Source organism: Amblyraja radiata, chromosome 32 (genome assembly GCF_010909765.2).
Source record: "Amblyraja radiata isolate CabotCenter1 chromosome 32, sAmbRad1.1.pri, whole genome shotgun sequence".
In the NCBI taxonomy this organism is placed as follows: Eukaryota; Metazoa; Chordata; class Chondrichthyes; order Rajiformes; family Rajidae; genus Amblyraja; species Amblyraja radiata.
Window position 1 is genome coordinate 15,658,812 of NC_045987.1, and position 52,696 is coordinate 15,711,507.

Sequence of the window (52,696 nt, forward strand, 5' to 3'; positions counted from 1 at the left end):
GAACATTGCTCTTAATTAGTGGCTGTGCTAGTGTTCGAGACTGTTTTAATAAGCAAGTGGCCTCAGCGTGATGTGGTAAAAACCAGACGTAAATAAGCTTGCCATTAATCACAGACTGCCTTTCATCATCTCCTCTCTCTACTGGTCTTTGTCATGCCATGGCTGTTTTGATGCTGCTTACTGCCTGGGGAACGGTGAAGGTTGTTTACCTGCCGTTCGCCATTCTAAGTGGAAGGCATATATAAATTTTACATAAAACGGCAGTGCCTTCTGTGGTGAATGTCAATCTAGTGAGAAATCATGTGTCGGTATATTTAAGAATATTAATCAGTCCAGCTCACAGATTGGATCGTGTAATCCTGTTGTGTTGACAGTGATGTCAAGGCAGTAAATGGATTATATTCTGTTAGGTTTGTTTACTCAGATACAGATGGATTTGACCCACCATTTATTAAAGACATAAATAGATGCATTTATATTTCAGTGAAGCTTTATTTCCCAAATGCCTGAATGCCATGTATTCATTCCTAGTTTTTCCTGGAACTGGTAGTCCTTATTGTTCTATCTTCACGGCTCTAGAGTTGACCATTACTCGCATGGGCTTCGCTCTGCCTTCTTCAGCTTTGGATCTTTCTTCTTGGGACAGTGGCGATGCACTTTCTTCTTTTCTTCCTTCGGAGGGGCTGCAGGCAGCACACAAACCTATCAGTATATGTTCAAACACACTTGTTTTGTTAAACAAACTGTCTAACACATGCCCGTGACATATCCATGGGTTGGTAAGTAGGGCAGAGAAACGGCAACTGGGATTGGGATTTCCTGAAAATTGTTTCGGACGGATGTTGGAAAATGCGGTTACAAGCATGAATCCAATAGGTTATGGAACCAAGCAGGGAAACAGGTTATCTTGGATCTGGTAATGGGTAATGAGGCAGGTTTAAGAAATAACCATGAAGTTAAAGTATAGAGTTAGAATAAGGGGAAACACAGTGACACAGCTGGTAAAGTCGCTGCCTAATGCCCCTGTCCCACTTAGGAAACCTGAACGGAAACCTCTGGAGACTTTGCACCCCACCCAAGGTTTCCGTGCGGTTCCCGGAGGTTCCCGGAGATTTTTGTCAGTCTCCCTACCTGCTTCCACTACCTGCAACCTCCGGCAACCACCTGCAACCTCTGGGAACCGCACGGAAACCTTGGATGGGGCGCAGTCTCCAGAGGTTTCCGTTCAGGTTTCCTAAGTGGGACAGGGGCATTACAGCGCCAGAGACCTGGGTTCGACCTTGACTACGGGTGCTGTCTGTACTGAGTTTGTCCAATCTCCCCGTGACCGCATTGGTTTTTTACGGGTGCTCTGATTTCTTCGCACACTCCAAAGACCTGCCGATTTGTAAGTTAATTGGTTTCTGTAAAATTGTCCCTAGTGTGTAGGATAGAACTAGTGTACGGGTGATTGCTGGTTAGTGTGGACTCGGTGGGCCGAAGGACCAATTTTCATGCTCTCGAAAAGTGAAGTATGATAAAATGTGGGAGAAGCCTGGATCAATCAACATCAAAGGGAATCACAAGGGAATGAAGATGGGGATAGCTGAAGTAGACCGGGGCTGTCAGCTGAGCAGGGAGGACAGCAGTCAGATGTTAGAGGTGGTAACTCATGACACTCAGCAAAGACACATCCCAGTACAGTGGAACGATTCTAAGGGAAGGACCAACCAACTGTGTCCAACCAAGGAAGGTAAGGATTGTGTTAAAATGAAAAAGAAAACATGTGAGGTAAAGGATAACAATAGCCCTGAAGCTTGGGATCAATTCAGAATCCAGTAACGAGAATAATGAGAAGGAAAGCAAACTACGAGGGACATAAACAAGAGCAATAAGATTTTCTTTAAGCATACAAAAAGGGAATTAATTCAGACAACCAGCATTTGTCTTTCACCCACCAATGTCAATGATCAATTGTTCAGTTGCATTAGTCCCTTTGACCAGCATTTGATCCTCAGCCTGCCAAGCCTGCTTAAATGTCATGAGAACTCTTGCCACCACTACCCCCTCTGACAGGGTTCCAGATTGCAACCATCCTCTGGGTGAAAATGCACTTCCTCAGAACCTTCCAAACCTCTGCTCATGCCATAACATGTTTCCAATTGTGTGGTGGCCAGAACTGCATGCAATACTCCAGCTGAGATCTGACCCATGGCTTTATAAAGTTGGATACAACTTCCCTGTTCTTGTGTTCAGTGCTCCAACTAATGAAGGTCTGTATCCCATATGCTTTCTTAACACATTATGTGTACCTGCACTGCTGTTTTCAATGATCTTTGCACTTAAACACTAACGTCCCCATTTCCCAACACTCGCTGGGACATGACTATTTATGGTGTACATGTAAGCCTCATTAGTAATCCCAAAATTCGGCCCATTAAATCTACTCCCCCATTCAATCATGACTGATCTATCTTTCCCCCTTAACCCCATTCTCCTGCCTTCTCTCCATAACCCCTGACACCCGGACTAATCAATAATGGTGTCAAATATTCCACTGTCAGTGTCACAATGTGATTTCCTTCCAGCCAGTACAGGTTGCTTTACTTGAATCAGTACTGGTGTTTATTGCTCCAGCATGTTTACCACATACTGTCAGTACCAATCTCTTTTATCCCTCAGGTTTCATTGGTATTTATTATTACACAGACAATATTGGTCTGTTTCATGTCGTCAGTGTTTAGACTGTTCCTCGGCATTCATTGTAAAATTGCTTCTAATGTTGAAGTCCCATTTGGCCGCAGGGGCCACTCACCTGGTTCTGGTGCTGCAGCAGGTTCCTCAGCTGGTTTCTCCTCCTCAGCTTTTGCCTCGGCTTCCGGCTCCTCGGCTGCTTTCTTCTGGGCTGCTGGCTCTTCAGCCGGTATCTCCTCTACTACTGGTTCCTCGGCTGGCTGCTCCTCAGCCGCTGGCATTTCAGCTGGTTGCTCCTCGGCAGCTGGTTCCTCTGGTGGAGGAGCGGCTGCTGTAGCCAATATAACAGGAAGTATATAAGTATACGTGCTGCATGAAAATATCTCCGATACGACACTAGAGTATAATACGAATTCCGCGATATTCCTCTCGGACACATGCTGTAAATTCCACAAATTACCCTGCTCAGCGTTTGTGTACAAACCAGTCTGCACATATGTCAGAGAATGGCTGATGAGTAGAGACATAGAGTGATACTGTGTAACACACCGACCAACATGTCCCATCTACACTAGTCCCACTTGCCTGCATTTGGCCCATATCCCTCTAAACCTGTTCTATCCATGTACCTGTGTAATTGCTTTTTAAAAAGCCTGTCCCCCTTGCCGCTTTTTTCGGCGACTGTCGGAGTCATATCAGGATCGGCAAAAGATTTTGAACATTTCAAAATCCAGCGGCAACAAAAAAAATGTTGCGACACTTGAAAAAACACAGCGCATCAATACGTCATCACGCCTCGTCACGCCGCACCACGCCGCAAATTTTTTGGTGACCTGATACCTCAGTCAATGATGCCGGCAGTCGCCTAAAAAAATCGCCAAGTGGGACAGGCCCTTTAACGTTGCAATAGTCACTGCCTGAACTACCTCCTCTGGCAGCTCGTTCCATACACCCACCACACTTTGTGTGAAAAAGTTACCCCTCAGATTCCTATAAAATCTTTCCCCCCTTCATCTTAAATCTATGCCCTCTGGTTCTCGATTCTGGACAAGAGACTCTGTGCGTCCACCCGATCTATTCCTCTCTGCAGTAAAGCAGAGAATGCCTGATATACGTATCAGTCAGTCCCCTGCGTTCCTTCATGTATATACATGTATAAAGTAAAAGTAGGCATACTATTCTATGTCCACAGACATACCACATACCAGTGAACCAAAGACAACATGCCTTTTCATCATCGTCATAGAGGGAGAGACAGCATAGGAACAGGGCCTTTAGCTCACAATATGCATGCCCAACGGAGATAAACGAGGAAGGAGGACATGATACAGATTGCGTTACTGTGCAGGAAGACAGAATAATGGCGGCCAATGGGCCAAATCATCCCCCCTGTGTTGTATAACATAGAAACATAGAAAATAAGTGCAGGAGTATGCCCTTCAACCCTTCGAGCCATTCAATATGATCATGTCTGATCATCCAAAATCAGTACCCCGTTCCTGCTTTCTCTCCATATCCCTTGATTCCGTTAGCCCTAAGAACTCTCGAAAACATCCCTAACTCTCTCGAAAACATCCAGTGAATTGGCCGCCACTGCCTCTGTGGCAGAGAATTCCATAGATTCACAACTCTCTGGGTGAGAAAGTTTTTCCTCATCTCAGTCCTAAATGGCCTACCCCTTATTCTTAACATGTGACCCCTGGTTCAGGACTCCCCCAACATCGGGAACATTTTTCGTGCATCTAGCCTGTCCAATCCCTTAAGAATTTTATATGTTTCTATAAGATACCCTCTCATCCTTCTAAATTTCAGTGAATACAAGCCCAGTCGATCCATTCTTTCATCTCATGTCAGTCCCGCCATCCCGGGAATTAACCTGGTGAACCTACGCTGCACTCCCTCAATAGCAATAATGTCCTTCTTCAAATTTGGAGACCAAAACTGCACGCAATACTCCAGGTATGCTCTCACCAGGGCCCTGTACAACTGCAGTAGGACCTCCTTGCTCCTATATTCATATCTTCCCGCTATGAAGGCCAACATGCCATTTGCTTTATTCGCTGCCTGCTGTACATGCATGCTTACTTTCAGTGACTGATGTACAAGGACACCCAGGTCTCGTTGTACCTACCCTTTTCTTAATCTGACACCATTTAAATAATAATCTGCCTTCTTGTTCTTGCCACCAAAGTGTATAACCTCACATTTATCCACATTATACTGCATCTGCCCTGCATCTGCCCACTCACCCTACCTGTCCATGTCTCCCTGCAGCCTCATAGCATCCTCATCGCAGCTCACATTGCCACCCAGCTTTGTGTCATCCGCAAACTTGGAGATGTTACATTTAATTCCTTCATCTAAATCGTTAATATACAGTATTTTGTAAATAACGGGGGTCCCAGCACTGAGCCTTGCGGCACCCCACTAGTCACTGCCTGCCATTCTGAAAAGGACCAGTTAATTCCTACTCGGGATGAGGGGACAGCCTTTTTATCGGTATTTTCAGTCTCTTTCCGTCCTACTCGCTCAATTCATCTTCCCTCTTGCCTTAATCTTGGACACTAGAAATATTGTATGCAACCTCTTTGCTCTTCTATTTTTTAGGCACTCCCCTACAATTCCCCTACTCTTGAAGGGGCCGGCAGAGTCTTCAGTTCGGGGTCTTCACCTGCCTTGTGATTCGTGATTTTTGTTTGCAAAACTTTCAATGCATCAGAATCAGAGGTGGGATTTTTTTAAATGTCCATGTGTCATACACACGTTCTCTGAAACCCGACAGGTTGTTTCACTGGCAACTGCAGAAGTGACAAATATTAGCCACTTAAAGACTAATTCAGGCCTTCCTGTCATTATTTATTCAGTAGAACCTTCATTTTCTTTCACAAAAGTACTCTCACACCTTTTTAGCTTATTATCTCATTTCCACCCAAGGATGAAACTCATCCTTTTTTTCCGTACAAACACTGGTGGAATGCGGAAATATATGTTTGAAAGCCACGCACGGAATCCTGAAAGTGAAATATTATCTCAGCATGGTTAGCATTGCTGGCTGTGGTGGCTGACATTAGTCAAAATCCCAGCCTCGAGACCACAATGATTGGGTTAATGTATGATGAGCAGGGATGATTGGGGTTAACATAAGATGAGCGTTTGACGGCACCGGGCCTCTACTTACTGCAGTTTGGAAGGATGATAGGGAGACCTCATTGAAACTTACTGAATAGTGAAAGGACTGAATAGAGTGGATGTGGAGAGGATGTTTCCACTAATGGGAGAGTCGAGGACCAGAGGGCAGAGCCTCAGAATAAAAGGATGTACCTTTAGAAAGGAGATGGAGGAATTTCCTTACTGGCGAATCTGTGGTATTTCTTGCTACGAATGGCTGTGGAGCCTAAGTCATTGGATATTTTTAAAACGGAGATTGACATATTCTTGATTAGTAAGAGTATCAAAGATTAGAGGGAGAAGCCAGGAGAATGGGGTTGAGAAAGGGAAAGATAGATCAGCAATGATTGAATGGCTGAATAATCTCAATGAGATGATTGGTCTAATTCTGCCCCAATGACATGAATTTAATGAATATTCAATTCTATTCACAGCTTCTAAGCAAGACGAAGACAACTTTTTAGTCATGGACCTGAAGGTGAATGAACTCATGATGGCGATTTCAACACCTCGTGGGTCGATGCGTGAAGGGTGGCAGGGATACGCAAGAAATGATTGGCCTGTGAGTTCAACATCAGTGGAAGAGAAGTTATTGGAGCCAATTCTAAAGGGCAGGATTAATCAACTCTTGGGAAGGCAGTGATTATTAAACGATGGTTGGCATGGCTATGTTGGGGAGAGATCCTGTATGCCAATTTCAATTGAATATTTTAATCAATAGTCAATAGTCAGATTTATTCGTCACATACACAATGAAGTGCAGTGAAATGAACTTGCCAGCAGCGGTACAATAAAAAAGAACACACAATACACAATAAAAAATGAACACAAAAACATCCACCACAGCATTCATCACTGTGGTGGAAGGCACAAAGTTCAGTCAGTCCTCCTCCATTTCACCCCGTGGTCGGGACCACAAACCTCCGCAGTCGCCGCTGTGGGCGATTTGAGAAGGCAACAAATTTTGGTGATGTGGGAAATGCAGGTGATGTGGTCCACATGGACTTTGATGAGGTTTTTAATGACACCCTACATGGGAAATTGGTGCAAAGGATTAGATCCTGTGAGGTTCAGGGTAAATTGACAATCTAAATCTAACATTGGCTTGGGGTTGGCATTTTTTCGTGATGATGAGCTTGTTACCAGTGCTGTCCATCCGGCCTCATTGTTTGGATCTTGAATGTTTGTTTTATGTTAATGATTTGGATATGAATGTAGGAGGGATGATAAATAAGTTTGCAGATAACATGAAAATTGATCATGTTGTTAATACCGAGGAGGATAATCCAAGGTAATAGGATGATATTGATCAACTGGTTAGACAGGGAGATCAGTGGTGGGTGGAATCTAATCCTCTAAATGTGAGGTGATGCACTTAGGTGGAGGATTAATAGGAGAATAAGCACACTGAATGGTCGAGCACTGGGGCGTATCCAGGAACAGAGTGACCTTGGTGGTGTGCATCTGCATAGATACCTGAAGCTGTCAGCATAGGCGGGAATAAACCAGAAACACACTGCCTAATATATATCTCACAATATTTGCTAAATATCCAGCCATCCATCTGAATCTCCAAACTTAGAAGGTCGTGGACTAAGGGCAGGTGAATAGGATTAGTGTAAATGGGTACTTGTTGGTCGCATGGTCCTCTTGGGCTAAAAGACCAGTTTCTGTGCTATACTGCTCAATAACTCTGGGCATTGTCATTGCGGAGTACCCCCCCATCTGGCCACCACTGACTAAAATGAGGTTTGGGTCTGGGAGATATTGTTGAAGAAATCCTTCAGCAGCTGTTAAAGAAGTTGACTCCAGGGCCATTGGAGAGATCCTGACCCTGTGGGTCATCCCGCATACAATAAAGTGACAGGGTGGACAGCTGAAGAGATTTGCTCTCTCGTGCATCGGCCTTTTCTACTTGCCTAGTGCTGGTTCTTCTGCAGGTTCTTCCTTGGCCTCCGGGGCAGGTTCTGGGGCAGGTTCCGCGACAGGTTCCGGGACAGGTTCCGGGACAGGTTCTGGTTCGGCCTTGCTGAACGAGGCGTCCAGAGGTAGAACATTCTTGGCAAAGGATTCTGCGTTGGGAGTGTTCCCGCACGGCTTGTACTGAGCCACCACAAAAGCCCCGTTGTCACTCACGACGTACGCAATCCCAAAATCTGTGGTATCCTGCCAGATCAGCTGAGTGAAGTGCTCTAATGGGCAAAGAGGTAAACAGAGCACATATTTAACATTAACGTGTTTGCACGGATACGAGTACAAATATAAACGTGACTGTCAATGTTCATATATACACACACACATACTGTATAGTGGGTGAGAGCAGGTATATATACAGTATATTAGACATTTTCGTGTGAACGGGAGTGCATCACAGTAATGCCCTTGTCCCACTTAGGAAACCTGAACGGAAACCTCTGGAGACTTTGCGCCCCACCCAAGGTTTCCGTGCGGTTCCCGGAGGTTGCAGGTGGTTGCCGGAGGTTGCAGGTAGTGGAAGCAGGTAGGGAGACTGACAAAAACCTCCGGGAACCGCACGGAAACCTTGGGTGGGGCGCAAAGTCTCCAGAGGTTTCTGTTCAGGTTTCCTAAGTGGGACAGGGGCATAACAGTACAAAGCTGCAGATATACGTGGGATGTGTGTATACTGGATGAGCAGATTAGTGTATGTAGTGAATCTGTGAATGTATAGTTTTCTAAACGTGTGTACAAATGTCTGACTGTGTCTTTGGGTGATCAAGAGTGCACATGTGCGTGTGCGTGTGCCTGCGTATCAGCATTTTGGTGTGCCCATGTGTAAGTGTGAGTGCGCACTAGTGTTTGCATGAATTTGTGATAGTCTGGATGTACCAGGAAATGTTTGTGATTGAAACTGTGTGTGAACATGTTTAATACAGCAACCATATATTCATCAGTATGTGTACATGCCAGATTTCATGTTGGTGTATACAAAAATGAATAAGAATCTATTGAATCAGTTGAAGGAGTTGGTCACTCGAGCCTGCTTTGACATTTAACGGTATCATGTTGATCTGATTGTAACTCTACATTCAATCTACCCACAGTAATCTTTAAAATATATCGAGGGTGAACAAGGTAGGTACTTGATAAGGAACAGGATGAAACACCTTGCTTCCACCACTCTGTGATTCCATTAGGAAACCTTTTATATTATAGGTTGGATCAGGATAAAACATGGAAGCATATGACAGGTGAATGGAAACATGAACGGAGTGAGTATCTTGCAAAATATAGAGGTTACAGGAGAGAACTAAAGGAAGAAATGAGGAGGATAAACAGTGCCATGAGATATCCCTGGCAAGTAATGAGCACTATAAGTATATCAGAAGCAAGTGGGTAGCTAGAGAATGGGTGGGTAACAGAGTCCAAAGAGGTCTATCCAAGAAATGTGGATGAGATTTTCTTACCTGCATTCACTTGGAAGAAAAATGTGGAAGATAGTGGGTTGTGGGAAGGCTTGAAGCATATTGGTATTAAGAAGAAGGAGCTGTAAGAGGTCATGGAATACACAAAGATTGTCAAATCCATGGGGCCAGGTGAGATCTAGATAGAGGACTTAGTGGGAACAAGGGTGGGTTTGCTGGGGCCCTGAGAGAGATGCTTGTATCTTCACTTAGCACCGGCAAGGTGCCAGAAGACTTGAAGATAGCGATATTGTTCTTTTATTTATGAAGAGCAGCAGGAATTAGCCGGGTAACAACAGGCCAATAAGCCTTAAGTCAGTGATAGCAAAATTATTGGAGAAAATTCTCAGGGACAGGGACATTTGAAAAGGCAGGGGTGAATTAGCAATGATCACCATGCTTTGTGAGGGCAAATTCCTGCCACACCAGTTTCTCTGAATTTTCTGAGGAGGTAAAGAAGAAGGCAGGGTGGCAGACATTGTCTGCATGGACTTAATTACGGCATTTGATAAGGTCCTGAAGATTAAGACACATAGGATTCAAGGCAATCTGGCTTATTGGAACTCACATTGGCTTGGTGATGGGATGCTGAGGGTAGAGATTGGAGGATGCTTTTCTAATTACAATTCTGTGAGCAGTGGGGTGTAGCAGGGATCAGTGCTGGGAACGTTGTTGATTGTGATCTATATTAAACACTTGGATGTGAATGTAGAAGGTATTAGTAAATTTGTGGGATGTTAATACAATTGGTGGTGTTGTGGACAGTGAGGAACGTTGTCTCTCAGGCTACAATGGGATGTAGATCAGATGGAAAGTTAGATAGAGTATTGGTAGATGAGTACAGAAGTCGGGATGTTGTATTACTGTTGAGGCTGCACTTGGAGTATTGTCTTTAGTTTTGGACACCCTACTATAGGAAGGAAATTGTTAAGCTAGAAAGAGTACAGAGAAGATTTATGAGGATGTTGCCAGGACTTGAAGGCCTGAGCTGATGGGAGAAGTTGGGCAGGCTAGGACTTTATTCCTTGGAGCGCAGGAGACTGAGGGATGATATAGAGATGTATACAACCATATAGAGATGTATATGGGGGATAAATAGGGTGAATGAACAGTATTTTACCCAGAGGAATCAGGAACCCAAGGAGAAGGATTTAAGGTGAGTGGGGGAAGATTTGATTGGAACCTGAGGGTCATTTTTTTCATTCAGAGGGTGGTATATGAAACGAGCTTCCAGAGGAGGTAGTTGAGGTAGGTACTATAACAGCATTTAAAAAACATTTGAACAGATATATAGATATAGAAACATAGAAACATAGAAAATAGGTGCAGGAGTAGGCCATTTGGCCCTTCGAGCCTGCACCACCATTCAATATGATCATGGCTGATCATCCAACTCAGTATCCTGTACCTGCCTTATCTCCATACCCCCTGATCCCTTTAGCTACAAGGGCCACATCTAACTCCCTCTTAAATATAGCCAATGAACTGGCCTCAACTACCTACTGTGGCAGAGAATTCCAGAGATTCACCACTCTCTGTGTGAAAAATGTTTTTCTCATCTCGGTCCTAAAAGATTTCCCCCTTATCCTTAAACTGTGACCCCTTGTTCTAGACTTCCCCAACATCGGGAACAATCTTCCTGCATCTAGCCTGTCCAACCCCTTAAGAATTTTGTAAGTTATATGTAATATGTAATTTAAGAGGCTATGGGCCAAATGCAGGCAGATGGGGCTAGTGTAGATGGGGTACTTTGGTTGGCATTGGCAAATTGGGCAAAGAGCCTGCTGTGTGACTATGTCTCTAAGAGGGCATGCAGCATGCTTGCCTTTGTTACCTGAATTGGAGGACTTTAGTTATGGATAGGCTGGGCTTGCTTTCCCACAAGTGAAGGAGGCTTGGAGATAAACTAAACTGAACTGGCCTGACAAAGGTATATGAAATAACAAGATGCTTAGATAGTGTAGAAACCCAGAATCTTATTGATGATGGAGGCATCAAACCCAACAGGGCATATGTTTAGCGATGTGAGAGAAAGGGTTTTAGAGGCGATGTGGGGGGAAGGTTTTTTTTATATAGAGAGTGGTTGATATCGATACTGCACTGCCAGAGGAGATGATGGAATCAGACACAATCACCATGTTTAAGAAATAGACTTAAGTAGGCATGGCATAGAAGGGTACAGAGCTAATGCGAGCTAATTGGATAGAATCAGGATAGATTAGTAAAAACGTTGATGTGAATGTGGTGGGCTGAAGGGCCCATGATTTCTGTGTTCTTGACTCTATGACTTTATCTGCATTCTATAAATGAAAGTGTGTGTGTTTATGCAGGCATGTACATGTGAATGTGCATTTGCATCTGATTTCTATAAGTCTGTTCATGCAGACAAAAATGTAAACTTGAGTTGATAATGTGTTAGATAAACTATCCTCTACCCAACCCACTCCATTGTCTACAAAGTTCCCACTAAATCTGGGGCACATGTTACCTTGGCAGCTTACTGAGATTTTTTCAAAAACTATTCAAACACACCCACGATAATCTCGCCATTGCTTTCATTTGGTTACATGACAGGACAAAAGATAAACACTTACCGGTTTTTGAGGAGGGAGCAGGATTATCATAGTCATAGTATTTAATTTCAGAGTACCACTGGTCCACGGCTTCATTGCCTAAAACACATTGAAGATAAATCAAGTAGAAATTATTGGAAAGTGAGTGTTGACCTGAAGGTAAAAGTAGTGAAAGAACAAATTAACAGATGGCTTTTTAAAATAGCATTTGTTGGATATGAAGGCAAAATGTCGCAGTAACTCAACAGGTCAGGCAGCATCTCTGGAGGACTTGAATAGGTGGGCGTTTTGGGTCAAGATCCTTCTGCAGATTGAAGGGTCGGGAACCTTCTTAAGTCTGAAGAAGGATCCTGACCTAAAACGCCACCTACCCCCACAGATGCTGCCTGACCCATTGAATTACTCCAGCGCTTTGTGTTCTATGCAAGTATCTGCAGTTCCTCGTGTCTACACTTGTTGGATATGAACAGGATGAGCTTTCTGCAAAACTCCTTCAAAATATTTTTCAGAGAGTGAATAGATGTCAATATCCAATTGAGACCAAGCTGGAGGGTATCCAATAATTTGTGGGGGCTGATATTTATTTTAAGCAATATATGATGCATTTCTTCATAAAATATTCAGTACTCCTCTTAACCCGTGATCCCACTCACCACAGAACACGTGATTCGGTAGTCCATGTAACATGCTACTGAACACGCGATTAGGAACTCCATGTAACATGTGATCCACACACAACAGACCACTTGATACAGTACTGCGTGTAACTCGTGATTCAATATGCCACAGACCACTTGATTCAGTACTACGTGTAACATGCGATCCAACGTGCCACAGAACATGTGATCTGGCATATAACATGTGATGTCACGCCGCTGTCGCCCTGTACCTTCAGGAGTTCAGCTCTCATCAGCTGAGCCCGTGTAATGGGAGCCCACTTGGGTCCTCCGCTGCACTCCTGATGACTATGATGATTAATATGCGGGGATTGCTGGTCGGCGCGGACCTGGTGGGCCGAAAGGGCCTGTTTCCGCGCTGTATCTCTAAACTAAACTAATCTCCGTCTTTATTATCAACGTACTTTGCGGAATACTTTCAATCACAGTGCAAGAGTCAAACCATATCAAGCAACACAAACCTTTGATTTCTCCTTCGGTTATGCTAGAATTGGACCAGATATTCTCCCCAAAGTTGGTGGGACTTTGTGCAATGACGCCATCTTGTGTGAGGACATTTGCCCAGACACTGCAATCCTTGCTCAGCTCCCTGCTGAATGTCAGAGGCGCTGTGTTGTGATGAGCTCGGTGCAGATTGTGAGCCTCCAACGCCTCTTTCTCAAACGACGACATTTCTGAAAATGAAATCCAGATTGTCAGTAGTCCTGCGGCACCCAGGATGGAATAAACCTACAGCCGTTTGCTCGCACCACTCCTTCACCGAATCTGCAAGTGCCCTGGTGTAGAAGCCTCAGGCTGGAGGATGGGATTGGTACAGGTAGCATGGACGGAGGGGCCGAATGGCCAGTTTCCATGCCCCTATCACTCTGTAACATTGATCATCCCGATCTCGAGGTCAACCGATTCTCCAGCTCATGGCCATACAATTCACAGGATGAGTGATGGGGAGATACAGTACCAGGTACTTTAGTCCTCCAAGTCCAAGCCCATTGCCAAGTACCCATTGACACAAATCCTATCCTAACCAGATTCATTCTCCCCAGACTTACCAGACTCCCCCAAGATTTCAACACTCACTTACAGACTAGGGGGCAATTTAGAACAGCCAATTAGCTATAAACCCCGCAAGTCTTTGGGAATGTGAGCCGGACTGAAACTCTCGGGGGAAAACCGTGGCAGAACCACTCATGTGGCAGAACCACAAAACATCATTTCAACAGACTTTACCATCAACCAACTCAACCCAGCCTACCCTCCTTCCAACCAACTCATCCTGTACATTCCCTGACCAACAAAGCCAACCCAGCACTTTCTCCTTTTACTCAACCCATCCCAGCACACTCCCTACCAACCAACCCATCCCACATATTCCCCGATCAACCAACCCATCCCAGCACACTCCCCTATTACTCATATCACCACACTCCCTTCCAACCAACCCATCCCAGCGAACACCCCTATTACTCAACCCATGCCAACTAACTCTCTATTCCCAATACTCCCCTACCAACCGACCCATCCACAGCATACTCCTCTAAACAGTGACATATTTCCTTTGCATTAACACCCGCAATACTTATCCGACACCATTCCTATGCCCAACCTCGTACACAGACCCCTATAGACCTCACCATGCAGTTGCTCATGGAAGGGGCTGGGATAATGGGGCCAATGGGCTTGTTGCCTTGTGCCAACATGGACCCAATTGGTCAAATGGCTTCATTCTGCAGCATTATCAGTGTAAGGTAAGGAGAAACTACTAACTCCACGAGTTGTAAAACCACCCTCTTTATCCCCCCCATTGGAAGGAAGGTCATGCTTCCATGATGTATGAATCCATTCGGAAACCTTGGATGGGACAATATATTGAAGGTTTGATCAGGATAAAACAGGGAAGAATATGGCATAGGAAACATGAATGGAGTGAATATCTTGCAAAATATAGAGGTTGTAGAAGAGAACTAAAGGAACATGAAGACATTTCTGCCCATTATGTTAAATCCATGTCCTTTGATTCTGTCATTTCTGCCGGGGAAGAAAGACTATTCCCATCGCCTCTTTAAACCATCTCATATTCATGGTGACCATTCCTATTCCTACCTGATGACCCAGTGTCACTGGCAGTCAGTTGGGAACTCTGATCTGGTTTTTCTCCGGATTCCACCGATTGCGAATCCTTTGGTCGTACGTTAATTTGGAAGGAATGTCGGTCGACGATATTTCCAACGGGGCTGTACTGGGCCACCACAAAGGTTCCATGCTCACTTTTGACGGATGCTATGCCCATATGTGTAGTCGCCACCCAAATCATCTGGCTGAATTGACCTGCCGAGAATGAAACACACTAATAAAAGATTTATAAACAGTGCATGTGGATGCTTGCTTATGGTTAAACAAGTATACGAGTACTTGCATTGGTTTGGGACCATGCACAATGATTGAAGCTGGAAGGACACTTTCTCTACTCTTTCGCAACTTTGGTGAAGCATATGCATCAGCAGACTCTCCTATCTCCCACTCTCGTTAATTTCTTGTGTCTGCTCAAAATATGCCGTTGCATTTTGCAGCAGAGGCAAGGCTATTTGACCAATCATCTGCCTCCCAGTTCTCCGCTAAGTCTCTTACTGGTCCAATTTTATTGAAGGTATGTCAGCAGCAAGTCGGAAATATCAAGGAGAAAATGGAATCAATAAAGAACAAGCACTGTTTATGGACTGAAGGCCCTGCATTCTGAAGATGTGGCAGAGAATCCTGTCCAAACTGCCTCCAGTCAAGGTGCTGAGTCTAAGGGCAGGCAGCCTGCCTGCTTCTGATGTTGCTGATTCTGCACTGCCCCCAATGCAGAGGAGGCCTGATATTATCCTGTTTCTCTCACACTTTCTGCCCCGTCGGACTGTGAAGCCTCTTTGTTCACGATAACAGAGAAAAGGCATGAAACCTTCTGTCCATTCAAAGATAAAAGCACACAGTCCTTGCGACTCAAGACTCAACAGAACAGGACACTGCATAAAAAGTGTATTTCAAGCTTTAGCTAACATTTTGCGATAACCCTCATGATTTCTTCAGGCACAAAGTGCACTGCACTGAGAAATCATATGTTATTGACAGCCTTCCTCTTTTACAAATCCTGATACCACTGTTACATTTGATACAAATTTATATTATATAAATCTGCTGCTAATGTTCAAATCCTTCTCAGTATTACAAGACATCTCATCTGTTATCTCCCACTTCCATAAATCACCTTTGTTTCCTCAAAATATCTTAGAATTTTTCAGCAAAGACAAAGCTATTTGGCCCATCATTTGTCTCCTAGCTCTCTGGCAGACTTACAATATTTATCCCAGAACGGAAATTGATCTGCCAACAGGTGGGGCAGGAGTTGTACAGTTTGATAGCCACAGGGAGTTTATGAGTCAGTGTTTACAGCTTAGAGAAAGGACAGGCATCATAGGCATCACGAGAAAAGTAACACCTCATTGTCACAGTTGGCGTAAGATGGATAATAGTGTTGAAGAAAACAATGCCAGGAGTGGATGACATCCCCATGACCAAGTGGTTCTGTTTAGGTTATAAAAGAAAGTAGATAAGAACTTTGTACATGCCTCAATTATGACTTATCAGAGCTCCGAAAGATCTACTCTGGATTAATCATTTGGAAAGAAGGTTTAGTTCTTGCATTGAGTGAAGCACGGCACAATCAACTCCACGGGTTAAATTACAAGGAAAGACTACAACCTCAGATAAGGTTGATTAATGGATGTTTTAACCTAGGTTTCCGTGATACGCAAAGAAACTGTTCAGGTGGACGGTGCAGTGATTCCACTGGTTGATTGATCCAGATCTGGCTGAAAGTATCCAAAAAATATTTCTGGGCTTTACAGGATATTTTTATATGCAGAGAGGAAGGAATTTGTGACTCTTCTCTACAAATGGCAAGTGATGCTGGGTCAATATTTAAAACTCTAAATCTAGGATTGATAATTATTTGTTCATCAAGGACATATTTAGGGGTTTGAGAAAGGCAGGAATATGGTGTTTGGTCACAGATTAGCCACGATTCCATCAGATGTTGAATAGGCTTGACCCTTGATTCAATGATCTATTCTCATTCCAACATTACTATACTTCGAAGTTCCTGTTACATTTATGAATTGATCTGCTTGCAACAGACTTTCAGCGCAGGCATTGCAGACCATTGCTTGGTTAAGGAAACCTAATTTTCCCTCTGCAAAGTCTGCATAATTTTGAAAAAAAATTGATCGATTTCCCCTTAACTATCTCTGCTGTAAGAACAATCCCAGCTTCTCTAATCTGTCCAAGGGACTGAAATCCTCAGAGGAAAAGCACAAAAAACAAAACAAATGCAGAAGTTGAAAATCTGAAATGAAAACAGATAACACTGGAAACACTCAACAGGTCAGTCAGCATCCGTGGAATGAGAAGTGAGAATGCTTTAGGTCAATGAACTTTCATCAGAATGCCTTTGTACCTTACCGAGCTCCCTTGCACCTGTCTCCTCTTCCTTCCTTGTCACAATAGCTTGTGATTACTTACGAACAGCCACAGAATGGGAGCTATGCCTCAAGTATCAAACAGATATCTTACTGCTGCGCATCTCAGATTACTGCAACTTTTTCGCATTTAGAAACCTCATGTCATGTTGTTGCAAAACTGTTACAAACCTCCCTCCTGTTGATGTTTCAGATCTCATGGAGTGGCAACTTCAGTTGTAAAAGCAAAGCATATTATGTACATTATAAAGTCCTATCTGGAATAACCGTCCCCTCCCTCCAAACTAAACAGCAATCTGACATCTAGATTCAATATAATACGTAACAGGAGCTGCTCACTCATGCCTTTTGTTCACAATATTGCTACTTTTAAGAGAAACTCGAAACCGGTGAGCTAAGCAGCTTTAATACATGATTTTTATTCTTTAGCATCAGGTACCAAGTTGAAAATGCTTACCTGTCAGTGCACTAAAACCAGGGCTATTAAAGTCGTAATCATTGATTTCATTATACCAAGCAAGCACTGGGTCCTTCCCTAAACAAAAGGACAAAAGATAAATATTCTTGACGGTTGACATTGTAAGATATGAGCATCAAATAATGAAAAGTAGAATCTGATTAATATATATGGTCTCGTAATTCAGTCAGGTTACTCCAAACCTGTGGGCATCAAACAGCCATTGATGGAAACGTCTGAGGAAGTTTCATTCAAGGAAAACCTCATGGTTTTTCATAAGCATCCAGGAAAACAGGGTGACCAAGGAAAGAGTGGGGCCCACCTGGGACTAAAGTGGCCGTCTGTGCATGGAGCCAAAGGACATGGGCGAGGGCTTAAATCTCACCTGTCCTCACTTTGGAGGAAGATATTGTAGTTGGCAAAATGGTGAAATTGCAGAATGTCATAATTGGTCATTTGAGGAAGGACATTCATGCTATTGAGGGAGTGTTGCGTAGGTTTACAAGGTTAATTCCCGGGATGGCGGGACTGTCATATGCTGAGAGAATGGAGCAGCTGGGCTTGTACAGGATGAGAGGGGATCTTATTGAAACATATAAGATTGTTAAGGGTTTGGACACGCTAGAGGCAGGAAACATGTTCCCGATGTTGGGGGAGTCCAGAACCAGGGGCCACAGTTTTAGAACAATGGGTGAGCCATTTAGAACGGATACGAGGAAACACTTTTTCTCATAGAGAGTGGTGAGTCTGTGGAATTCTCTGCCTCAGAGGGCGGTGGAGGCTGGTTCTCTGGATACTTTCAAGAGAGAGCTAGATAGGGGTCTTAAAGATAGCGGAGTCAGGGCATATGGGGAGAAGGCAGGAACGGGATACTGATTGGAGATGATCAGCCATGATAACATTGAATGGCGGTGCTGGCTCGAAAGGCCTAATGGCTTCCTCTTGCACCTATTGTCTATTGGTAGATGAAGGCATTAAGAACTGCAGATGCTGGTTTACAAAAGAATTGCTGGAGTAACTCAGCGGATCAGGCATCATCTCTGGAGAATATGGATAGGTAACCATTTGTGTCAGGATACCGAGAGACACCTTAGCGGACTTAAAAATGGATAAATCCCCAGCGCCTAATGAGATGCAGCCAGGGCTCCTGTGAGAGTTAAGAGGGGAGATCACAGGGGCCGTGTTGGAGAAAACTTTGCAGACCTCGTGTGATGTTCCAGATGACAAATGGTGGTGCCTTAATTGAATAATCTGAGTAATTACAGGCCTGGTAGAAAATGATAGAACATTTCTGAGGGATAGGAGGAATCTACACTTGGAAATTCAGGGATTGATCGGCAAGATTATTTAGGGGGAATCCTAACCGACCAACTAGAATGAATTTTTTAGAAGTGATAGCAAAATACATTGGTGAGGGTTGTGTTATATGGAGTCTACAAGGAATGCACCAGTGCCTTTGACAAGAATCTACACAGAAGACAGATCCAAAAGGTTTGAACCTATGGGATGTGGAGGCACGTTGGCAAAATAGATCCAAAATGGGACCTACATTCCTATCCATGACATTAATGTACGTTAAGAGGTACTGCCTGCTGTCAGATATACATTGTAGTTAATATGAGACAGATATTGTGGGATGGTAAAGAGTTGTTAAAGACATGGGAGGATAAATAAAGATACAGGACAAAGGAGATGGAAATAGGACCTAAGACTTCGTCATCAGTGGTGGTCCAGAGGTTCTCTCCATTCTTGGTACGGCTCTCTTCCACGGCTCCTGTGGATGACAGGTATTCGGCCCACTTTCTGCATTCGTCCCTTAATTCAAAACTGTATTCAAGTGGTGGTGCTTCGTGCAGAGTTCTGTAGTGATTGTGGGCCTCCATTGCTTCTCTCTCAAACGTCCCTATCTCTGTATCTGTAAAATGAAACACAAGCATGAGTGCAATGCGGAGGAAGTCAAACTCTCAGCTTCTGTATCTAAAATGCCCCTAGTGTGTAGAATGCAATAGTGGGACAACATAGAACTAGTGTGAACGGGTGATCAATGGTCAGCATCCACTTGGTGGGCCAAAGGGCCCATTTCCACGTTTTATGTCTAAACTCTAAAGTACACTGAGCTTCTGCAAATGTTCAGACATGATCTTGTTTAATGACAGAGCAGGTGGCAAGGATTTTCTTACCCATTTTCCTTTGCGTGCATTGCACTACGTGACGTCACCCACACTATTAGATGTCATTTGTTGAATTGAGTAAAGGTGCAAGGAATAGCTTCAGGGATAAATACAAACCCTCCTAAACTTAAAGGATCTGGTCAGCAGTTGTGGCAACGAGAAAGTCAAACAATAATAGCTCATGGAGACAGACACAGGGATGTTGAAATAGCTCATGTATTGTGTTTATTATGTGAGTTGCTGCTAAGAAGAGGAAACAGAAACATACAGACGATGAGCAACAGATTTACTGATTATTTTATATTATGATTCAGAACTTTCTTTTGCAGTTAAAGTCACGAGCGCCGTGGAATGCTTCTTTCCTCAGAGACAAAGGGCAAGATCTTGGCCTGTAGTTAGAAGGTCTGCTGTGGCTGGTGAAGGCACAAGGCTGCGATTGCAGCTGCCCAGGCCATTAATATTGGGAGCCAAGGATGGGAAATGTCGGGGACCTGGTAAATGGGGAACCCAGTAAAGGATTGGCACAGGTAAAACAGGATATAAGCACGGATTGCCCAGTGTCCAGAGAGGGCTCATAACCAACCAGGACAGCCAGTGATCTCCACTTGAGAACTAGGTTGAGGTTAGTACTTAGACCAAATTATCCATTACAATGAAGACAGATAATCATGAGATCATAAGTGATCGGAGTAGAATTAGGCCATTCGGTTCATTAAGTGTACTGCGTGATTCAATCATGGCTGATCTATCTGTCCCCCCCAATCCCATTCTCCTGCCTTCTCCCCATAAACTCTGACACCTGTATTAATCAAGAATCTATCTATCTCAGCCTTAAATATATCCATTGACTTTGCCTCCACCATTGGTACTTTGCTGAAAGTTGCACAATGATGGTGCCCCCTCCCACTGAGGCTGCTCTTCATCTGAGGCTGCTCTTCATTTGCTATGGTCCTACCTGCAGGTTGTCCCTCAGCTGCAGGGGCTTCCGGTTCCATTACTTCTTGTGCTACCTCCGGAGGCGGTGAGACTGTAGAACACATGGACAACCAGAGAAAGCTTTAGGAAGGTTCAGAAGAGTAAGAACGTATAGTATATAGCTGTCATGCAGGTTCCCATCTGAGTTGATGAGCAGGTTACATAATATAACATGGAACATACCAGGATAGGGGTAGGCCATTCAGCCCGAGCAGTCCATGCAGACCCATCCTCCCTCATCAGCTGGATAATGCTGGCCGTCATTAGGTGGAGCATGGAGGGTATGAGTGAGGAGGTTATGGTACAACGTTATAAAGCATTGGTTCAGCTACAGGCTGGAGTACTGTGTGCAGTTCCTTCATGACACGATTGCAAGGACATGATCTCACCGCTGTGGGTGTGCATGAGATTCACTTTGATGTTGCCTGGGGTGGAGTTTTTCAGTGATGAGGGAAACCAGAGAGGCTGGTTTGTTATCCTTGGAGTGGAGTAGGCTGGCGAAGTGGGGGTTAAGGTATCGAAACGGGTTTATAAACCCATGAGAGGCGTAGATAGGGTATAGCGTAAGAGCAGAGGGCTGAGGTGTGCAAGGACTAAGATGGATCTGTTGAGAATTTGTCCAACAGAGGATGAAGTCAGGAGCATGCTGCTTGAGAAGGTGGTGGAGGCAGGGATTCTCACGCCATTGAAGAAGAGCATTTAAATAACCAAGACATAGAAAGCTGTGGACCAATAGTAAGTAAATTAAATTAATGTAGCTCGGTACTCAATGGTCTACATGGACATGGAGGCTGAAGGCTGTGTCATTCTATGACTTTATGACATTGACCGTTGTCATCTCCTGGTCTGGCCTGGTTTTCATGCATCTGTTCTATTCACCTCAGCTGCAGCTTGACCACAAGACCAGGCTACTTCCCGAGTAAAGAAAAAAATTGAATTCACGTTTTATTCCTCTCTTCCCCAATGACGAAATCACCTGCCTGCCCACTGATGAACCACCTCCTCGCCCCACATCTCACCTATTTCCTACACCTGTGATATCAACCCCTCTGTTCCGAGGCAGAGCATGTACCTGTCGTCACCTCCAACCAAACCCCACAACTCGGCATGTTTTTCTCTTCCCTTTGAGCATTCTGAAGAGACCCCTCCCTTTGCCCCTCCCTGGTCAGAACCACACACTCCACCAACCGGCCTTTTTAACTTTATATCTTCTCACCATCAGATGATTTGTTCACACTTCTTCCCAACCTGGTGCACTGCATTTGGTTCCCTCAAGGTGCTGTCCTCTACTGTGGAGAAAACCCAGATTGGCTTTGCGGAGGACATGCATTCAGTCCGCAAGGGTGGCCCTGAGACTTCATTTGAATTCTCCATCCCTCGCACACTCTGACCAATCAGTCTGTGGCCTCCTGCGCTACAAAGAGGCCTGGTATGAGCCTGAGGAACAGCAACTACTCTCCTGTCTGGCGTTCCAGACTCAATGTGGAATGTTACAACCAAGGTAACTTCACTTTCTGTTTGCATTGGGCCTGGCTGGTTCTGCTGTAGCTCACACATCTATAACATTGGCTTTGTTTTTGTTTCTCCCCCCTCTACCATGGCTGACCTACTGTAGCTCTGAATCACGCAACCAAGGTGTTCTTTTGCTCCTGTTCTCTGCAATTTCTCTCATTTACCGTCCTGCTTATTCCCATGGCAATCTTGGCCTCAACCCAAACAATGGTATTCCCTTTATCTAATCCTGATGCCAGAGGAACAACATTCCCGCTCAGACACAAAATGCTGGAGTAAATCATCGGGACAGGCAGCATCTCTGGATGGAAGGAATGGGTGACATTTCGGGTCGAGACCCTTCTTCAGACTGAGAGGCCCGACCTCAATGGTCACCCATTCCATGCTGCCTGTCCCGCTGAGTCATCCCAGCATTTTGTGTCTGTCTTCGGTGTAAACCAGCATCTGCAGTTCATTCCTACACACTCCCCGTCAGCCTGCTGTGGTTGGGACTTTGCAGATGACTGTCTCCATACCTAAAGGTGTTGGCTCTCGCGATTCAGGGGGTGGCACGGCTTCTTCCGCTGGAGGCTCGGGTTCTGCTGCCGGTTCCTCTGGCTCGGCCGCTGGTGCTTCCGGTTCAGCCGCTGCTGCCTCTGGCTCAGCCGCTGCTGCCTCTGGCTCCGGCGCTGCTTCCTCTGGCTCAGCCGCTGCTGCCTCTGGCTCAGCCGCTGCTGCCTCTGGCTCCGGCGCTGCTTCCTCTGGCTCCGGCGCTGCTTCCTCTGGCTCTGCAGAAGCGGAACATGGAGGGATAATGATTGTGAGTTGTGCAAGGACACGGAGTGATACAAGGAGAGTAACCCAAGGAGAGTAATGCAAGAGTGACAAGGGAGATGCATGGACAAGCGAGTAGAGGGGGAGTATGAGGTGTGGGCTGGAGAGCTGCAGCCATGGTTCAGAAGGTGTGAGGCTGCCTGGGTGTGTTGGTTTAGTTTAGTTTAGAGATACAGTGGAAACAGGCCCTTCGGCCCACTGAGTCCTCGCTGACCAACAATCACCCCGTGCACTCTTCTGTCCTACGCTCTGAGGACAATTTACAGAAGCCAATTAACCCACAAACCTGCTCGTCTTTGGAATGTGCGAGGAGACCAGAGCACTCGGAGAAATCCCAAGTGGTCACAGGGAGAACGTACAAACTCCATACAGACAGCACCTGCAGTCGGGATCGAACCCGGGCCTCTGGCGCTGTAAGTCAGCAACCCTACTGCGGTGCCACCCTGCCGCCCAAAGTTGGTGTGAGGACAAGCGTGTTTCACAGGTGTGTGTGTCTGCGTGTGTGTGTTGGTCCGTGGCTGTGGGTTGTGTGTGGGAGGGGTGTGGGTCTGGATAGAGATGGGGGTGGAGGAGGGGAGGGGTGAAGGTTGACCACTGACCTTCAATCATCCGAGCAAGTACACAATCCTCGCTTGTGCCACGGGGCAGGAGGGAAGGATTTGGTGAATTTGGGGAATTAGTCCCCTCCCCACTAATTTCCCTGAACAGCCAAAAATAAGAAATAGAAATAGAGCACCTTGAATCCCCGAGCACCTTTAAATAAGGTCATTAGGTGGAGCATGGAGGGTAGGAGTGAGGAAGTTATGGTACAACGTTATAAAGCATTGGTTCAGCTACAGGCTGGAGTACTGTGTGCAGTTCCTTCACGACACGATTGCAAGGGCTGGTCTGGTTCAGCTCCAGCTCCCCATTGCCCTCAACTGTTCTGTGGAGCAAGAATCTTTCTCCGTCTTCAATACATCCAATGCTTCAGTTCATGGGGAGAGAATTCCAAACATTCAGAGCTTCGCTTTGGAGGAGTAATTCCTGCTTTAGTTTAGTTTAGTTTAGATTTACAGTGCGGAAACAGGCCCTTTGGCCAACGGAGTCCGCGCCGACCTGCAATCCCTGCTCACTAACACTACCCTACACACGTGAGGGACAATTTGCAATTTTACCAAGCCAATTAGTCTACAAACCTGTATGTCTTTGAAGTGTGGGAGGAAACCGGAGCACCCAGAGAAAACCCACCCAGGTCACAGGGAGAATGTATAAACTCCATGCAGGCTGCACTCGTAGTCAGGATCCAACCCGGGCAGCAACTCTACCACTGCACCACCATGCCGCACGTGTTTCATGGACTAGGACTCCCAGATACCTCCATACTGCCAGCACCCTGTCGATTCGCTCCATGTAACCACTTCAAGCAACCATGAGAACTGTTCCTCACCTAAACTGTTCGTAAGTGTGAGGTGAGCAGACACGGTGTGTGGGAGAGGATCACAGAAAAAGGTTGGGAGTGGAGAGCGAGCAGGAGCGGGGAGAGTGGTCGCCAGCTGGCCTCACAGACTCCATGAGCGACTTAGTCTGCTCAGTGCTCCCAGCTCTGCTCGGTGCCACCCACCCCCCGACTGTTCGGGCTCAGGCATGTGGAAATGGCCCAAACCCATCCGGCTGAAGATCCCGACAGCCCCCACAGAATCCCTCAAATCCATCCCCCCGGTCTCCCAAATGCTTGTTTGTATGTACGGGGTCATCCATAAATCATGTGTTTGTAATTCGGGGAGCACCGATATTCCACTGTTCTACTCTTGCTGACAGCGTGAACAACTTCACCACTTCCCAAATCATATTGCACCTGCCAAACCCCTGCCCACTTGGCAAAGCTTCTTTATCTCTTCACAGTTTTACTGAAAACTTGCCTTTCCACCTCTCTGACTCATCAGCCAGTCTAGTTCCAATGCACCTGTTCCTTCAACAAGTCACTGTCACAGTCATAAGTAGTTGAGCCACTCAGTGTTGTTGACCCTTGATTTCTTTGTTAGTAAGGGTGTTAGTCAGGGTGTCTGGGGTCGTGTGGAGAAGGCTGGAGAATGGGGTTGAGAGGGAAAGATAGATCAGCCATGATGGAATGGCAGAGTAGACTTGTTGGACTCAACGGCTTAATTCTGCTCCTAGAACTTACGAGCCCTGACAATTTATTTGAAAAGGAATTGGTAGATTGTGCAAGTGTCAATTCCCCATTCTAACCGGCTTTGGGTAAAGGACCTTTTCCAATCTCCCACTGTAATTGCTTCTATGAGGAACTGGAACCCATTGTATGGTTGGCACTGTGCCCACCCTCCCACTGTAACAGCTGCCAGGGGCCCACAGGTGACCCAGCAGAGGTCCTACCTGCCGCGGGTGTCTCGGCCGGTGGAGCTGCCTCCTCGGGCTCTGCGGTGAGTGCTTCTACTTCTGGCTCAGCCTCTGGCGCGGGTGAAGATGAGGACACACACAGCGTCAACCGGAAGAAGACATATCACGTAAAGAAACCGCTCGTTCGTCGCGTCGGGGCTAATATTTGGCTGTACATGAAACATCAAGTCTAAACCTCATCCTGCCTCCCACCCAGCACCCGGCACATTTTAGACACGAGGAACTGCAGATGCTGGTTCGCACAGGAGGACACAAAGTGCTGGAGTAACACAGCGGGTCAGGCAGCATCTCTGGAGAACATGGATGGGTGACGTTTCGGGTTGGGAAGTCAGTTGACACAGTCTGAGCTAAAGAAGGCTCCTGACCTGAAACATCACCTATCCGGGTTCTCCAGAGTTGCTGCTTGACCCATTGAATTACCCCCAACACTTCCATAGTGACATTCCATAGTTTCCCAGCTTTCCAATAATTACCAAATTTATTTGAAAGGAATTGGTAGATTTTGCAAACGTTTGTCAATTTCCCATTCTAACTCTGAGTAAAGAATGTGTTTTCCATCCTCCCCCTTTAATCCCTACTATGTAGAACTAGAGCACATTGTCCTCTGGTTGGCATCGTGCCAAGTCCACCAATGGCAATGTATGGACCGCCAACAGGACGTATAGTTAGCATTCTTGAATCAATGGTCCAACTTTAAGGCTCTTCATATCTTTTAACCTCCAAATGGCAATCGTCTTGAGCCTTTGCATCCTCAGAGTGGAATGCTGATCATGGACACTCATCATGACGTCCATGTTATAAATGTGATGGGGTAAGGCAGCAACAGAAAGTACAAAATAGAACTATAAAACATTGTACCCAGGACTGTGATGATATAACACTCAGGAAAACTGAACAGAAATGTGCTCCTTTCTGTAGAAGGCTCCACAGCTGAAGGAGATTTTGCATCAGAGTCTATGTGGGGATCTCTGATGCCCTGAGGAGTGTTCATCATTGTAGGACAACAAGCCGTACAGTTGGGGTACTTAGCTTGGCAAACAGGCACGTCTTGTGTACACTGACATTGCTCCTCCAAAGGACCATCACCCACCTTTTACAAAGGGGATCAAAGTGTCCATGTGCATTCTCCCCCAGGTGGATGGTTTGACCAGAGCGTTGGCCGGTTCCAGCCATTGGGACCGGTTGAGGTTAGTGGTTTAAGCTAACGTGACGGGCGTTGATCCTGACGGAATCATCCCTCGTCTTCCACCCTGAGGTTCCCATTTTGGTTTCTACCTGTTGTCACGCTCACGACTGCAGGCTCCTCTGGAGGGGCGACGAGGGGCAGGACATTTTTCGTAAAATACCCCTCGTTGGTGATGTTCCCAGCCGGGGTGTAATGTGCCACCGCTATTGCTGTCTGCCCACTCACCGAGTAGGCGATGGCCATTTCTTTGGTGTCCTTCCACAGCAGCTGGGTGAAATGCCCTGGCAGAGACAAAACCAGTCACTAAACGCAAAATGGTTCGTTTTGTTTAGAGATACAGCATGAGAAACGGGCCCTTCAGCCCACCGAGTCAACGCCGCCCATTGATCACCCGTTCACACTAATTCTGTTATCCCACTTTCTCATCCACTCGCTACAATTTACGGCAGCCAATTAACTGACAAACACCCACGTGTTTGGGATGTGGGGGGGAAATCAGAGCACCGAGAGGAAGCCAACAGGGAGAATGTGCAAACTCCACACAGACAGCACCCGAGGTCTCTGGTGGCTGCTGAGACGGCGTTTCTACCAGCTGCACCAAAGTGCAGCCCTTAAACATTAGAATTAGCTCAGTAAAACTGGTGGCGGTGTATGTCAGCACCAGGGTGAGTCTCTGTGTGAGAGAGAACAGGCGCACACAGCTCCAGCCACTGGGATTACTGACTACACCTGTATAACAGGATGCCAGTTCTCCCCCAGCTCCCTCTCACACCTTATATCCTGTGCTCACTGACTCTAACCACTGTACGTTCCCTAACCCGACATCCACTCACATCAGGGCCGCTACCAAAGCAGTCCCTAAACTTCTCATGCACCCCCTCAATACTTCATCCCATTTACAATCACCTCCTCTATTCTCTTCGTCTCCCCCTTCACTCATCCTCAGATGCAGCCACCAGCGCCTCATCCACTTCTCGCCTTCTCTTTCTTCCACAAACCCCTTCATCTCTGCTCTCCCCCAGCCCCAACCTCTCCACCTCATCACCTCTCACCAACCCTACATCCAAAACGTCACCCATTCCTTCTCTCCAGAGACGCTGAGTTACTCCAGCTTTTTGTGTCTACCTTCGGTTTAAACCAGCGTCATCAGTCCCTTCCATCCAACTGCATTGCACAGCCCCCCCCCCCTCCCGCACACCCACCCAATCGCCCGTCACCCACACCCTCACCCTCCACGACCACTCGACACAGACCCTCACACCCAGCCTCTTACACACCACACAGATCTCAGGTCTCAACTCCTCCACCCGATTTACACCCACGGTCTGTGTGCCCGTCCACCTTACACTATCTCCTCCCTCTTGCCCTCCCTAGGAGACAAGGTCTTCTGCCAATGCAGGAGACAAGGTGTTGGTTGTCAGTTCAAAGCCACGTAAGTAAGCAGCTGAACGGGAAGGATGTCAGCTAAGGAAACACTCGGAGCACCGGGTTTATGAAGCAAAGTACTGTGGGAGCGGGAAAACTGAAGTAGGAGAGGAATTGTGGAGATTATCAGGAGCTGATAATCAGGAAACGTTTCAACATTTCATTGCAAGCGGAAGAGACTTGCGCCTTCTGAGTAAATGATTATGTTATTAAACTGGGGATGAAGACGATGAGCTCTTCGCCTGGTGTTAAGCTTCAGTGGGTGGTGAAGGACACTGAGGTCAGTGGGCTTCAAGAGACGATGCTCATGTCCTGTGTGTGGATGGAATGCAAAGTGCCCACTCCATCAACATCCATCGCCCCAGTGTGGTGGAGACTTCAGTCTACGCAATGGATACAATGAACACTTTGGGGCCAGAGGATATTGTTAAAACCTCACAAAGTGTCATAGCCTCAAAATAACATAGAAGATTGATTTAAAAGAGAAAATACTTCTAAATCTCAATGGGTCAGGTGATATCTGTGAGAGAGAAAACAGAATGCACTGTTATGAGATGATTCTGACAAAGGGTTTCCCCCCCGAAACATTATTTCAACTTCTCTCTCCAGAGATACCAACTAACCTGCTGAAATGTTATAAAACAGTTTCTATATTTACTTTAGATTTCCAACACTGGCTGGTTTTGAGCAAAAAATAAACCTGTTGTAGCATCTCTGGAGGGAAACAGATAGACGATATTTCAAGTCTGGACCCTTCTACAGACTGAAAGGGTAGAGGGGTGCTAGCTGGTTGAAAGGGTTTTTGCTTGGTGAATTTTGCTGGTGCATGATCCTTTATAGCTGAAGGATGGATGAATCAAGGAGATGTGCAGCACAGAAACGGGCCCTTTGGCCAACCGTGCCTATGCCAAACTTTTGTCCACTTTAGTTTAGTTTAGTTTAGAGTTAAGAAATACATCGCGGGAACAGACCCTTCCGCCCACCAAGTCCACGCTGACCAACGATCCCCATATACCAGCACTATCCTACACACTAGGGTCCATCTACACTGAGAGGTGAAAGTTGAAATGGACAAAACAAGGCGCCGGTGCTGACAAGGGGAATCAGTGTGGTGAAACAAGGCACTTGGTGTGGATACCGGAGTGCAGTGTGTGCAGCTGAACAACAGGGCAGGCATCTATGGGGTATTTTACTGTCTAATGAAGAAATAGTTGGACTGATAAGGAATGTATTCAGACATCGACACACTTACCAGTTTCACTGGCAAATCCAGGATTGTTGTAATCATAGTCCTTGATTTCTTCATACCATGCATCTGCTGAATCCTTGCCTGAAACAAAGCAATTTGTCAAACTCTTAAAAGAGGGGCAAGTGAATGTACACCATAGGGAATGTCTGGAAGCATCAGTGCACTAAAGGCAGTCACACATTCAAGGTCGAGTTACCTACACTATTACACAGAATGATGAATATCATGAGGTTTCCCAATGTAAATGAAAATTTATTTTTACCCATTCACTATCTATATGCTATCAAGATTAACTTTATTACTGATTATTATTGCAGTTTATTAAAAGGAATGAATGGTAGTGATTGAACCTTACCTTGGACACTAATGCTCCAATATCTCAGCTTCATCAACTCTTCAGTCTTGGTATCTGGTCTCATTCTTTGTATACTCGGGTTTCCCAAACCTCAGAATCCCCATACACTTCATTCTACGCTCTGCCGTGGAAAGGAATTAGCACCTGGGCAAAGCAAGTTGTTCAAGGAGGTGCTCAAAGTCTCCTTGAAGAGATGTAACATCCCCACTGATTCCTGGAAATCTCTGACCAACAACCGCTCAAAGTGGAGAAGGAATGTTTGGGAAGGCAATGTCTCCATGCATCAAGAGCACACAGAGGCTCTGGTTTAACAGTGGAACAGACACACCACCCTGCCGGGCATCTCTGCCCCCTCTGTGGAAGTGTCTGTAGGTCCAACACTGTCCTGATCATTCAACTTGGAACCCACAAACTTGAATTGGATTATCATCCTTTATCTGTGGGAACTGCCGTGACTTGTCAAGTCATCCCCTCTCTTCTCTTTACGCCTTGAAACCTACGCATCTTCTTAAATACATCCCATGATTTGGTCTCCACAGCCCTCTGCTGCAGTGAATCTCATCACCCCTAGAGAGAAGAAAAATCTCTTCTCTTTTCTCAAAGGATTTTCCAAAGGACCACACCTCCAACTTGTCTGGATTAAACACCATCTGCCATTTATCTGCCCATATCCCCAATCGCTCTACATTCTACTGAATCATTTGACAGACTTTTTTTTTAGAGATACAGTGCGGAAACAGGCCCTTCGGCCCACCGAGTCTGCACCGGCCAGCGATCTCCACACATTAACGCTATCCTACACACACAAGGTAAAATGTATACATACACCAAGCTAATTAACCTATATACCTGTATGGCTTTGGAGCATGGGAGGAAATCGAAGATCTCGGAAAAAACCCCATGTGGTCACGGGGAGAACGTACAAACTCCATACAGACAGCACCCGTAGTTGGGATCGAACCCAGGTTTCCGGGCTGTAAGGCAGCAACTCTACTGCTGCGCCACCGTGCCGCCCGTCACTATCCACAATTCTGCCACTTTGTATCATCTGTAAACTTACTAATCAGACCACCTATGTGTTTATCCAAATCATTCATATATACCATGTACAACAGAGGTCCCAGCACTGATCCTTGAGGAACACAACTGGTCACAGACCTCCAGTTGGTAGAACACCCTCCACTGCCACCCTCTGGCTTTTACAACCTAGCAATCTAGCAACCCAGTCCGCATATGCAAACGCGAATCAGACAGGAAGTGCTCACCACAAATTCAGCAATTGCATATGCCACACTGGTGCAGTGGATGTGGTTGTGGTTTCAAGACATTGGCAACGTGATCCTTGCTTTGGTGCAGCATAGGTTCATCTCCATCTACACTTCACGCTGCCTTGCCAATGTAATTAAGGACGATTTACACCCTAGTCATTCTTTTCCTCCACTCCTGTTGGGTCGAGGACACAAAAGCTTGAAATCACGTCCCATCAGATTCAGGAATAGCTTCTTCCATGCTGATCTCAGACCACTGATCGATCCTCTCATAAGCCGAGGGTGTAGTCCCGATCTTGCACTTTTCTTTCACTTGTACTCTCTCTCTAACAGTTAAGGGCTATAGTACTGCAACACTATATTTTGCACATATTGGGGGTTTTTTCTTTGCACCACCTGTTGTATTTGTGTACAGTGTGGTATAATTTGACTAAACAGCATGCAAACAAATGATTTCACTGTATCTCGGTATACATGACAATAATAAACCAATGGCAATACCAATCCTTTGCATACAGTGACTGAAATCATTACAGATTTGTTGTAAAGAGTAAACAGATACAAATCAAGAACATCATTAAAACAGTACTGTGTTCCGGATCCTAGTAGTATTTCCAACTAATAACTGATTATCTCAAGCAGCCAAATGTAATCAAATACTATATTTTGGAACTTAGCTTCCTGTTCAGTCACAGGATGTCATGTCCACACAGATCCTCCTGCAATGTTCTGGCATCCCCGCCCAATGTTAAAGAGGCTTGTGCAAGATGTTCATTTAAATGCAACATTAGAGACACTCATAGGTTTGTAATCACAGCACAGAATCAATGCCATTCAGCCCATCACAATTGTGCCAGCGCTAGGACTCATAAAGCACAGAAACATGCTATTTACCAGCATTCGATTCATGGCCTACCATGGTGAATCAAGTGTTTGTGTCGATGCTTCTGAAATGCTGTGAGGCAAACTGTCTCTGCCAGGTTCAAGAGATGGAGTAATCCAACTAGGCCCACTCCCTGAAGATGGACACAAAAAGCTGGAGTAACTCAGACAGCATCTCTGGAGAAAAGGAATAGGTGACGTTTCGGGTTGAGGCCCTTCTTCGTCTAGTCCCACTACCCTACATTCTCCCATACCCTTGCAAACCTTTACAGATTCTTATGTAGTCTACTTTGATCATGATCCATGGTCTCCAGACCTGACCACAGCCCTCCTGGTTCTTTTCCTAGACATCTTCATTATATCTCTTTTGGTTATTGACTCATACCGAAGGGGAAAAAAACTCAGTTTTCTGGATTAGATTTAATGCGCCTTTTCTCTGTCCAACTAATTGAAACAGATATGGAAAGGATGTTTCCACTGGTGGGAGAGTCTAGGACCAGAGGTCACAGCCTCAGAATTAAAGGGCACGCTTTTAAAAAGGAGGTGAGGAGGAACTTCTTTAGTCAGAGGGTCGTTAATCTGTGGACCTCATTGCCACAGAGGGCTGTGGAAGCCAAGTCAGTGGATATTTTAAAGGCAGAGATAGACAAATTCTTGATCAGTACGGGTATCAAGGGTTATGGGGAGAAGGCAGGAAAATGGGATTAGGAAGCAGAGATCAGCCATGATTAAATGGCAGAGTGGACTCGATGGGCCGAATGGCCTAATTCTACTCCTATAACTTGTGAACTCATTACTATCATTCGATAGCCAACGACCAACCGAGTCACTATCAACAACACCACCAACCTTCATATCATCTTAAAATATCTCCGGCATTCATATCCAAATTTGCAATATAGGTAACAGGCAACAAGGGTCCCAGTACCATTTGCTGTGCTCCACCACTCGTCACTGACTTCCGATTGCAAACACAACCCTCCACCATCACCCTGTCTTCTATTACCAAGCCAAACCTTGGTCCAATTTGCTAACTTGCCCTGGATCCCATGATCTCGAACATTTTAGCCATGTGAGACCTTATGAAGTCCACATTGACTGCCCTTTCTTATCACCACATTCAGTCACCTCCTTGAAAAATTCAGCGAAAGTATTCAAACGGACCATGTTGCCCATCTCAAATCAATCTCTGCCTCTCCAGTCTAGATTACTCCTGTCCTTCAGAGATTGTTACAGTTTCTTCCCTGACTAAGAGGGCCGTGATTACCTAGCTTATGCCTTGTGGCCTTTCTTAAATAAAGGTACCCCATTTTCTGTTCATCAGTCATCTGGCACCTCGCCAGTGGCCAGAAATGATTTAAATATCCCTGTCAGTTCCCCAGCAATCTCGTTTTCTGCTGCATAGAACAGACTGGGGTACATCTCATCAGGCGATGGGATTTTTTAAATATTAGACATGCCGCATGGAAACAGGCCCTTCAGCCCACCGAGTCCACACAGGCCATCGATCACCCCTGTTCACTCTAGTATGTTATCTCATTTTCTCAGCCATTCGCTACAACTACAGGCGATTTATAGAGGCTGATTAACCTACAAACCCACACGTCTTTGGGATGTGGGGGGGGAGGGGTGGTGGTGGATGGGAAACCGGAGCACCTGAATAAAACCCACATTGTCACAGGGAGAACATACAAACTCCACACAGACAGCAACCGAGGTCAGGATCGAATCCGGGCCTCTAGCACTCTGAGGCTGCAGCTTTACCAGCAGCGCCACCGTGCTGCATGACTCTATGACGTCACGTGCATAGAGTGTACGGCGAGAGAGCTTCCCTGTGCATCAGATGCATCATGTGGCTGTTGATCGGTGCAATGTAAATGTAATGACTCCGGATCTACTGACTGCTCCACAGTGGCCAAACACCAACCTGTAAACTCCATCTCCCCAGAGCTCCACTTGTACCAGATGTTCTCTCCGTTTTTCGTCTCACTGTGCTCCATTTCATTTCTGGGTGCCAGGACGTCAGCCCATGTTTGGCAGTCAGCAAGCATGTTCTTGTTGTAAGCCAGAGGGGGAGTTGCGTGCAACTTTCTGTAGTGATTGTGAGCGTCTAATGACTCCTGCTCGAATTGTGAAAGTTCTGAAAAAGGATGCATTCACCTCGACGTTAGCTCAGACCTTGCTGCATCAGCCCACCACCCTCTCACCCACCCAACACCTGCCTATCAGTACCTGATGCCAATCTGACCAGCTGGGGGCACAGCTTGGCACAAATGACCCAAGCGATGGATGAAAACTCTATGGACTGGACTGAACCCTACGTTCTCTATCCTCCCGCCCTTTTGTCTCCACGTCACTCCAGCTGCTGAACACCTCTCTGTGCCTCCCCTGCCAACCTGTGAGAGACTGGCTTCTGAAGCACACGCTTGGGGGATTAAACATTGCCCTGGAAACGTGTCACACAAACCTAAACAGTACAGTCTTGCCGGAGTGTTACAATATTTGACCGTGTTTAGGTGAGGCATCAAAGCAAAGCCTTGTCCAGTCTCAGCTGAATCCAATCATTTCAAAGTTGTTATTTCCAGGTCATTAGTTATCATTGAAACTGGTTACTGGCCTCCCCTACCACACCGTGCACAATCCCTTCAGAGCTGGCACGACACTGCTAGTTAAGCTCTCTAGGAGGCCCTGTGATTACGCAGGATGTAATAAGTTAACAAATCATTTCAACCCCCCATCATTGATTCCTTTTCTCTTCCCCTCCTCCTTTCCTCTCCTCCTCAAACCTTCCCTCCCACATTCTTCCCAATCCCAAACCATTTTCAACAGGGGGTAGTGCACAACGCACAAGGGGTGCTCTGATAAAGCTGCCTCTCACTCCTTGATGGTTCAACACTTGTTGTTCTGGGGGGGGGGGGGGTTTTGGGTCTTGAACATCAGGGGTCCGGACCGTGGGGTGATCTCCAGCCAGAGTCAGGGTCCTGAGTGCATATGTATTTCCCTCCCCCTTTATACTCACCGGGTTCCCTGGAAAATGAGTTATCCTATAGTCTATCATGTAAGAAAGTGAAGTATGGGGGTATTTGGATAAAAATAGGAGTAACATCCAATAGTCTGGAAAATGAACCACAAAAGTCCAAAGGGTGCTGGATTATCAGCGTTTTACCAAAGTCTTTACCTGGCCAAGACAGTGGACAGTTCTGACAGTGATCATTGTCTCGTGTGCAGGTTCAGTCTGAATCGGACTGTTCTGCCCTCACGGATAATCAGCCAGTTCCCTTTGACTCTGACGCTCACTCATACAGCAGTGCCCACTCCGACAGCACCTTCTGTGAACATGGGGTTGGCTGGAACTCCTAGCTCTGGGACACAACAGCTAAGGGTTGGATTAACACCTACCTGCCTCCTCAGCCATGTCTCCTGGTCAGTGTTCTGCTGATTCAACACTGAATCTCAGAAGCCGTCCTCCTGTAAAACAGGAATGGAAGCACTGGGAAAGGCAGCGATCTGAGTGCACTCGATAGAAACCAGTAAATGAACACACATTCCCCACAGAACAACCTGCAGAAGGAAGACTTTAATCTAATGAACGGTAAGAATGTGAAATTAGCTGAGGTGAAAATCACGGGTACTTTAGGAGAAGTGAGACTGCAATGATGGGGAGTAATCACTCGAGTTATGGTGGAATGGACAGTATACAGGAGTTTGGGACCAATTGATGAGTGGACATAGTATCACTGGACAATGAAGGTTAAGGGGAGGTGTAGATTCACGGCATGGATGGTGTTGCAAATGATGGCAGGTGATCTCCCCCTCAGTGAGGGGAGGCAACGTGAACCTTGCCATGTTTCTGGGAGGGAAGGAGAGGGTAACAAGACTTTGTTTGTCATGGCCACTAGATTTGAACCGGAATAATGAAACTTGCCGCAGTTTACTGGGACATTAAATGCAACAATAACAGTGATTATACAATAAATTATCAATTATTTTAAATATACACGATCACGATAGTGCAAAAACCAAAGGGCAAGGATGTAACGAAATAGGAATTATGTTAGATTCAGAGTGCAGTCAGGGACATTGAGAAGAATGCAATTTGAATTTAAAGCAATAACATTTAAATTATTTCAAATGATTGATTTGAAGACAAAGCTCTGATATGAATATGCTGTAGGTGGTTGGATTGGGTAGGTGCGTGTTTCAAATGTAAGATGAGGAGTAAGAGGTGAAGAGGGGATCTGAGGAAGGTGTAGAGGGGATCTAGTTGTGGTAGCTGTGGGGAGTCACTGTGCTAACCTCGGTGGGGAGCTAGTCCAGAGGTGGAGTTACAAAAGTAAGAGAGGGAAGAAAAGGCTTGGCATTGTGAATGGTGAGATACGGGTGGGAATTAGGAGCAATATTCATGAAATGTTCCTGTTGGACCCCCAAGAGCTGGAATGGAATCAGTTTACAAAGTAATATGTTGGGGAAAAAAGTGACATGTGTGAGACGAAATCTGAGTGAGACGAGAACAAAGGACTTTTGACGTCCCTGACAAAATGAGGTCCGAGCGGGATACCCCGCAGATCCGAATAGCAGCATCTTTTATGTGAAGGAATTGAACAGTAAACCAAATATGTGTACAAACTGAGAAGAGTCCCGACCCAAAACGTCACATATTCCTTTCCTTCTCGCCAGAGATGCTGCCTGTCTCACTGAGTTACACCAGCTTTTTGTGTCTATCTTCGGTTTAAACCAGCAACTGCAGTTCCTTCCTACACAATAACTTACCAGGTTAGTGATGGATGGGACAGGTTGGAGGAGGGAGAGGACAGATTGCAGACTGCTTTGTCCTTTGGGGAGATAAAGTGGGATTGGCCATCCATGATGAAAACAAGTAAGGGACTAGCAAATGGCTTGGAAGAGCCATGCAGGCAGGTGGGTTGGACAGAACCCGGGGAAGAAATGTAACGTCAAGAAAGTAGGAAATCGGGTCTTAATAGAGCAAAAATAGTTGAAATGACAGATCTTCTAAGACAGATTTTGGGAGAAAAATAGAACGAGTGGAAGTGGAATCCATGAGATTGGAGGCTACACATGGAATGTCTCCTGAGATCACGTGAATGACAGCCAAGGACTGGGGGCTTTGATGTTTGGTGATGGGATCAGTCAAAGGAAAGATGCGTGGAAATGTCAGGAGGTTGCCATTCAGTCACCATGATCTCGGTCAGATCTCGGAGCAATAATGCTAGCCTGGACATCCAATGGGTGGCCTGAGAAAACTGTGTGGTACAAGTTCGAGTCATAGAATTACACGGCACAGAAATGGGCCCTTCGGCCCACCCTGTCAATGGCAGGCATGACATGCTCAATTACATAATCCCATTTACCAGCGCTTAGTCTGTAGTCTATATGCCTTGGCGATTCAAGTGTGCATCCAGATATTTCTCAGATGTGGTGAGAGTCCCTGCCTCTGCCACTCCAAGTAGACTAGCTCGGTTAGGCAACTTGGTCGGCATGCATGGATTGGATGCTCAAAATCACAATAACTCTCTGGAGTAACAAATTCTTCCTCCAATCCCTGAACCTCTTATTGTTCACCTTAAATGTATGTCCTTTGGTCTGGGACACCTACCCACACTAACTAGGCTTCTCGCCATGTTCTACACCACTCTCAGCCCACCCTCAGCTCCCTCTGCTATAGGAAAAATGAATCTAGCTACCCAGTCTCATCCCATAACTGAGATGTTGCATCCTGGTGAATCTCCTCTGCACCTTCACAGCATAATCACAGACTTCCAATAGTGTGCTGACCAGAACTGCGTAGAGTACTCCAGCTGTGGCCCGACCAACCTTTCATAAAGTTGGGCCATAACTGCACCGCTCTTTCTCCAGCCTTTTGTGTCTGTTCTAATAATCTCTGGCTAGGTTAATGAATGCAAGCCTGCTGTAAACCATCTTCACCACCCTATCGAAACTGTGCTGCCACCTTCAGGGAATTCTGCACAAGTACACCAAGGTTCATTTGTTCCTCAATACTCCCGTGGGCTCGACCATTCATGGTATGTTTTTTCAGTTTAGTTTTTAGTTTGGAGATACAGAGTGGAAACAGGACCTTCGGCCCGACTGAGTCCGCACCGACCAGCGGTCCCCGTCCACTAGCACTATTCTACACACTAGGGACAATTTACAATTTTTACTGAAGCCAATTAGCCAATTAACCTACATCCCCCCCCGCACATTATCCTTCACACACTAGGGACAATTTACACTTATACCAAGCCAATTAACTTACGTCTTTGGAATGTGGTAGGAAACCAAAGATCTCGGCGAAAACCCACGCAGGTCACGGGGAGAACGTACAGACAGCACCCGTAGTCGGGATCGAACCTGGGTCTCTGGCGCTGCAGTGTGCTGTAAGGCAGCAACTCTACCACTGCGCCACCGTGCCGCCTTTAAATTCTGTAGCCTAAGATTACCCTACTTGATGTCAATATCTCCATCAAATTTAACGACACATGAATACTTACTTAACATTCTTTTTTCATTTAGTGATTCACGATTGGGCAAGGGCAACCCACCACATCCCCCCTCTGCCTCCTTTTACCAAGCCAGTTTTGGGTTTGTTGCCAATTTGCCCTCGATCCCAGGGGCTTCACATTTCAGAGCAACCTTCAATGTGGGATCTTGTCGAAAGCCTTACTGAAGTCCATATAGACCACACCAACCACACTAACCATATCAATGTATTTAGTTACCTCTACAAAATACTCATTTAAATAAGTCTGGCAGAATCTCCCACCAACCAAATCCACGCTGTCTATCTCTGCCTTTCCAAGTGTAGAATAATATTTCCTCTCAGAATTGTTTCCACTAACTTCCATATCACTACCATTAGACTAACTTGTAATTACCTGGGTGAACCCTACTGCCCTTTTTGAATAAAGGTGCCACATTTTCCAGTCATCTGGCACCTCACCTGTAGAGTGGGTAGGCCCCAGCAATCTCCTACCTTGCCTCCCAGATCACCAGCTCCCTGCTGTTTTATCCACCCACTAAGACACCTTGTACTTCCTTTTTCAAGTTGTGAAGCTTAGTCTAATACAACTCAGAAACAGATCATTTGGCCCATCTTGCCTAACCGAGGTAGTCTACTTGGCTACTTTTGGCCCATATCCTTTCAAATCTCTCCTATCCATGTACTGTCCAAGTGTCTGTTGAATGTTGCAATTGTACCGGCCTCTACCACTTCCTCTGGCAGCTTGTTCCATATACGTAATCTTTAATCTTCAAGTTCAAGTGAGTTTATTGTCATGTGTCCCTGATAGGACAATGAAATTCTTGCTTTGCTTCAGCACACAGAACATAGTAGGCATTTACTACAAAACAGATCAATGTGTCCATATACTATGATATAAATATATACACACATGAATAAATAAAATGATCAAGTGCAAATAACAGATAATTGGTTATTAATAATCAAAGTTTTGTCCGAGCCAGGTTTAATAGCCTGATGGCTGTGGGGAAGTAGCTATTCCTGAACCTGGTTGTTGCAGTCTTCAGCCTCCTGTACCTTCTACCTGAATCTTAATGTGCTCTAGAATTCCTCTGTCCCAACTGAATCTCCAATTATAGTGTCTCCTTAGTGAATACAGATGAGAAGTATTCCGTTAGACTTTGGCCCCATTCTCTGGATCCATGCATGGATTGCCCCATTGGTTCTGAATAAACCCCACTAGGTTTATACTCTCGTGCTCTTAGTATACCTATAAAATGTCGTGATTTTCCTTAATCTTATCTGCCAGTATTATTTTGCGGCCTCTCTCTGCCCTCATAATTTCTTTTTTATACTGTGTACTCCTGAACTGGCTACCCCTATTTCCAGTGCTCTAAGCTTACCATAGCTAGCTAGCGGCTTTCTCCCAATTACAGGAATATCCTCATATCCTCGATATCCTTTGACATTCAGGTTTTCCTGGACCTGCCCTTACAGGAGCACCCAGGCCATTAAATCCCAACTATTTCATTTTTAACAATACACTTCCCAAATGTAGATCTCCCTGCAAGTGATGTGGGAGTGAAATGCAGATGCTGGTTTAAATCAAAGATAGACACTGTCAGCCTGAAGAAAGGGCTCGACCTGAAACGTCACCCACTCCTTCTCTCCAGAGATGCTGCCTGTCCCGCTGAGTTACTCCAGCATTTTGTGTCTACCTTCTACCTACCAGTCGCTGCTCCCAATCTACGTTTGCGAGGTCCCGTGTAATGATACTGAAATCGGCCAGACTATCCTCAACCCTTTCCATAACTATTTGGAAAGTGATAGAATTATGGTCGCTTTCCACAGAGTGCCCTCGCCACCGCTTCCCACTGACACTTCATCCGCTTGCCCTGCTATTCCTAGGACTAGGCCCAACAATGTCCTAGGACAATGCACGTACTGCCTCAAAAATCTCTCCTGGATACACTTTAGCAATTCTTTCCCACCTAATCCTTTCACCTCAAGATGATCCCTGTTAATATTGGGGAAGTTGAAATCCCTACCACCATAATCCCATTCCTCCTACACACACCTCTCTGTGATGTGGCTATAAATCGGATTCTCTATATCTCCCTCTCACTGTTGGAAAGCCTGCACTATACATAAACGCAGAAAATAGAAACATAGAAAATAGGTGCAGGAGTAGGCCATTCGGCCCTTCGAGCCTGCACCGCCATTCAATATGATCATGGCTGATTATCCAACTCAGTATCCTGTACCTGCCTTCTCTCCATACCCCCTGATCCCTTTAGCCACAAGGGCCACATCTAACTCCCTCTTATTTATTTATTTAGCGAATGCAAAGTCCTTTAGCCAAGCAGTTGCCTCTTGATCTGCTGTATGAAGGGTGACAAGTCCTCCTTTGAGTCTTTGTTGAGGGCATGCTTCAATGATGTGTTGCATTGTTTGCTGCTCTCCACAAGCACACCATGGGGTTGGACTGCTGCCCCATTTGTGAAGGCTGGCCAAGCAGGGGCCATGTCCAGTCCTGAATCTATTCAGCGTCGTCCACTGCTTCCTTGGGAGATTGGTGCCAGGTACCGGTAGGGTGGGGTCTGACACCAGATGTTTATTTGGGACGTCCTTGGACTCCCATTCCCTTTTCCAAGCTGATTGGATGGTGAAATCAGCTGGTGGTGGGTTCTTCCAAATTGGTCGTCTAGATGGAAGTCGAGCAGTGGGTGGGTTGAAGATGTCCATGTGAATTGGCAGATGAGGGGAGTTTTTGGTCTTTTGGAGCATCCTTTGAGTGAGGACTACTCGCCGGATGTGTGGAGGGGCTATGTTGGATAGGACAGGGAGCCAGGGGAGTGGTGTTGAGCGGATTGTTCCTGTGATGATCCTCATTGTTGAGTTCAATTGGGTATCCACATGGTGTGTGTGGGATGACCTGGACCAAACAGGGGCACAATATTCGGCTGAAGAAAATGCAAGGGCTAGTGCTGAAATGCGCAGTGTGGGGGCTGCTGCCCCCCACTTTGAGCCAGCAAGCTTACTGAGGAGATTGTTTCTGGACTTCACCTTAGCTGCTGTTCTTTTAAGATGTTCCTTGAAGGATAGGGTCCTGTCAAGGGTCACTCCGAGGTAGGTTGGAGTGGGGGCATACTTCAGTTTGGTCCTGCTCAGATAGATGTTTGGTTCTCTTGTGGCTTCTGCATTATGGAGGTGGAACACACTGGAGACCGTTTTTGCTGGGCTTGGTTTTAGGCGCCAGGTTTTGCAGTACTCGTCCAGTTTAGCAAGGTCTTCATTGAGCACCTGGCTAAATATAGCCAATGAACTGGCCTCAACTACCTTCTGTGGCAGAGAATTCCAGAGATTCACCACTCTCTGTGTGAACTCTGGATGCGAGAAACATTCTGGTCCGGCAGCGCCTGTGGAGACAGACAAAACGATTGAACCGTTTTTTATTCCTAAACTCTGTTGGGCTCAGTTAAAGCGCTGTCCCTGATGTCTTCCCTCATTACTGATGTGATGGTCTCCTTGATCTGTAATACAGTGCTCCTCCTTGTTTACAATCACCCTTTTCGTGCCTAGAACTTCTCCTTCCCGGAATGTTGAGTCCAGCCATTTTTCACCCAGGTCTCAGTGACAACAAGAGTATCTTATTCCCCAGTGGGATGCAAGCAGAAGCCTCCATGTGGCGCATCCCGGGCAATGCTGACGACAGAAACTGTACCACGGTGACTGACTGAAGTAGCCAATTCTGCAACCACCGACCGTCAACCGTCACTGACCGACCGGAAAGATGTGAATATAGAAGATGGCCGGACACGAGGAAGAAGAAGATTCCCCAGTGCTGGTCAACGTTCTAAGTTCGTCAGCCTTACCAGTCAGGTTCTTTCCCCTGAACTAAAGGAGTGATATCTAAATGCACGCCGTCTATGAAACAAGGTGGATTATGTGCTGCCCTTCATCTGACCTATCCTTCTATTCCTATACTCGTTGCATTGGAAGATATCCAGGAATTACAAGCTACTCAGACTCTTCACTGAAGCCCCCTCCCACAGCCTCTCTGGGATCCACTGTGCAAAACCACACTGTCTGCCTCCCTGTGATCCACTCAAACAGCACTAATCCAAACTTAATTGACTTCAAATGAAAAAGTCACTACTACAGCTAGTTGCCACTCAAGGTATCTGTTCACCTCAAAATGCAAGCTTCCGCAAAATAAAACAACCCGCAAGAGTTAACGATAACAATTTACCAGCTTTGACTGTTAGGATGAACAGTAAATAATATATTCTTCACCTCATTTACTCACCAAACAGAGTACAGAGGGAAGGTAGACACAAAATGCAGGAGTAACTCAGCGGCACAGGCAGCATCTCTGGAGAGAAGGAATGGGTGACGTTTTAGGTTGAGACCCTTCTTCAGGGGAGAGGGAAACTAGAGATATGGAAGGGTACAAAGAGCATGTAAACCAGCATCTGCAGTTCCTTCCTACGGAGTACAGAGGGATCTGTGCTAAAGTGAATGAGCAGAATAAAATAAATCAATATAGCTGTCATCACACCAAAAGATTGTGGTGAAGAGATTTGGAGAGGACAAGATTTTTTAATGCATATCTAAACGTGAAGAGGTGTCAGGCTGAGGAATCTGGGGCACAGCACTGGATGGTATCAACAGTATGCAGTAGATAGATCATTCCAAGTGATCTTCCAACCAGCAGGTCAGATTGAAGCTCCCCGGCCCGACCACATTGAGTTGTGATAGGTGATGGACAATGGGTGTGGAGGTTCCAATGCATTCGCATCAGCAATGGTACATGGTGGTAAGAGACAAACCTAAAGCATTCTCAGCCAGAACTGCTCATCAATCACACTGTGTCCTGCGATCCCAACCGTCATGGAAGCCCATCCTCGGACAATTTCATCCACTCCACATGACGCTGGGAATTTTGTTCTTATTCTTTCTTCAGGATCTGGAAGTAGTTGGCAAGGTGGGCATTTATTGCAATCCTTAATCGCCTCAATGAAGGAGGAGGCGGGCCATCTTCTCGAGCCATCTCACCTCATCCTCTCTGATAGCAACCTCCCGAATGCATGAGCTCGTTACCGAGAAGGACAAGTGCAGCAGCTGCATGGGAGCACCATTAGATGCAGGTTCCTCCCATCATTCTGCATCAGTGACAGCTTTCTCAGCTCAGACACAGGTTCCCAGGTGTTTGAGAGGAGAACTTTCCCACTGTGCTGAAAGCGACTCTGATTCCGATTCCTAGGTTAATGTCCGGCTTTATTCTTTCCTCTGTTTCACTGAAGCCAAGTGGGATGCAAGCAGAAGCCCCCACGTGGCGCATCCCGGGAAATGCTGACGACAGAAACTGTACCACAGTGACTGACTGAAGTAGCCAATTCTGCATCCACGGACCGTCAACCGTCACTGACCGACCAGAAAGACGTGATATGGAAGATGGCCGGACACGAGGAAGAAGACTGAAGCCAAGTGGTTTGTCAGGTCAGTTCAAGGCCCTGTACATTGATGGCGGCCCATGTTGGGCGGTCTGGGCAAGTTGGGCTGAAGTGCCTGTTTCCACACTGTACACCTGTGGGTCTAGAATCATAAATAGTCCAGGCTCAAGTATAGGGATATATTTTTAAGCCACTCAAAAGGTTGCTGCAACTGGCAGAGCATGCTATATAAAAGAATACGTTGTTGGCTTATCAACCAGCTCAGACCTGAGGCCTGCAATCATATCTCCAAGCCTGCCTGCTCAACTAAGAACAAACAAGAGAAGGACTTAACTGACCTGCCGGCACCAAATGCAATTTTTCTAGTTAATTGTTCACTGTAAATTGTACTTAGAGTGGAGGTGAGATTCTGGAGAGAATCGTTGGGGAGGTGGGGAAAGAATAAAGCTGCATTAGTGAAGGTTTAGTGTAACTGCTGAATGTTGGATTCAGTGGGCTGAAGTGTTTGCATGCATACTGTATGACTGTGCAAAGGGGCTCCAGGCTTGGTCCTAAAGTACTAACCTCTGCAGAAATGCAGGGAGAGGTGATAACTTCCGAAACATATCCAAGTCGCATTGCAATGTTTGTTCTCATGCATTCAACGTAATGTCCAGCCCCATCTAAATCCTCGTCTTATATTATATTCCCATTGATTGCTCTGCCTTATCTTTTACTGTTGTCTTTATTCAAGCCATCCTAAATGCAACAATATGTCTTAATCTGTAATTTGCCCTGGGTTTTTTCAAAAAGCATGTTTCCTACTTTTGTCCCATGGGGAATGAGGTGAGTATGTGAATATTTCGTTTGATATTTTATGCAATGGATGTGGTAAGCTGCATTTTTTTTTATAGTGTCTTTTTACACCTTTCCAAGTTTTGCGGTTGTGACTTTTTATAATGAGCCAATTTGTCCTCTGGGATCATCTGGGATATTTTGGACCTCCCTCTGCCCAACCCCGCTCTGTCTCTCTCTCACTCGCCCCCATCATCTCTCAGGTGAATACATACACCTCTCGCCCAGTACTGGGAGATTTACACTCACTGGCGGCGTGTTTCAAGGATGTTTACATTTCTGTAAGTTGTATAATACATCCCAGTGCGTTAGCATGGCCCTTGGGCTGGTTGGGTGCCTCTGTGCAGTGAACTCAGGTTGTCCCGGGATGTTTACCTTCCCGAGCAGTCGCCCTGCCGAGGATCTCTTACCACAGAACGCCTTTCTGCCCGAGTCTTGCTGGTAGTCCAGGGCTCTGCTGCCCCTCCTAGACCACCTGCAGCCTCCTAGACCCGGGGTCAGCCGTCGTCACTATCACTGCTTCCCCCGTCACTATGGGCCGCCTATCCCCGGGACCACCGGGCGTGACTGCGGCCGGAGCGGCTCAGCTCGCAGCCGCTGCGCTTCCCCACCCGGGCCCGGCTCGGCTCGGCTCGGCTCGGCCCGGCCCGGGGACTGCGGTCCGGGACCACCTGTCTCACCGGAGAGTGATGAGGCGGGGGAAGGGAGAGAGTGGGGTGCAGGAGGGAGAGTGAAGCGATGGAGTGAATGTGGGGGGGGGGGGGGGAGAGTGAGATGGGGAAGAGAGAATGAGGTGGGGATTTAAGGGAATAGGCATAGGATGAGGTGGAGGGAGAGTGGGATAAGGGCAGAGTAAGATGATACAGGGTCCGGAGAGTGTAGGAGCAGAATTAGGCAATTCGGCCCATCAAGTCTACTCCGCCATTCAATCGTGGATGATCTATCTTTCCCTCTCAACCCTCTCCTCCTGCTTTCTCCCCATAACCCCAGACGCTATACTAATCAAGAATCGTGTCAATCTCCACCTTACTGACTTGGCCTCCACAGCCTTCCATGGCAATGAATTCCACAGATTCACCATCCTCTGTCTAAAGAAAGTCCTTCTCATCTCCTTTCCAAAGGTACGTCTCTTTTATCTGGAGGTTATGGCTGAGTCTGAAGAAGGGTCTCGACCCGAAATGTCATCTATTCCTATTCTCCAGAGATGCTGCCTGACTCGCTAAGTTATTCCAATATTTTGTCTAAATTAGGGGGAGAGGGTGAGGCAGGGGAAAGGAGAGTGATGCAGAGAATGAGAATGATGAGGGGGGAGTGAGAATAAAAATGAGACCATCTCTGTAGGAATCAAGGTCTCTGCCATTCCGTCAGGTCACCTGTTGGGATAAGCAGGCAGCAGGTGGGCTGTATCCCCCCGCTCCCCCCTACTTCACTCTCTCTTTCCCTATGCAGGGTGGTTAGTGTATTGGAGGTCAGGCGAGACGGGAGATGGGGTTGCAGAAAATGGTGTTTGAGGGATCCTGGAGTTGGAAGGATGTCTGAAGACCAACTTAGGACCAGACCACCACTGAGCCTGGGTACAACCTGGACATAGACACAAAAAGCTGGAGTAACTCAGCGGGACAGGCAGCATCTCTGTAGAGAAAGAATGGGTGACATTTCGGGTCGAGACCCTTCTTCAGAGTTGACCCGAAACGTCACCAATTCCTTCTCTCCAGAATTGCTGCTTGGCCCGTTGAGTTGCTCCAGCATTTTATGTCTGCAGTTTAAACCAGCGTCTGCAGTTCCTTCCTACATATACAACCTGGACATGGTGGCTTTGGAATGTCAGAGGAGGTGGACTCACTGAGCAGAAGCAGCATTTGAAGCACAGCCGCTGAGAATCCTGGGGCCCAGGGCACAGTGAAACAGGGTGAGCATTTCAGGTCTGACTATTTCAGGTCATCAACTATTTCTCTCTCCACAGAAGCTGCCTGACCCGCAGAGTGTCTCCAGCATTTACTGGTTGTATATTACCATCAGTCACTGTCACACTCAACAGTGATGTCAAGACTTGACACTGTCTGATCTGAAATGCCTGATGAACGTTTGTTGGCACTGGGCCTGTACTCGCTCGAGTTTAGAAGGATGAGGGGGTACCTCATTGAAATTTAATAAATAATGAAAGGCCTGGGTGTAGAGTGGATGTGGAGAGGATGTTTCCACCAGTGGGAGAGCCAAGGACCAGAGGGCACAGCCTCAGAATAAAAGGACATACCTTTTGAAACAAGACAAGGAGGAATGCCTTTAGTCAGAGGGTGGTGAATCTGTGGAATTCATTGCCACATACGGCTGTATCATCCGGTATTTTTAAAATTGAGATTGACAGATTCTTCATTAGTAAAGGTGTCAAAGGTTATGTGGAGAAGGCAGGAGAATAGGGCTGAGAGGGTAAAATGGATCAATCATGATTGAATGACTAGATTTGATGGGCCAAATGGCCTAATTCTGCTCCTATGACTTATGAACGTAAGGAATGTCACCTATCCATGTTCTCTAAGGACGGGCCTGACCTGCTGAGTTTATCCAGCATTTTGTGTCTTTCCTTGGTAAACCAGTATCTGCAGTTCCTTGTTTCTACATTTTGATTGGCACACTTTATCTTACTCTCTGCCATGGTACAACTTGACAACCTCCACTCATAGTCACAAACCCCCCTCTCTCTCTCTCTCTCTACCACCAGCTTCTCAAACCTCACAAACCCAAGACTCAGAATCGCGGTCACATTTCCCGCTCACTTGCACAGAGATCTCACAACATGTAATCTGTAGCCTCCCTTTGATCTGGTATTTTGTTGGTTCACATACTTGATCAATGGTGTTTTATCATTAATGTTTTACTATTATTAATGTTTAGTGTTTTCTGAGTCATTCGTAACTGTCACTGTATGTCATGTTGTTACTTGTGGGTGGAGCACCAAGGCAAATTCCTTGTATGTGAATACTTGGCCAATAAATTTACTTACACCCAAATTTATGGTCACTGTCACCAGTCCATCTCTCATCTGCCGACATCTCACTCCTCGTAAACTCAAATACATCTGAACTACCAAGGAATAGAAGGTGAACCACTCTACATTGACCTCTCTGACATACCGGTTCTGATGAATGATAAACCTAAACCATTCTCATCTTGTGTGTCTCCACGGACGCTGCCAGGCCCAAGTGCTCCTCGCACTTTCTGCTTTTATGTAATACTTGTCAGCATCTGCATTTTCCTACTTCTCTAGTCAAGGAAGGGGAACCTCCCGGTGACCAGGGCAGTGCCGTGCAAGAGCAGGCCCGGCAGCTGCGGTGAACAAGAACAGACCCGACCACCCACGAGCAGGAGAACGGAGCCGGTGGCCGACACAGTCTAAGACCCAGGGACCTGTGAGAACGAAGACCCAACGGCCAGGTGCGGTGGCGGGCCTGGTTCGCCGTTGCAAAGAAGGGCCTGGTGGGCCGCTGCCTGCGGGGGAAGCTCGGAGGTCCCGAAGTCCGGAGAGTTGAGGAGGGAACCACTGGTGGCGACGGATGTGAGGAGTGGGCTGGTAGGAGAGGGACCGGGGTATTGCCTCCAGCATCTTCAAGGTCGGCTGCAGGAGGCATAGGAGGCGGTTGGCGGAGGAGAGGGATGTGGAGGCGCAGGTTCTGCAGCAGCCTGGGGGTACCTGGATCGGGAGCACTCCGGTACTTCCAACAAGTGAACCCGACTTTGGACTGTTATTTTTCTCTTTGTAAAAGGCGCCAATATGTGGCAACTGTGCATTTGTAATTGTGCAAAAGAATGTCACTGTGTTGTGCATATGTGACAGTAAAGCACCGTGGGCGGCATGGTGGCACAGCGGTAGAGTTGCTGCATTACAGCGAATGCAGCGTCGGAGACCCGGGTTCGATCCCGACTACAGGTGCTGTCTGTATGGAGTTGTGTACGTTCTCCCCGTGTCCTGCGTGGGTTTTCTCCGAGATCTTCAGTTTCCTCCCACACATCTCACATTAATTGGTTTGGTAAATGTATAAATTGTCCCTAGTGGGTGTAGGATAGTGTTAATGTGCAGAGATCGTATCTCTAAACTAAACCATTGAGCCATCAAGCCTTTGGTTATTATTCAGCCTGGTCAGAACACACAGTGCCCATGACATTGTGATGGATCTGAAGTGATTGAGTTGGAAAGTAGTTTTTTAAGCTGAGCAGCCTCAAGAGTTGATTCAATGCTAATGCAAATTCCTTAGTTGTGACTGTTTCATCAACCTGTAGCAATTGCAGCCAGAAAAGGGATTACGGTTGAACGCAGGTTGGACTAGAGCTGGAGTAGGGCTGGAGGAAGGATCTGATTGCACTGGAGAGGGTGAGGGAGAGGGAGAGGGGGGGAGGGGGTGTTCACCAGGATGTTTTCTGGGAGGAGTATTAATCCCCAGATTCTACTAGTCACCGACACATTCTCTGAGAGTGATTTAAGGTGACCATTTAACCTAAACCATTGGGATGCAGAAGGAGTACTTGGAAGAAACCTGTGCAGCCCCAGGGAGAAAATGCAAGCTGACAGCACAGTAGATCAGCGTACTGGAGCTGTGAGGCATCAACTGTACTAGCTGTACCACTGTGGTGCCCATCTTATGTACCACTGTGGTGCCCATTTTATATACATCTACCGAAGTTCCCTTCAGCCATTTCCCCCCCCCACCCCACCAAAGTAAACAGATCGATCCTAACAAATCTATCCTTGTAACCAGCAATCGGTCCTTCAACCTCTTTCTCAGGAAGCATCGTGGTAAATCATCTCTGGATCCTCTCTAATGTGTCCACATCATTCCTATAACGTGCTGACCAGTATTGTACACAATTCTCCAGCTGTGGCCAGATTGGTGTTTTAGAAAGGTTCAATATTTCAACCCTGGTTTTATATTCTGTGCCTGTTGATAAAGTCTACAATAGTGTACGACGTATGAACTGCTTCCGCACGTGCCCAGCCACTCTCAGTGATAGATGCACACGTATCCTCAGATCCCTCTGCTCCTGTACCCTGTTTTTAGAACAGGATTATTTATGCTTTATTCTTCCTACCAAATACATTGCCTCACATTTTGCTACATTAACTGACTGTTTGCCAGTCTACACACCTGTTTATATCCTGTTGCTATTACCTCTATCACTGTTACCTCACAGTTTACTACTTTGCCAAGTTTTACGTAATCTGCAAATTTAGAATTGTAGATTCTACCCTCGGGCCTATGCCATTAATGTAGATCAAACCAGCAATGGGCTAACAGCGCAGGAGGCTGAGCTCTCCTGCCATGTCTCACCCTCACTAATAATAATCTGCAAGGTACAAGTGTCAGAAAAGACACAGCATCCACTGACCCAACTTGCATTGATGTCACACTGTTGAATCTAAGCTAGTGTTGAGATTCTCCCACAGACCCTGCTCACAGAAGCCCCATTATTTATCTACATGGACCGCCACTCCCAGACACTGCTGCACTCCAGGGTGGCTGCACACTCGTTACATCCCATGCATTGCAAAAGTGACCGCACTTCAAAAGTACCCCGCTGGTGGTAAATGCTTGTGGGTGTGAAAAGTGCTTTACAATTGCAAGTGTGTCCGGATGTGATTTAGATGGTCTGATTCAGAAATACAAACTGCCTTCCGCGTGGACGACACACTGTTAACAGCCTTACCCTGGCTTTGAAGAAAGCTTCACTGGATCTCCCAGGACTAGTCATGCGCACTCGATGGCCATTCACTGTCTCCCAGGTGAAACAGTCACTTGTGTGTGAACAATAGGGGGGGTGGAATTCTGGTCAGAACCACAATGGCTTGAAATTCCACCAGACTCCGGGAAACTACCCAAACATTCCATCCCACCCCGACTTCAGATTTCGTGCAGTAATTCAACACAGGACAAAATACCGCGGATTTGAAAATCTCTCACCGAATCTTCAATACTCCAGCAAGTCACGTTCAGGTTTCAGATTCATCAGCCGGTGAATACGTTAGAGAAGGCAGGCTCTGCTTACATGCTCGCCCCTGTTGAGGTAAGAGAGTCGAGGAGGTGGTGGAAGGACTTGCGGTAGCGTGATGCTGGCATCTCTGAGGAAAGGTTGGTTGTCGAGGGTGAGGATTGGGGGTAAGAGGTAAGAAATGTCAAGGGGTCATACTACCTTGGGGAATAACAGCTCCAGATTCAGGGACAGTTTCTTCCCAGCTGTTATCAGGCAACTGAATCACCCTACCACAACCAGAGAGCAGTGCTGAACTACTACCTACCTCACTGGTGACCCTTGGACTATCCTTGATTGGACTTTGCTGGCTTAACCTCGCACTAAACCTTATTCCCTTATCATGTATCTATATACTGTAAATGGCTCGATGGTAATCATGTATTGTCTTTCTGCTGACTGGTTAGCACGCAACAAAAGCTTTTCACTGTACCTCCGGTACACGTGACAATAAACTAAACGGAAATGAGGGGAGGGGCTGTGATGACCTGTCCGATCCCCATCACTATCACCACCTGACCGGCCGGAGGCAGCCTATGATCAACACAACTAGCAATGTCTGCTTCCGGAAAATACCGGAAGTACAGCTGGAGTAAACTGAGGCCGCAGCCAATCGTGCCACAGCTGGGTCCAATCAGTGGTTATCGGACCAATTCACCTACACCTCGTGTAAGAGAGAGAGAGAGAGATAGATAGTGATGTCCTCGGATATAATCCAGCATATAATCCTCCAACACCTTCGCCCCCTCCAACAAGATCCCACTACTGGCCACATCTTCCCATCTCCATCCCTTTCTGCTTTCCACAGAGACCGTTCCCTCCGCAACTCCCTGGTCAACTCGTCCCTTCCCACCCAAACCACCCCCTCCCAGGTACTTTCCCCTGCAACCGCAGGAAATACAACACCTGTCCCTTTACCTCCCCCCTCGACTCCATCCAAGGACCCCGACAGTCTTTTCAGGTGAGGCAGAGGTTCACTTGCACCTCCTCCAACCTCATCTACTGTATCCGCTGTTCCAGGTGTCAACTTCTCTACATCGGCGAGACCAAGCGCAGGCTCGGTGATTGTTTCGCTGAACACCTCCGCACAGTCCGCCTTAACCGACCTGATCTCCCGGTTGCTCAGCATTTAACCACCCCCCCTCCCATTCCCAATCTGACTTTTCTGTCTTGGGCCTCCTCCATTGTCAGAGTGAGGCCCAGCGCAAATTGGAGGAACAGCACCTCATATTTCACTTGGGTAGCTTACACCCCAGCACTATGAACATTGACTTCTCTATCTTCAAATAGCCCTTGCTTTCCCTCTTTTTCCATCCCCTCCCTCTTCCCAGTTTTTACTGTCTCTGACTACATTCTATCTCTGTCCTGCCCACTCCTAACATCAGTCTGAAGAAGGGTCTCGACCCGAAACGTCACCCATTGCTTCTTTCCAGAGATGCTGCCTGTCCCGCTGAGTTACTCCAGCATTTTGTGTGCACCTCCGATAGAGATAGATTGGTAGATAAGATAGATAGATCGTTAGACAGACTGACACTATTTTTTGACATTGGAAATAAAGCCTATTGCATGAGTTCATCTTATGAGTGCCAGTGTAGTTATTGTTGATCCGCTGTCATGACTGACGCCACAGTCTGAAGAAGGGTCCCGACCTGAAACGTCACCCATCCTTTCTCTCCAGAGATGCTGCCTGACTGAGTTACTCCAACACTTTGTGTGTATCCACAGGGGGTAAAACAGAAGGACAGGGAGATGTAAAGGTGAGTACTGACAGAATAGGGGCGAGAAGATAGGGGAGCGTGTAGGGAATGATTGAAGTTTATTGGGGTGATACAAGTCTGTAGGGGGGTAGCAATAGAGGGAGTAGTGAGGTACATGGCTTTCCCTGCTACTAATGGAGGGGCAAATTTGACTGGAGAATTTTGTAGAGTTTTGGACAGATAAGGTAACAATGATATAGGACAGAGTGAAAATGTGGTGGAATAGTGCCTTAGTGAAAGGTAACTTGGTCTGAGAATCCTAGACGAGATACAAATGAAAATACGGAAATCATGGCTGTGCTCCATCCAGTGTACAGCAGCAACTGAAGAGAACAGCTCCAGGGTGAAGATTGTACAGAGCTGGTCAGGGGAGGCGGAGGAGTGACTTTATGACTACTTGGAGTTGGTAGATTGGGCAATGTTCAAGGACTCCGCA

The 52,696-nt window shown here is 46.3% G+C and overlaps 2 protein-coding genes across 2 annotated transcripts; both read right to left on the reverse strand.

The window, feature by feature from the left end:
- Positions 1 to 472: 472 nt before the first annotated feature.
- On the reverse strand, positions 473 to 26,476 carry LOC116991078 (secreted protein PRY1-like). The gene is made up of 12 exons (XM_033049421.1): positions 26,443 to 26,476; positions 25,329 to 25,403; positions 22,658 to 22,909; positions 20,611 to 20,682; positions 19,190 to 19,399; positions 17,485 to 17,562; positions 14,614 to 14,838; positions 12,975 to 13,187; positions 11,858 to 11,935; positions 7,761 to 8,033; positions 2,795 to 3,004; positions 473 to 683 (listed from the first exon to the last, which is right to left on the reverse strand). The coding sequence occupies exons 1-12, from the start codon at positions 26,474 to 26,476 to the stop codon at positions 589 to 591; spliced, it is 1,815 nt and encodes a 604-aa protein (XP_032905312.1). The 3' UTR covers positions 473 to 588.
- Positions 26,477 to 26,583: 107 nt separating this feature from the next.
- On the reverse strand, positions 26,584 to 35,190 carry LOC116991079 (Golgi-associated plant pathogenesis-related protein 1-like). Its single transcript, XM_033049422.1, has 4 exons — positions 35,117 to 35,190; positions 33,645 to 33,857; positions 29,216 to 29,293; positions 26,584 to 26,819 (listed from the first exon to the last, which is right to left on the reverse strand). The coding sequence occupies exons 1-4, from the start codon at positions 35,130 to 35,132 to the stop codon at positions 26,584 to 26,586; spliced, it is 543 nt and encodes a 180-aa protein (XP_032905313.1). The 5' UTR covers positions 35,133 to 35,190.
- Positions 35,191 to 52,696: the final 17,506 nt, after the last annotated feature.

Coding starts and splice junctions, on each gene's coding strand:
- LOC116991078 (XM_033049421.1), bottom strand. CDS start 26,476: ATGCACATGGACACTTTGATCCCCTTTGTAAAAG. Junction 8,034..11,857: donor TGCTCCCTCCTCAAAAACCG/GTAAGTGTTTAT, acceptor TTTGCCCATTAG/AGCACTTCACTCAGCTGATC. Junction 3,005..7,760: donor TGCAGAAGAACCAGCACTAG/GCAAGTAGAAAA, acceptor TATTGGCTACAG/CAGCCGCTCCTCCACCAGAG.
- LOC116991079 (XM_033049422.1), bottom strand. Junction 29,294..33,644: donor TGGGGAGATGGAGTTTACAG/GTTGGTGTTTGG, acceptor GCTTTGTTTCAG/GCAAGGATTCAGCAGATGCA. Junction 26,820..29,215: donor TGGATTTGCCAGTGAAACTG/GTAAGTGTGTCG, acceptor TGTCTCTGCCAG/GGCATTTCACCCAGCTGCTG.